This window comes from Myotis myotis, unplaced genomic scaffold, assembly GCF_014108235.1.
Source record: "Myotis myotis isolate mMyoMyo1 unplaced genomic scaffold, mMyoMyo1.p scaffold_m19_p_3, whole genome shotgun sequence".
NCBI lineage: Eukaryota > Metazoa > Chordata > Mammalia > Chiroptera > Vespertilionidae > Myotis > Myotis myotis.
Window position 1 is genome coordinate 13,689,084 of NW_023416335.1, and position 71,569 is coordinate 13,760,652.

Consider the following 71,569-nt stretch of genomic DNA (forward strand, 5'->3'; position numbering starts at 1 on the left):
GTAATTCAATTGAAAACGTTCTAATAAAATTTGTGCACAGCTGTTACTACCCACCTCATCAGAGAGGCTGTGTTTGCATGACATGCCTGAGGAAATAGAAAATGTGCCTTCGATTTTAACATTTGGTGTTCGTAATGGAGCACTGTTCCAGGGGAAGCCACTCAGTAGGATAGGAAAATACAGAGCAGCTTCAGTGTACCAGAGGCCTCGGGGATCTCAGCGTGGAGGCAAGTGCGCAATTCTTCATGAACAACGGTGGTGGCTGTGCTGTGGGGGAGGGACCACGGGCTTTGAAAACAGACTTGGTTCCAGGCTGAGTCCTGTCACTCATCAGTCATAGAACTGACTGTCTGGCAAGTCACAGTCTGTGAGGCTCACTGTCATGCTCTATACATGGGGATGTTGTGTGTCCTTGGGGTGCTGGTATCAGATAAGGCCTGGGGCAGTGCTTTGGCAACTTAAAACCCTGTATGATTTGAGGGGCATCATTTTTCCTAAGTAGTGGCTGTTGTCATCAACTGTAAACCACGCATCATCATAATGGCATCAACACTTTTATTAAGAGCTGACTGTATACATACAAGGAGCTAAGGAATGGGGAAACGAAGTGGCTTCGGACATGGCCGTTGACCTCAGGGGCCTTGCAAGCTACTTAGTGAGAAAGAACATGCTACATCACCCCTCATTATAATAAAATAAAAAGCAGTACCTGCATCCGCAAGACTGACCCAATAGTGAGTCAGAGAATGACCCCAGAGTGAGGAATACAGGTGAGAAAGGGGTGCTAGCTTCTATGGGCAGGGTAAAACTTGAGCTGAATGTTGAAGGTCAGCTAGGACGTTGCTGGGTCCCCAGCAAACATTCGATCACACGTGGTACAGGGGTGCTTAGTGGAGAACAGAAGGCATGCAACCCTGCATTTACAACTCACCTGTCTATTCACCTCTCCAGACCTCAGTTTTCTCTTAAAAATGTCGGTCACCCATCCTGGTTCCTACATATATCAGAGAAATACTGTAAGAAGGTAAAATGATATTTTAAATACCAGGACTTTAAGTCTTTTGGAACAGACAACTCAGGTAAACAAAGAGACTATTATTATGTCATTCATAGTTTTTCAGTGTTTTCATTAGACACCAAACTAATAACTTTTTTTTTTCCAAACTAAGAACTTCTGTTTATGCAACCCAGGGAGTCTATGAATGAAGGATTTGCTCGTATGAAGGAATGCCTTTCTTGGTGCTCAGAACACAGGAGTATGAGTGAAAACCAGACAAGGGGCTGGATTAGATGGCCCGTGTCTGTTTGCTGAATGGCACACGGACACCAAGGAGAGCCATCTGTAGCCATTCCCAGGGCTTGCGGCATGCTCTAACATCACTCCAGGAATACTGTCTCTCCTACATCCTTCCTTTCCTTTCATGGCCACTTTCAAGGAACCACAAAGGAGAAATGCTAGACTTCACAGGACCTGGAAGGTGATGATCACACGGCTGGAGCCCACTGCTCAGGAGAGCAGCTCCCTGAGGCCTGCGCGTGCCCTATCGAATGCCCTTCTGTGGGAGCGCTAGTGAGCTGGTGCTGTCTAGAAATGCCCTTGGTTTTCTTCCTTCCAAAGCTTTCTCCTTGGGGCTGTTGCCTTTTCAGCGTTGAAACAAAGGGGGGCTGTCCAGTGATAAGCAAGGGCCCAGCAGCTGGCGCAGGGCGGGCCTGTTTGCAGGAGGAGGGCTGCGATCAAATGAGTGACTCATAGCTGGAGGAGGCTGCCAGCCCAGCTGCTCTGTGCCCCACGTGCCTTCTGTGCTGAGAACACAGGCTCCCCCAACCCTCGTCTCTGCATGGAACTGTTCCACTGGCCAGAACACCCAGCGAGCCCCTTCATTCTATCCATATTCAATCAGGTACTTGAAACAGTAGATGACTCATCTTGGACTCAGCCAAGACCAACAGCGTCAGGCTTCTTTTGTTGAAGAGTTAACTGTAAGTTCCATGAAGGATTCCAATGAGTGGAGTCCTTGTTGCTTTCAGGCAAGCTCTCTGAAGTCAGGGAAAGCCATGACTGGAGCTTCAGGAAAGCCAAGCCACAGAGGAGCACAATCTCTTTCTTTCTTCAACATCTTTCTGGAAGATCATCTGGAAGTATTTTCCTCTGAGACCTGGCCATAGTTCCCAGGTTGAGTTTGCTGTAAGGGAGCCAGGTATAGTTTATCAAAGAAGCATTGGGTTTCAAGTGCAGGGCCTAGCAGCGTCACTCCATGAATGAATAAGGGTCTAAGGATGAATTTCTTCCTTTAACTCAGGGGTCTGCTGCCAATGCTGACTGCGGTTTGGGGGCAAGTCTCAAGGTTTCCATCTGGGAGGAAAGACAGTGGTAACTTCCAATGGAAATAAAATGTGTTGTCCTGAGAACCAAGAAACAATACCAGTGGGGGATCTTTGAAAGTTGGATGAATTAATGAATTAATGGGTGGGAGCAGGGTGGAAAGGGTGGAGGAATGGGGATAGGGTAAGGGGGAGTGATACTTCCCTGACCTGAGTATTTTTTAAAATCGTTTTGGTGTTAGTGACATGTTATATTTTACATACTCAAAATAAAACCAGTAAGGCTGAGAATTGCTTCCATCATGATGATGGAAATGGTCAGGAAATAAAGGACATAAATAAAGGGCACAAATGTTAAAGCTTTTCTGGCTTTTAAAGAATCTGAAAAAAGCTCTGAAATGGAAATCTACACAATCTAGAGTCCTATAGCTTCCTCGTCCCTGGAAATCTTTGAATAGACATATAAGTATTTGTATGATCCCAGGGAGGGGTTGACAAATGTGACACTATAGACTGAATGTTTGTGTCCCCCCAGAATCTGAATGTTGAAACATAATTCCCAATGTGATAGTATCAGGTGGTGGGGCCTTTGAGAAGTAATTAGATCATGAAGGTAGAGTCCTCGTGAGTGGAATTAGTGCCCTTATAAAAGAGACCCTTGAGAAATCTCTTGCCCTTTCTGCCATTTGAGCAAACAGCAAGAATACGGCCGTCGATGAACCAGGAGGTGGGCTTGCACCGAATTTGTTGATACCTTGATCTTGGCCTTCCCAGCCTCCAGAACTGTGAGAAATGAATTTCTGTTGTTTATAAGCCATCTAGTCTGTGGTATTTTTTTTGTTACTGAAGCATGTCTGGACTAAGATCTGTGACTAGCCTTTTGGAGGTTGTGGGAATTTATCAGAGCTGGGTTCAGGACAATGTAATGCAGGTGGTTTGTCTCTGAATCTTGTTTTCTCATTTCCTACCTTCTCTTCTCTCCTTAAACCTCCTTGCTTAGTTCTCTCAACCTATCTCCATGCCTGATTATCCCTAATGATGTATTATGTCAGGATTCTGTAGAATAATCTTTAAGTCCTAATACTATACATAAAAGTTTTGATAGTCTAACCACATCTAGTGTTCAGTACAGTGTTTTTGTAGGAGATAGCTGTAATGACATCCAGTAAAGGATCCAGAAAGATTTTAATCCAGAATTCAGAATATGTGATAAGTGTATATGTTCAAGTCCCCACTGAGGTAGTCCAATACCAAGTCAGCTATTGGTATGCGGAAAAATCCTGAGTAAACTTGACTTTTGCTTTCTCCACTCCAGAAAGTGGAATAGATGTAGTCAAGTCCTAGGAGAAAAGATGCAAATCAGAGAAGACTGACTATCCAGGATCCAGTAAGGATTCAAATTGATCATGGAAGTTCTGGCCCAATCCCAGGTTCCCCTAAATCAATGATGTTTGGGTTAATTTGGACTCCTTTTCTTTGGACCATCAGGCTAGCTCATAACCTCCTTCCCAGGGCACGAATCCTCCTAGGATATCTTCTGCCAGGAATAGTTCTACTTTGCTGTCCTTTACCCTCATTAATTAGCATTGGAAAAGAGAAGGAAAGAAAGAGTAATTTGTCAAGACATTCACCCCACGGAAATTCCCCCAAATGTGTTATTCTTGTCTTTTATTTTTAGCAATGACATCAGTTGGGTTAGATTTGGGTTTCTAATGAATCAATTCCATTCACATCACTCTTTATTAAATATGCCAAGCAGATTTTTACATTACAAAGCTACCAGTTTTTAATAAGAGTTATTTAATAAGTTTATCTTTAGGTCTTCAAGGATTTATAGCTATTCAGCAGAGTGGGGAAGGGCTGCCTCATTTATTGGCTATATATTTAAAGAACAAATTTTGGAGAAGTTATTCAAGTAACATGGGTCTTTCCTCTTCAAAACACTCCTAATTGTTTGGTGGACATGTGGACATCACAAAAGAGGGTATTTCAGCCCTAAGTTCTTGAAAACCAGGAAGTGTTACACAGAACTACAGCTCCCCAGAGCTCCATCTTTTCAGATCTGAGCCATGGGTTATGATAAATAAATAATCTCTGAAGTGCTTATCTTTGCTTCTGGCAAGGGTATAACAATTCAGATGTACAGCTTCATAACGCCTACAGGAAAGAATTTAGGAGAAGAAAAAAAAGAATCCACATCTTGGCATGGAAAAGGGAAAGGCACGCTAACAACAGAAATTACAAATGTGAAGAGGATATGGGGGCGACTTGACTCAGAGCGGGAGAGAGAAAAAAAGAACCACAAGATTTCAATACCAGTAGTTGGATCTAAAGCCAAGAAAAAAGATGAACTCACAGATACCAGGAGTATTAAATAACCAGATGTTATGAGACTGTCATCATAACATCTGGTTATTTAATACGCTTACTGCAGAACCTCAGTCCTGTGGAATACGCTGTTGTTTCTGGACTTAATCTAGTTGGTGCTGAGCTTTCTGTGAGATGAAGCCATGCATCCCAGGTGTATTTTGAAGTTACAAAAGAAGTTATATTGCGCCCCTGAATTTAGTGTGACTGGAGCTGTCTGCCAAACCTAGTATTTGTAGCCACAGGACCCACATGGCTTACCATTGATGGGAAAAGCCAACCCATGGAGATGAATGGTTTCTACCCTAGAGAACCTCCTTGATGGAACTGGCCCAGTTGGCGTTCACCGGTGATGGGTATAAGAAATTGCCCCATCTAGAAAAATGTCTGTAAACATGAAAGTCCTTGACAAATCGATTTCAGAACCAAGCGCTGGGAATGGGTTTCTTCCCCCTGACGAACTGAACTGTTTCCTAAAATGACACACAGAATTGTGCCATCAACTGTCTTCTACTTTTCCTTTCTTGGTGGAAAGCTCAGAAGGACGTTTTGTTTGATGGCTAGCACTCTTTTCAATCAGAATTTATTGCTTAGTTTCTCCCCCCTCCCCACCCCCGCATTTTTACTTTTTGGTTCATTTTGGTTCTTAAAAACTTTTTTACAATCTCTCCTCCCGTTCCCCATGAAGCGGGTGGCATATAAAAAAGTGCAATTAATTCAGAGATTTAAAATGTGCCTTTGAGACATGTGTTTCCAAATGGCACCGCACTCCCCTGGTGGAATATTTGTCTCCTCCCTCCCCATTGTTTATTTCCCCCAAGTGAGAAAGGACAAGAGAGCAGGGCAGCAAATCCAAAGTGGAGGGTTTGCGTGGGAAATTCTCAGGAACTAACAACTGACAAAATAATGCCCTCTGAAACTTAGGTCCTGTGGAGAATTACAATTCCATTGTTCAAAGACTCTTTTCTCTTGTACAAAAACATATTTGGAAGCAGGTTTCAGCCAGTTCTTTCCTGAAAGCTCAAGTAACAATTGAAATAAGAAATGTGACTGCCCTGACTGGTTTGGCTCAGTGGATAGAGCCTTGGCCTGCGGACCGAAGGGTCCCAGGTTCGATTCCGGTCAAGGGCATGTACCTTGGTTTTGGGCACATCCCCAGTAGGGGGTGTGGAGGAGGCAGCTGATCGATGTTTCTAGCTCTCTATCCCTCTCCCTTCCTCTCTGTAAAAATTCAATAAAATATATTTTAAAAAAAAGAAAAAGAAAAAGAAATGTGACCACAGGTGCCGTCTTCACCCAGATGCAAGGAAATGTGGATGTTTCCCTACAGTCCCAGGCAGGAAGGCGGAGCTTGCAAAAGCACTGACATTACCATGCAGACGGGGATCTGGCAGATTTCCCCACCCTGCTTGCTAGCCACATCCCCAGGTTTCTAGGACATCCATTAAAATCTTTGCCTTTGTTTCAAATTGTCCATAATTATCAACACGGTTTTAGAAATCAGTTGGGAAATTGGAAGATTATCCTTTCGATAAGAATACGTGGGCCTTGGGGCTGTTTTCCTTCAAATGAGTAATGGTTGACCTCGTGTCACTTTGAAGAGGAAAGTCCTGGTGCTCCCTAGTTCTGTGCATTTTAAAGGCATGGTAACACACTGACTATAGTAGATAGTAGATGCCAATAGGGTTAAGCGCATGCGTTTTTAAAACTGGAAACCAGAAGGAGCTTAGAACAGCAGAGCGCTGATCTGGGAGTGAGAGCCTGAGTTCCGTTGCTGCCTTGCCATGATCTAGTTCAGTAAGAACAGCGAGCCGTGTGCCCACTGCCACCCCAACCGTTCATCCCCTTTCCCTGTGCGGGGAGGTGATCCTGCCCAGGGCATCACCCAAGCCCCCTGGCTGTCTGCTGTCCCGTTGGTCTTGGCCTGGAGATGACAGGTGGCAACAGAGCGACTAGGTGGTTCTCCCATGCCAGCCTTTGCCTCATCATTGTCTCTTCCCTTAACCTTGCCCACACCTTTCTAAGGTTCTTACATTGGAACTATCTGGAGTGGATTCTATTTTCAGCCAGGCCTCTCACCAATACAAATGGTAACCAGCGTTAGCCACGTGGAAATGGTCTGGGGCAGTGAGATGGAATCCCCAATCTGTAGGACCACACCAGCCTCATCTAGATTCCTCTGAGGCGGCCAGGGGGAGAAGCGGGGAAGATTGGCCCCGCCAAGCCCGGGGAGGCCTGCTGCTCTATCATGAGAAGGGTAAGACCAGGCCCACTCCAGGGGGCCCATCCACTGCTTCAGGGTCTTGTATTCAGTTCTACCCACCAAAGACAGTAATGCACTTGGACATTTGGGGATAAAAGAGCTTTGCTCGTGAGTCAATCAAAAAATTTTTAATACAATTTTTTTTAAATAACAATTGGACGGGAAGGTGAAGAGCTCCCACGATGGGGCAGCGAGCCAGAGTCCAGGCTTCGTTCTGCTGGCAGCACCGTACTGTCCCCAGGACCTGCACTGAGCTACAGTGTGCATCACAGCGGAGAAACCAGGAGCCCCGGGGAGCAGAGGCGGCCCCAGGCGGCAACGACACCCTCAGCCTTTTACATTTATACACTTGATATACACATTACATCCAAGTAGGACAGTCACTGTACCATTTCCCAGGGAGACACGAAGTTTTCTGAGGCAGGCAGGGCACGGGGGTCAGGACGGACACCAGGAAGGGGCTGGAAGCGAAGGGGGCAGACACAGAAAGGGCAGCTCAAGTGCAGGCCGGGGCTGCGCTCACAGAAGCTGCAGGAGCTTGAGGGACTGTAAGAGGGCGCTGGGCTCCGCGGACGCCAGGTACTGGCAGCAGAGCCAGTCCTCCAGCTCCACCCCGCGCCGGCGGTCCACGGCCTTCTCCGCGAACTTCAGCATCATCAGGGCGCGCTTCATGTCGATCCAGTTGTGCAGCGCGCTGCTCAGCGCCTCCTCCGAGGTGCCCCGCTGCTCCACCAGCTCCCGCCGCGGCCCCCACAGCAGGCACTGCAGCACCCGCTTGGCCTCCCCGATGCGGATGCGCTTGATGGGGTCGGCCTCCAGCAGCAGGTGGGCGAGCTGCTGCAGGCCGGGCGAGTAGAGGGACAGGGTGGGCAGGGGCGGCAGGTCCTCCCGCCGGTAGTCCTGCTCCCACAGCTGGGCCCGCACCTCGAACGGGTTGGGCTGGTGCAGCAGCTCGTAGATGAGGATGCCTGTCTGGAACTCATCGAACTTGCTGTACTGGGAGGCGGACACGATCTCGGGGGCCAGCCGGGCCTGGCTCTTTTTCTGCTGCAGGTTGGCGGTGCCGCCCGGCTTCTGCTTGGCCTTCAGGAAGTTGCTGATAATGAGCCGGGGCAGGTGTTTCTCACTGGGCACCCCCTCACAGGTGGGGGCCGTTGGGGGGCTGGGGGTGACACTGGCGGGGAGGGCGGTGGAGGGGCCAGGGGCAGGACCGGCAGCAGGGGCAGTGCACGCGGCGGAGGGAGGGGCGCTGGCGGAGGCAGAGGAGGCAGGGGGGGCGGGGGAGGCCTGGGGGGCGCAGTGCACCAGCAGCAGGTTCTCCAGGCACAGGTCCCGGTGGATGACCCGGTGCTCCTTCAGGTGCTCCAGCCCGTTGCAGAGCTGCAGCAGCAGGAAGCACACACGCCGCTCGTAGGCCTCGGGCTCCGACCGGTGGCTGCCCACCGAGTCCCGCACGAAGTCGGAGGCCGTCTGGTGGGGCACCTCGCGGGTGATGACCACCACGCAGTCCTGCTCCTGGGCCGGGGGCGGAGCGGGCGGGGCGGGCGCGGGGTCCTTGGGTGCGTCCGGAGAGGCGAGCATGCTGGAGGGCACCGAGGCCACGAAGTGGCCGCAGTCCTGCTGGATGTTGAAGTGCACAGGCACAGCCGGGCTGCAGTAGGAGGCCACTTTGGGCTCCGGGGTTTTGCAGATCTGCGGGGAAAAAGGGGGGTAAGGTCAAGAGGGGGAGCCATCATCTGTTCCACAAACGGCGCTGGGACATTTGGAAATCCCCCCCGTGAAAAGGTGAGCTGAATCTTACTTCACGCCACGCACACAAATGAACTCAAACTGGTCACAGAGACTCAGGTGTAAGGGCCCAAACATACACATGTTAGAAGAAAACTTAGGCGAGAATCTTTGAGACCTTGGGTTGAGCAAAGACATCTGGTGGCATACCAAAAGCATGCATGGTTCCTAAAAGAAAGAATTGATAAGTTTGGCCCCATCAAAATTCAAAACTTTTATGCTTTAAAATATACCTTTAAGAAAAAAAGAAAGGCAAGCAACAGACTGGGAGAAAATATGTGCAAGACACATATCTGATAAATGAGTTCTACAAAAAAACTCTTACCACTCGGTTATAAGATAAACTTCCCAATGAAAAAGTAGGGCAAAGATATTAACAGGCATTTTCACCAAATAAATATGTAAATGACCATAGGCACATGGAAAGATGTTCAACATCATGAGTCATTAGGGAAATGCAAATCAAACCCACAGTGAGATACTGGCTGACGCCCGCTGGAATGGCTGTAAGAAAAATGACAGACAATAGCAAGTGTCTATGACGATGTGGAGAAATGGGAACACTGATGTATTGCTGGTGGTTTGTAAAAAACGGTGTAGTCACTTCAAAACACGGTTTGGCAATTTCTTAAAAAATTAAAAGTAAAATGATCACACAACCCACTAAGAGTGGGGTCCCAGAGCAACAACATACAGTGTGGCCCCCTGGTATTGGTAGGAAGACTTCCCTCGGCCCACGGTGGACAAATTCGCAGGAAGCCAGCTCAGAGCCGACAGGCAGTCAGCCTTGCTGCCCACCCCTAGCACCTGAATGGGCAGCTACCTGACAGGAGACCTGCCTGACCACGGGGGTGCCTCCCTCTTGGGAAGCTCAGGGGCAGATGCAGGCCCTAAGCTTCTGGGCCTTGGCCACGTTCTCTGAGACTGCCTAGTTTCTAGATCCAGGTACGCATGCACTGCCTACTAGCTGGCATGACCTGCAGGGCTGACTTCAATGAAACTGCTATGTGAGTCAGACTGGCTGAAGGAAAACAGAAAGCTCTCCAGGGCCGGGGAACCCAAAGGGCCAAAGGCATCCTCTGAGAGGAAAGTAGGAATAAACAAACAGGTGATCTCAAGCTCCTCTGGGGAATCCCCACAACCGTCTCTTCCACATCTTTTTGTACTAATGACAATGCCGGCCACCCGGGACCTTTAGCCGCACTAATCCTCATTGGGTCGCCACACAACTGGAGAGCCTTGAGCCAGACACCCTGGGCCTCCAGTGCCCTGTAATTACACTGAAAGGGACTGAAGATGGTCTGTGATCTCCTCTCCCAAAGGCTAGTGCACAGCCTCAGCCTTGCTTTATAGAAGGTAAGGATCAGTGTGTAATCCCCAGAAGAAAGGCTTCTTGCATCCACCCAGGAAACAACGTCCTGCGGACAATCCCAGAATAACCCTTCGGGCGGCTGTGCGGCCCCACTCAGGTGACTACAATGGTCTCAATGTGCCATGATGCTCACAGGTGCTGTTTCTAGAAGTTCCACAGCAAGCACTTTCCCCAGAGATTTATTTATGCTGCAGCTATAGAAACCTCTCAGCACGAAACCTGGGATAAAAGAGTTCAGCCTCTTAGGAAACTTTTATCAACTTAATTGGGCGGCGGGGGAGGTAACACATTAATCTAATAATTTATCTGCTATAGAAGTGGAATAGAAATAGAAGGGAAGTGCATTTATCCCAGACATTGGTTCCATTATACCAGCAAACATGATTTTGGAATAGCTTGTCTAAAGGGCATTGTTGCAGGCTCTTTCTTATTCAACTATCTTTAGCTTTTAAATGGCCGGCTTCTGTCCAACTGGTGTGGCTCAGTGGTTGAGCGTCGACCTATGAACCAGAAGGTCACACAGTTGGATTCCCTGTCAGGGCACAGGCTCCAGTTGTGGATTTGATCCCCAGTGTGGGGCATGCAGGAGGCAGCCGGTCAATGATTCTCTCTCATCATGGATGTTTCTCTCTCTCCCTCTTCCTTCCTGTCTGAAATAAAAAAAAAATATATAGCTATTACAAATAAGGAAATAAATGGCTGGCTTCTGGAACACTATTAACCTAAAGAAAATTTAGGGGAGTGGTCCTCATAAATAGCCTTGTCTGTAAATACCAACCACTGCGCATGGGCCGGCCTGCGGCGCTATCTATGAGGACGTGGGAAACGCAGTGCTGATGTCTGGTCACTCCCTCCAGTGAGGGTATCTCAACCACATGGCCACCTACTGAACTCCTGCGTGTGCGAGGCACTGTGTCTACTCAGCCCTCTACAGATTAAGTCTCATTAAATCTCAAACCATCAAATGAGGTAGACGGTATTACAGAAGAGGAAACCGAGGGTCCAAGAGGTTCAATTTGCTCAAGATTATACAACCGGCAAGAACTTGAGAGGTCAAAGCACGGGCTTGAGAGTGCAAGAGACCTTGGTTTAAATACAAACTCTGCAAACACTGACAAGTCACCAGCGCGCCTGGTTCTTGCACCAGTTCTGTTCTAAGAACACACACACACACACACACACACACACACTGAATTAACGAATACTGAACCACTGCTCCCAAAGGAAATGCAAAGGGAAGTTCTAGCAAGCCTCGGGTTACAACATTTTCATTAGCTGGCGAATATATAACCTTGTTTTATGTGGGTTTCTGTTTAAAGATACCTCATTAACAGATACTGTTGATTCATTAACAGTGCAATCATGGCCAACGGCACTTTGCCTCCTGCCTGAACGAAGCTGGTCCAATACTCTCCCAAGGGCACACCACAGCACTTAGGAGCGCTAGACAGGACCTCCGCGATCAGCCCGGCCATTTAAACAGCAACATCACCACCAACAAGCCCAAAAATGTGAAGAATGAGGCAGTAACTAGACCACGGAAGGGACACTGTTGACAGTGGGAGCTGAAACTAGGTGGAGCGCCCCCTTGTGCCACCTCTGCTGGGAATTTGCAGACTGGGTGATTCCAATCCTCCCCACTCCGTGCATGTCCAGAAATGACCACAAAAATGCCATAGGATTTGAGTTACAAATAAGTTTTAGCAGTGAAATCACAACATGGAATCCATATAGTGAGGACTGATGGTATTTATCTCAGAAGTCTGCCTTCTCCTCTGTGTATAGGGCAGTAACAGCTCCTTCCTCGCAGGCCACTGGGAGCATTCAATGACACAACACGGGTGTGGCTTTCAGCACTGTGCCCAGCCCAGGTGAGCAGTCGCTGGGAAAGGTTGCTATGGTGATTGCCCTGGCAGGTTTGGCTGCAACCATGCTCAGTGCATACTCCCCCAGAGCTGGTATGTAGGTTATTATACCAACCGGAGGGCGCAGCTGCCCGGGGCATGGGAAACGTTTCCAAGGATCCCCTTCTCCAGGGTCTCAAAGGCCTGGGCCCCGCGAACACTCCCAGTGGAGCGGCTGACAGTTTGCACAGAGATGTAGATGAAGGAGCAGCATCAATGGCAACTGGGCTGGATGTGGTTCAAAAATCAGTGAGCGGGTCACCTGGCTGCACAGACAGCTGGGAAGAGGGACAGGGGACAGGAAGGGGGGCAGGCGGCTTTCTTCCCATCCCCATCTGCCCCACCCCCTCATTTCATTTTCAGGGGTCCGCCCTTGGGTTTTTTGGCCCAAGACATTCACACAAACCTTTGATTCAGCTCACATTTCAAACGTTTTGTTGAGCCAAGTCTCACTTTAAACTTTGCAGCCTGGGCCTCATTCACTGTTGAGAATCTGGGCTAAGTCACGTCTGTTCAATAAGAAATAAAGGCCCAGCTGGCTCAACACAGGTCCCTAATTACACAACTGAAGCTCTAGGTGGCTGAGGAATGAACTGGGCTTTGAAGCCTCACACGCAGTTTATGATTTTTGCCTGCCCTATATGCATGAGCAGGGCTACGGAGCAGCCTTCCTCTCTGCCTTCCTCTCCTTGCTGCTGCAAGAACCACGGCCCAGCATTAGTGGGAGCAGGTGCGAGCCGGCCTTTGTTCACGAGGCTCCCAACCGAGGCTCCTGCTCACCAGGCGCAGATGAAATGAGCTCGGCGACAGACAGGCTCCGGAAGGGGGACCCGCTCCCCTGCTCGCGAAGGCCAGACGACTGTACTCCCGTCTAGACCACGCAGCTAATGAGGTGGAACAGCTGCACGTGGGAAATGATGCTCCACGCCCTGCCCGCCGCCCCCAGCACCAGGCCGGGTACATGTGCAAACGGATATTGTTGTTCCCCATCTCTGAACATTTCAGGCTCTTTTCCAAAGCTCCTTCTCCACGGTACAGAGGTAATCCTTGCACTGCCAAGTGTCTGGCAAAATCAGATGGGGGACACGCAGGCCCCTCTTTCTTCGAAGACCAAGGCCGATCTTCCCGTTCCCTCACCGTTTACTTTCCTACCAAAATGAGAAGCAATCCCTTTAACATCCTCTGGGGAAGCTGGATTTTCTGCACTGGCCATCAGAGAACGTAGCCGATTCTACATTATGACAGGAGGTTCTAGAATGCAAGCTGCACGTCACAGTCACTTACGTGTATAAAACCCCGAACCCTGGCAGATCTTGTGCCGGGGGCCGCTTGGTTCTTAGCAGTAGGGTCACATCGCTTTAACCCCAGGGGCAAGAGGGACGAGGCCTCTTCCACTCTTTCCTTCTCGCGATGGAGAGGTCAGCTGTCACCTGACAGTGAAAGAGCGCCCAGGTCCAGCCCAGGAGATGAGGAGAATGACGGATGCACTTGAACCAGAAAGGCGGACGCAGAGGGAGGATTCACAGCTCCCTTCCTCAGGTTCACTGGGGCTAGTGAAAATGAACTTCCTAAAGGTGCCTCCACCCCCTTGGCATTCAGGCATCTCAAATCTACGTTCCCTTCATTGGGTGGATACAGATCCCTGGCTCTGGGCTGAAGGTGGTCAGGGGCTAATCACATTCAGTTCACTGGAGGGTCCACTCACTTCTTCCTTTACTGGATGCAGCACCATCCCAATAGGAGGGGAAATGCCAGCATTGTTTTTTCTTCTTCTTTTAATCGTGGTTGGGGGCGAGGCAGGGAAGGGACCTTACCAAGGGAGTAGCGGCTGGGGTTAGATATAAAGAGGCAATGAAGTTCAGGAAGTCCACGAACTCTCATTCCTGACCTTTGTGCTTTCTTCCGTTTAGTGCCCACCATCTGGCCACAGCCCCTAGTCTTCCAGGGCCTTGATTTCTGTACAATAACTGGATCTTCCTAGTAGCCACCCCTCCCTCATTTTTTCATAGGAAGGCAGCAGATAATTATATACAGTTCCTTGGACATAGAAATCAGCAGTTCCCAATCTATAATTTAGGGTGGTGTTACTAATTTCTTAAAAGAAAAATCTCAACGTAAAATTCATTGCTATTTTCCTTGGCTAATAATTGTAATCTTTTAAAAAAAATTTCACTCATAAGTAGGAAGCTGCCCCATCAAGGCTATTTCACATTCGTTCACTATTTACATTTTTTCTAATATCTTGGGACAGATGATGGCAAAAGAGAGCTCAGGGTTCCCCTCCTCATTCCCAACCAAAAGCCTACATTTACAGACGGGCCATAGACCCACCAGTCAGTCAAGGCCACTAAAAGGAGATGAAGAAAGAAGTCACACTAGACTCAAGTCAGTGGCCAAGATCCAAATGGCCAGATGTGTGCAGACACTCAACCAGCTGGCTCGGAACTGCGCCCTGAGAGAGCAGTGGGGTGTGGCAGCAACAGCCCTGATCCAGTGGCAAAGATTAAAGAGCTGTGTTCCCTTGGACTAATCACTTAGCTTCTCCGAACTTCATTTGTCTTAACTGACATGACGGTAACATAGACAAGACAAAGCATTCATCTCAGCCACCAGCTGACTATGGGCAAATTACTTAATCATTTTAAGCTTCAGAGTCATCATCTGTGAAACCTTCCCACCCTGTGAGGATTCAAGGTCATGTAGTTAATGCAGCCAGAAAAGAGTCTAGTTGTGTAGTGAATGCTCAGTCAATGCTCTTACCCTTATTGTTCTAGGTCGAAGTCTCCTGGCTCTATCTGAAGGACAATACCCTAACTGTCCATCTTCTATGCTAGATTATAAGATCCATAGGAATCTTATGTCCACCTCTGGTATACTCAGACCTTGACAAAATACTTGGCCCATTGTAGGCACTCAGTAAAAACCCACTGAATAAATGAAGGAACTCTCTGTTGCATTAAAAGGCAACTGCTATCTTAATCCGACGAGATCACCTAAGTTCATACCTGGAAGCATAGAATGAATCATCTATTCATAGTGCAAATCTCTGCACCGTGCCCTTCGCCAGGCAGAGAGTGAGATAACTAAACATTAAGTGTTGAAAGGGACCTTCGGACTCAACCCTCCTCCCGAAGCCTGTAGAGGCAGGAGGACTTGCTCCAGCCACAATCCCGCCAAAGCCAGGACCAGCTGGCTGTGCTGCAGATTAGGAGGGTGGTACCTACTTTCACAGCGTAGGTGCTGCCGGGGTCCTCGGAGCAGGTGGCACAGTAGTAGATGGCATCCCCCGAGTCACAGCAGGGCTTGTTGCAGGTCAGCTTGAAGAGCGACCAGTTGTTCTCATTGAAGTGCAGCTCCTTCTTCTGGCGGCCCATGAACAGGTCCTCACACTTGGCCCCAAGGCGGATGAGGGACTGGGCGTAGAGCCCCACCAGCTTGGCGTGGGTGCCCTCCTTGCTGCTGATGCTACTCAGCAGACTGTGGAGCTGGAGCTGGTTGCTGCTGGTGGAGGCCTGGCTGGCCACGCTCAGCTGGGAGGATGAGGCCGAGGGCACCCCCTTGCACTGGAGGCTGGGGCTCCCGCTGCCGCTTCTGCCACCTGCCAGCCCCGGTGCTGGGACCCAGTGGCCATTGCCTTTGAAAGTTTTCTCCAGAGGCTCCGAAGAGAAGGCGTGATGGTGGCGGTTCCCGTGGCCGAAGTGGGACTCCTCATGCGCGCGGACGTTGATCTCTGAGTGGCTGAGGTTCAGCTTGGGACTTGCTGCTCTCGGCTTGGGGGAGCCCTGGGTCCAGAGGAAGCCATCGGGTGAAGAGGCCGCCCGGCTCACTAACTTCTTCTGGGGGAGGGGCGGGGGCTGCAGGGGGCTGCTGCGGGACACGTCCTCGGTGGAGCCCGAAGGGAATGGAACAGGAGCAAAGAGCTTCTTCCCACTGTTGGTGGGCGAGTGAGGCGGCTCAGATGATGGGCCTGAAATCGAGAAACAAATAGGCTGGAGGTCAATGCCATTCATCCCAGAACCCCTGGGCTTGCATCTACCTACTACCTACCTGTCTGTCTGTCTAGCTGGCAAGCTAGCTATCTCAAAGCAATTCATTTTATTTTTTTTATTTTTTTATTTATTTATTTTTTTTTAAAATATATTTTATTGATTTTTTACAGAGAGGAAGGAGAGAGATAGAGAGTTAGAAACATCGATGAGAGAGAAACGTCGATCAGCTGCCTCCTGCACATCTCCTACTGGGGATGTGCCCGCAACCAAGGTACATGCCCTTGACCGGAATCGAACCTGGGACCTTTCAGTCCGCAAGCCGACGCTCTATCCACTGAGCCAAACCGGTTTCGGCATCATTTTATTTTTATTTACCTCTCGAAGTGACGATATCTGCACAATGAAAACAATTTAAATGCAAAAACAGTGTACAGCCCTGGCTGGTGTGGCTAATTGGACAGAGCATCGGCCTGCACACTGAAGGGTGATGGGTTCGATTCCTGGTCAAGGGTAGGTACTTGGGTTGTAGGTTCAATCCCTGGCCCCAGTCAGGGCGAATTCAAGCAGCAACCGATCGACGTGTCTCTCTCACATTGCTGCTTCTCCCCCCCCCCTCTCCACTCCCGCCCACTCTCTAACAATCAATGGAAAAATACCCTTGAGTCAGGATAACAAAAAAACAAACGGTGTATACAGCCAACGAAGTCTTCCTTCTCCCCGGCCTTCAGCACCCAGGCCCTCAGAGGAAACCATTGCGGCAATTTCTCACTCATCCTTCTTGGGATATGCCAAACAAACCAACAAACACCGTGCAAACATATACACGAAAAAGCAAATCTGCCCGCTGTCTGTAATATTGCTCTTCTTCACTTGATGCAACATCTTAAAGATACTTCACAGCAGGTGTACAGATCTATCTAGCTCCATTTCACAGAGATCGATCATATATCATCATTTGCAAGTATCATAATCCATTTATCCAGTCCCCTCTTGAATGTCACTGAGGTTGCTTCCGATACTTTGCAGACAATACTGCAACAGCAGCCACAAACCTGAACGAGTGCAGTTTGGCTGGATTTTGTTAAAAAGTCAGGTTTATAGAGGCTACAATTTACCTACCGTAAAATTCCTCCCTTTTAGCGTGTTGTTCTAGGAGTTTTGACAAACACTGTGGTGGCTTTGGGGCAGGCCCGGCCCACAGACATTTTAGAAGGCACAGGAAGGTGACTTTAGTAAAAACAACAGCAAACAGATCTCAAGGGAAAGCAAGTGTGTCCTGAGCCCACAGTCCCAGAGTGGTGCCCGGGGTTGGGGGAAGGTCCCAGATGACCACAGGTCTCCACAGAACATGGCAACGTTCAGCATCGTTCCTGGAGATGAGATGAGGGGCTGGCCCAGACAGGGCGGAAACTGCACTTTACTCTCTGTGCCGATGTACAACGTGGAGGTTTTACAGTGAAACAGGAAGCCAGGTGGTAAAACATGGAAAAAAAATCTATGGACATCAGAAATGGGAAAAGGGCGAATTGAAATAATCCTCATCTGTGTCATTCTAAGAACGGACTGCAAGATGTACCCATTACTTTAATAACAGCTTTTAGGAGGGTTAAAAACAACATTAACTGTGTTCATAGATGGGAAAATGCACCCTGTAACCCTGAAGGTTAAAATGCGAAAGAAATAGGGGTCTTCGATGGAAGGGAACGGGTGCTTATGCCGTGCACCCCTCATTTATTCACTGGGCCACGTCACCGTGTGCGCCTGGACCACTCCCGCCTTCGCAGCATGGCTAGAGGAGGAGGCACAGCAAACACACGGGCCTAAAGCCCATGTGAAAGGCCCCAAAGGAGGTGAACTATCAGTGTTTTATCACCTCCCTCGGGTGCACACGACCTTCCTAATAGCCTTCTTTAAAAAAAAATGTTTTTATTGATTTTTACAGAGAGAGGAAAGGAGAGGGATAGAGAGATAGAAGCATCCATGAGAAACATCATCATTGATCGGCTGCCTCCGCATGCACCTACTGGGGATCAAGCCCGCAACCCAGTCATGTGCCCTGACTGGGAATCGAACCAGTGACCTCTTGGTTCTTGGGTTCGATGCTCAACCGCTGAGGCACACTGGCTGGGCTCTATTAGCCTCTATGCCCACACTGAGTCCTTCTCTGCTTTCTCCAACCCAAATGGGGACAGGGTGGCCCCCAAGGACAAGCACTGGCACCAAGCCCTTCAGATTAACACTGGGTCTGTGACTTAGGATGCCCCACAGGGAGGAGGGACCCTCTCAGGAGCAAGGCGAATGACCGTGTCCTCAGAGCTCACCTTGCCCTGGACAACGTGGGTGCTGACACCCATGCCCCAGCCTCACTGCCACCCAGACACCCCCCCACAGGGCGTGACAGCAGGGGCCTCCTGCCCAGTACAGCCCTGAGTGCAAAGCTCACAGGAGCACAAAGCTGGTGCACACAGCGTGTTGAACACAGGAGCTGGGAACCAACAGGCCCATGCAAGAGAAGCCTGTGCAGCTGATCGAGGCCGGCAGGGCCCACGCCCACCATCTGGCACCGGGCCCAGGAGGAGTACAGGATCGTAGACAGTGTCCCTACCCACCTCACCCGCTGGCTGTGACAGGCGGGGCCCAGGCTGAATGAGTGACTTCTGTCCCTTCCAACAGGCCCAGGTTAATTATAAATCAAGCAACAGCAGCGCAGTGGGACCAGCCCACTTCACACACCTGTGTACACTCTCCCCTCGACAGTCCGGATGGGGCACACAGGAGCCTATCAGAGAGGAGGGAGAGCCTATCGCGCTGGTCTCCGCAGCTCGAACCCTGGCGTCATAGGTCCCCACCCTATGCTCCCCGTGAAGAAACTTTTCTCCTCCAAGGGCTGGGTCAGCGGTGGGGGACAGACGAAGGCTGGGTGATGAGTCACTTCCTCCCTCCTTCCTCAAGCAGCACAGGCTGAGAGCGGGAGGATCGCTTACTAACTCCTAGGCTACAAAAGGGAGGAGCAAGACTCCTTAGTGTGGGGCTCTCACAGGGCCCTGAGCCTCAGCCACCAAGTACCCAGGTGATGAGCAAGAAGGGGTTGAGCGGAGCCATGTCCATTCCTAGCCTTTCTGCATTCTGGACAGCAGAAGCCTGCTGAATCCTCAATTAATTGATTATGAAAATTCAGAAGAGCCTGGCTGGTGTGGCTCAGTGGTTGAGTGTCCACCTATGAACCAATCAGGAAGTCATGGTTTGATTCCCGGTCAGGACACATGCCTGGGTTGTGGGCTTGATCCCCAGTAGGAGCGTGCAGGAGGCAGCCGATCAATGATTCTCTCATCATTGACGTTTCTATTTCTCTCTCTCCCTTTCTTTCTGAAATCAATAAAAACATATTTAAAAAACACACACAGAGAAGATGGGGGATGAGGAGAGAAAGCAGAGTGTGATGAGAATCCCCAGTACATGCTTCAATGAGCGCCTCCAGCAACAAGGGCAGCCTGCCTCTGGTCAGGACTCCTGGTCCAGTCCAGCGACTGGGGAGGTTCTGCCCAATCAGTCCCTAGTCCCCTCTGTCAATACTGTGCTTACTCTATGGCCTAATCCTATTGGCTTTTCTTGGCTGCCGTCCTTGTAAGGATCTCCTTGATGCCTCCACACCCCTCTTCCTGCCTCCACGCTGCTCTGAGGGATGAGCCATAACCAGCTGTCGACCTCCCCACCGCCGAGTTTCCTCACTTAAAAATGGACTGGATGGAACCGCCGCGAAGGCCCCTTCCAGCGCCAATAGTCTATAATTTCAGCCACTCCCTCCATCTCGACCTCTCCTAACATGCACTTTGTCTCAAAGCTGCCCCTGAAATAAAATACCTCGACGCAGATGGCTATGCTGCTCAACTTTTCCCTCCCTATCTCTTCCCACAGCTGCCGATGGTGAACTCTCCAGTCTGTAAGGACAGCAGGAATCTTTGAAAACCGTATCTGCGCACTCTTCTTCCACAGACTGCCACCGAGAATCAAGAGGCTCTGCTTCAGCACGAAAACTAACTCGTGTGCCAGGCAGCGGGAAGGCAAGGATGCTCTCTGGCTTTCCTGGGGACTGTGGGGCTGAGCTAGGCAGCAGCTTCGATCAGACTCATATCCCATGACCACTGAGGCAAGGATCAGACTCATATCCCATGACCACTTAGGCAAGGATCAGACTCATATCCCATGACCACTTAGGCAAGGATCAGACTTGTATCCCATAACCACTGAGGCAAGGATCAGACTCATATCCCATAACCACTGAGGCAAGGATCAGACTCATATCCCGTGACCACTTAGGCAAGGAGTGCTGGGTAATAGGAGGAGGTGTGGCTTCAAGGACCAGCGTGTGGGCTGGTTCGTTTTTCTGTATTTCTTAGATGCTAGTGTTCATCACCCAACAATCCCTGAATAAAGTGCAAAATAATCAAGAGGATGGCGCTGCAGAAGGACACTCCCCAACGAGCCACTTCCCAGCCGATGGCAACAACTGTACCTACAAAGACCTCTCAGGTGTGTGGGCTCACGGCCCACCTGCAGTGTGCACTTTGCCCGTACAGCGGGCATTACATAGGCATCTTGTGCTTTTCGTAGGCGGGGAAAAAAGTACTGCCTACTTCTGTAGCAGGCACACCACCTTCCGACCTGAGGCACCCTTCGGAATGCACGGGTCCTTGAGGCTGCTCTCCAGATGTGGAACCGGAGCAGGTGAGAAGACCACAATTCCCTCTGATAGCCCCTGGGCACCCCAGGGCCACGGGGCACCTCAGCGATTGATGATCTTAGGGCGATCCTGAAATAGATGCCGGCAGGTGGCCCTTCTCAATGAAACTGGCTTCTCCACCACGAGTCATGCGGTAGCTGTCTCCTATGGGATCGGGCCATCCCTAAACACCCACCCAGACTCTGTCATTTTCTTGACTCTTATGTGGGGAGCCTCCTCCTAAACCCAGCAGCTAGAGCCTTACTATTTGCAGCAGCTGCCACACTCTGTGTTTAGAAGAGCCAAGAAGAAGAGGGAACACACATGCCCCCACACCTAAAATAGTTTCAGAATTCACAGGCAAACCACTGGTTCAGAAAATTGTGCCTAAAATCATCCTGAAAACCTTGGGCCAACAGCCCATATTCCTAGGACTCAGCTCCAACGGCACATGAGACGGATTCGAATAGAGGCACACCTTGAAAGACTGGGGGTTTGGTTCCAGACCACCGCAATAAAGCTAGACTTGCAATAGAGTGAGTCATTATCTTTTTGCTGGTGGGGGGAGAGGGAGGTGTGGCCTTCCCTTTGTAAAAATTAAAGTAAAAAAAAAAAAAGAGTGGATCATCTGCAAAGCCCAATAAAGTGAAGCACAGTAGAATGAGGTATGTCTCCATGTCCTGGTTTTATGCTGGCATTAGATCACTCCACTTCCAAATTCTGGCTTACAATCAGGGTAAAAAAGGGGTGAAAATGGAAAATACTTTTCTGAGAAGTCTGCCTACATCATAGTTACATCAGGGTAGGTTTTTTTTTAATGACTTTGCATGCTAATTGGGCCAGAGAGCTCCAAATCCCAGCTCCTAAGTTTTCCTCCCATTTTCCAATTCTGCATGTAAAGCCAGGGGCCGACTACAGAGAACACCCCCGCATCTTTAGGGAAGAGAGAGTATTTCTTGTGGGAAACTACCCATCGCCCATGGTGCACTGGGTGGGATCTTAAAGGAATTTAGGGGGAGGTACACCAGTTCGTGCCATTATAGTTAGAGAGAAGAGACATCAGGATTTCAATGGTCAGGAAAAGCAGCTTAACCCCTTTGCAGAAATGCAGGCCAAAAGTTCAAACCCAGTAGGGCTGTGAGGTTTTCCTTATTGCAGGGTCCTTCTCTTGCTAGCTTTTAATAGGCACTTTCATTGTTCTCTGTAGACAAAATGAGAGCTGAGCTTAAGGAGGAAGTGGTCAGTCCAGTTTCAAGCCGTATGAATGAACACGGTTGGGCTTCCTTCTTGCAGCAGCTGGGCCAGAGCAAGTGTGGAGGCAAAGGACAGAGTCCCAGCGAAGAGTCCCCAAGCTCCAAACCCGAGCTCTTGTGGCTGACAATCCTCCAACTTCCAGGAAGGTAAAGCAAACGGAACTTTCTTTTGCTCAAAAACTTGCACTATCGCTTTTTTTTTTTTTTTAAATGAGGATCATACATTGTATAGCTGGAAATGGCTGCATAGATTTATCCATTCATCAGTCAGCGTTTGCTGAGCGTCTATTCAATGGAAGGCACAGGGAACAAAGCAGATGGAGAAGATCTCGCCGTGCCCTGCAGCTCCTTCAAGCCCCTCAGGTTCAAGGTGAGAAAACCACAGCCATCTGTGTAGGCACCTTGCCAGTTTCACACAGGAAGCAGCAGTCTTGCAGGATTCTGCCAAACCCCTTCCCCCCACCCCCAGAAGATGCGAGGGGATGGGGCCAGGGAATGTTCTAGCCTCACATGTAATTTTTTCCTCCAGAGGAAAATTGTGCAACCTCTTGTTTGGTCCCACAGTCTGAATAGTCTCGACTCTGAACATAAAAAAAAAAAGGCAACAAAGCATTCCTTTAAAAAGGAATCCTTGCTTTTTCAAGAAGGTAGACGTGGTCTGAAAATGGAAGCATGATATTAGCATTTTACAACTGGGTGGAAAATGTGGCATTTGTGAGGAGCCTCTCCGGACCACTTAGTCATCCCAAGAAACAATAATCAAGACATGAATGCAATTTACATGCAAAAGAGACACACTGTCTCGGTTTGGAAAAAGGGCTCGGGGAAAACATGCCATGCCTACAGCCCATGCGCCTCGGGAGCCACGATCTTCCCATCCCTGCTAGAACACAACCACTAAGCGTTTTCTTCCAAATTAACAGTAAAATTAAAAGCTAGCTCAGAGCCCTTTTCCACGCTGCTGCTGAAAGTGCAAATCGACATTTTTAAAGGATAATGTGGTAACATCTACTTAAAACGCATATATATTTTGACACATCAATTCCTACTTGTAAGAATTTATCTTACACATACGTCCATGAAATTATTTCACTGTAGATCACAGGATCTCACTGTAGACTTGTAATGAAAATAAACTAAACATGCACTGATAAGGGAAGGGTTTATTTAACTGATTCATACAAGGAAACACTAGGCAGCATTAAAAAAAGCGAGGTAGATCTAGAGGCTGTGATTTAAAAGACACCAGGATATATTAAGAACAAAAATGCATAGAAATAAAAAAATGCATAGAAATAAAAAAATGCATAGAAATAAAGTTTATAATATTTAAAACATGGGTAAAAATTTCTGAGATGATAAAGAAAAGTATGTTCAAGGTGGGGGTGGGAGCTGCGATGGGGGTGTCTGGACACTGTGACTTTTCATTTCATACCTTTCCCCATTGTTTTACTTTTTACCATAGACCTGTATTGACTTTATTGAAGTAATTATATATATTTAAAATGCAGTTTGAATGGAAATAGTTTAAACCAGCGGTTCTCAACCTGTGGGTCGCGACCCCTTTGGGGGTTGAACGACCCTTTCACAGGGGTCGCCTAAGACCTTCGGAAAACATATATATATAATTACATATTGTTTTTGTGATTAATCACTATGCTTTAATTATGTTCAATTTGTAACAATGAAATTGGGGGTCACCACAACATGAGGAACTGTATTAAAGGGTTGCGGCATTAGGAAGGTTGAGAACCACTGGTTTAAACAAAGATGAAGCTCCGGCCACAATCTTAAACACGAATATTATTTCCTTTGGGATATCTTCTTCATCCTTCGGTGACTGATCTCCCAGCACAGAACCCATCAATTCAGGATCCAGTGCTTTAACAAGTCTGGTTAATGGTCTGAAAACACAGTATTAGTAGCTAGAGAGTTTTAGAAGCCCTTTTCAAGACCACCTTTATTTATTTATTTTTAAAAAAATGAATATATATTTTTTAAAAATTTAAATTCTTTATTGTTTGAAGTACTACATATGTCTCCTTTTCCCCCCATTGTCAAGATTGCCTTTAAAAAAATATTATTTCTGTCTGGCCAGCTGTTAAGTGCCAACCCAGGAACCAAGAGGTCACCGGTTGGATTCCCAGTCAGGGCACATGCCTAGGTTGCGGGCTCGATCCCCAGTAGGGGGCATGCAGGAGCCAGCTGATCAATGATTCTCTCTCATCCTTGCTGTTTCTACCTCTCCTTCTCCCTTCGACCTCTGAAATCAATAAAAATATATTTTAAAAAATACTATTTCTTCCCAGATAGTAGCCTGAGTGGGGAGCAAAGGCTCAGTGAAGGTCAGGCTGCCACTTACTCTGACTGATGTCTGACCTTTGTGGACTTGCTGCCTCTCCCCCTGACAGGTCCTCCCACTCTCCCCGCCACTGTCCTGGCTTGATTTCCCCTGTAGCACCTACTGCCATGTGACACACTGTCTACTTCACTCCTTTATCTTCCTCACTGTCCACCTCTCCCCACTGGAATGTGAGCTCCATGAAAGAAGGGCTGGACATTTTTTTTTTGCGGGTGGGGGGTGGGGGTGGGGGGGTTGTCACTGCTATATCTTCAACATCTGGAACTACACCCAGTACACAGTTTACATTCAAGAAATATCTATCAAATTAATGATTAAATTAATATATATATATTTTAAAAACCTACCTGGCATTATTATTGAGAACAACAAGCTGACTACTGTCAAGATATTTAATTAACTTTCTGTATCTTTGGTCTGCTAGCTATCAAAATACGAATACTGACACTGCCCTGGTACAAACCTTCATGCGATTTATAACTAACTGTGTTCACTGTATAATTAGACCTCTTATCTAGTGTTCGTGCCTACAGTTTCAGTTCAATGAAGCGCTCTCTAATCTCCGGGACTATGGGAACCTGACATCCATAGATGCTTGTTAAACTGCCTAACTGAATTTTGTTATCCTAAACCAGAAAGGAAATCATCTTAGCAGCACATAAGGTTTGCATATTTAAAAGTAACCATTTGGGCGACATAGGTAACAAGATGGCGGCATAGGTAAACACCGGAAATTGCTGCCTCCCACAACAAATTCAAAAATACAACTAAAAGACAAAACGGACATCATCCAGAACCACAGGAAGGCTGGCTGAGTGGAAATTCTACAACTAGAAGGAAAGAGAAAAGCACACTGACTCAGAGGAGGTGCAGAAGTAAAGTGCAAGGTATGGAGGCGCACACAGCAAGGGCTGGCAATTGAGGACGTGGCTGTCTTTTTGAATCGGGAGGGAGTCACAAGCCCCTGACTGCTCTGACCTCCAGTTCCAGGTGAGTCTCTGGGGACCTAGGCTCATATGGGGAGAAACTGGACTGTCTGGCAGAGGGCAGAACTCGGAACTCGAGGGCGGCTTTCTCTCAGAGGTGCTTGCAGCAATAACCAGGACACTGAGACGCGGGGCCACTTAGGGCAGGGCTGAGGATCAGCCATAGCTGCTTGCTCCGCCCTGTTGATTCCCTGAGACCCCACCCCACCCCACGGCAGCAGCTTTTGCATATGAATACCCTGGCCCTTTGCAATCTGAAAATTACCTAACAAACTGCAGCTGGGCAGACAGACCCAGAACTTCCAAGAGAAGGCCCAAGGCCCCACAGCAGCTTGCATTGCTTTACAGCTGGGCCTCATTTGGGCACCTCCAAACCCCAAACAAGGAAGGGGAATCTGCAGATCTCCTCATAGCTCCTGCTGGGTAGCCTCAGGCAGAGGCTAAATTAGCACCTCCTTAGATCCAAGAGCCAGTGTACCCAGTGGTCAGAGTGGGACCATCCAATTACAACTCCTCAGATCCATAAGGGACACACTCAGGGGGCAGACTCAGTGAGCATCAAAGCCCCACTGAAGCAAGTCTTGCCTCACAAGGGTGTCTTCAGCACAGAAGTTCTCCCACCGTAGACACAGCTGACTCTCACAGCCAATTGGCCTGGAGGTCAATTCCTCCCAGTGATACCTACAACAATCAAGGCTTAACTACAAGACTGTGCACAAAGCCCACAAAGGGGTGCACTAAGAGTGTCCACCTCAGGTAATTGGGGAGGCTGAGCCACTGGGCCCTATAGGACACCTAGCTCACAAAGCCACTCTACCAACACAGGGAAACATAAAAAATGTGGAGACAAAGAAACAGGTCACAAATGACAGAAATGTAGCAAAGCAAACTACTGGATATAGAGTTCAAAACACTTCTAAGGTTTTTCAAGAACTTTCTAGAAACCGCCGATAAATTTAGTAAGACCTTCGAAAAGACTGGTGAGACCACCGATAAATGTAGTGAGATCCTCAAGAAATCTAGTGAGACCCTCGAGGATATGAAAAAGGACCAACTAGAAATTAAGCATACACTGACTGAAATAAAGGATATTATGCAGAGTTCCAACAACAGACTAGAGGATCGTAAGAATCAAGTCAAAGATTTGAAATACGAAGAAGCAAAAACACCCAACCGGAAAAGCAAAATGAAAAAAGAATCCAAAAATACGAAGATAGTGTAAGGAGCGTCTGGGACAGCTTCAAGTGTACCAGCATCCAAATTATAGGGGTGCCAGAAGAAGAGAGAGAGCAAGATATTGAAAACCTATTTGAAGAAATAATGACAGAAAACTTCCCCTACCTGGTGAAAGAAATAGACTTACAAATCCAGGAAGCACAGAGAACCCCAAACAAAAGGAATCCAAAGTGGACCACACCAAGACACATCATAATTAAAATGCCAAGAGCAAAAGACAAAGAAAGAATCCTAAAAGCAGCAAGAGAAAGACAGTCAGTTACCTACAAGGGAGTACCCATACGACTGTCAGCTGATTTCTCAACAGAAACTTTGCAGGCCAGAATGGAGTGGCAAGAAATATTCAAAGTGATGAATGCCAAGAACCTACAACCAAGATTACTTTATCCAGCAAAGCTATCATTCAGAACTGAAGGTCAGATAAAGAGCTTCACAGATTAGGAAAAGCTAAAGGAGTTCATCACCACCAAACCAGTACTAAATGAAATGCTGAAAGGTATCCTTTAAGAAGAGGAAGAAGAAGAAAAAAGGTAAAGATACAAATTATGAACAACAAATACACATCTATCAACAAGTGAATCTAAAAATCAAGTGAATAAATAATCTGATGAACAGAATAAACTGGTGATTATAATAGAATCAGGGGCATAGAAAGGGAGTGGACTGACTATTCTTGTGGGGGAAAGGGGTGTGGGGAATGCAGGAAGCGACTGGACAAAAATCGTGCACCTATGGATGAGGACAGTTGGGGGAGGGGTGAGGCTGGAGGGAGGGGTGGGAACCGGGTGGAGGGGAGCTATGGGGGGAAAAAAGAGGAACAACTGTAATAATCTGAACAATAAAGATTTAATTTAAAATAAATAAATAAATAAATAAAAAAAATAAAAGTAACCATTTGACTCTAGCTGGTTTGGCTCAATGGGTAGAGCATCAGCCTGCGGACTGAAGGGTCCTAGGTTTGATTCTGGTCAAAGGAACATGCCCAGGTTGTGGGCTCAATCCCCGGGTGGGGGGGGGGCATCCAGGAGGCAGCCAATCAATGATTCTCTCTCATCATGTTTCTCTCTCATCATTTTTCTCTCTCTCTCTCTCTCTCTCTCTCTCTCTCTCTCTCTCTCTCTCTCTCTCCCTTCCTTCCTCCCTCCCTCCCTCTCCCTTCCTCTCTGAAATCGATAAAAATATATTAAAAAAATAAATAAAAGGAACCATTTGAAGCACAGGCGTTTTCTGAAGACCATTTCACTTAGCCGATCCCTTCTCCTCACCCACCCAGCACTCACTGCCAATGAGCTTCCCGGGCAGCATTCACAGATCTGTCCTGACACGCGCCCTCTGCCCCTCCCACACCAGCTTAAACAACTGCTTAAAGGGATTCTTCCTTCTACTGAGTTGACTCACTGTTCAACGGAACTGCCCACATGGACAAATGGGATAACAGATGTGCTTTGAGGAGCATGAAATGCAATACAAGTGGAAAGACATAAAGTTAATATTGATAAAAAAATATCTGTAAACATATTTAGACAGACTTGTTTAAAAAATGGGACCAAGTTATTGATTATAATTATTTGCATTTCGTATAAAGTTTAAAACTTGTTTTTTTTGTCACAAAGCCTGAATAGGAGAAATCTAACTTTTAACCTTGAATCCTGACGCGCTCCCAAGGAGTTTACACAAGCTGCTACTATGATAAGGCCTGAATGGCTTCGTGCTGACCTCACTCTGGCCAGCCTGGACTGTGGGTGTGAAGCCAATGCATCGCTTTCATTAGTGAATTCCTACTGTCAGAATAAGTATAGAGTCTAACTGTATATTATGTCAAAATATCATATTAGAGGTAGACGCTACGCTCTGGTTTCAAGGATCTTCCGCTTGAACTAATTCTGCCTCTCCTATTCTCAGCCACTCTCTCAGCTTCAGCACTGGGTGACAAATAGTAATAGGAAGCACGAAGGGTGATATTTTGGATATGCAGTAAAAGTGAGTAAAGACTCATGGGACTGAAAGGTAACTATTCAGTAACAGTCCTAAAGCAAGCGGCCTTGGTTAGTGATGAGAAGCTGAATGAAGGGTTTCTCGCATTTCATGACCAGTGGTTCTATATATTCTCTGGATCGATGTGTAAGGGATGTTAGGAGAGACAGAAAGAAAGAGAGAGAGAGAGAGAGAGAGAATGAATGAGAATGAATGACACAGTGCCCCTTTGGTCTCTTGCTAGTTTCAAAGCATGGTTCTGGCGACAGAGCCATACACAGGAGCAGTAGTAAGAAATAGTTTGCTCTAAGGATACTTTCTTGTGGATCTGGGAATCCAAATTCTGAAATGCATTTACATTGAATAACTGGGTCATGATAGTGGAATAATCATAAAAATGTAATCATTTTAATTCAAAAACGTCCAGGTTAGGTGTCATCTTTATATTCATCGACCCCCAGAGGCTCCCTTCTTCCTGCCTCCACAAATAGGTTTCTAGAGCCTTGGACAATCAGCCTCTGCTTCCCACCAACCTTACGTCCCTTTCCCCCACCTGTTCCACGGAAGTGTGGCAGGCTGGTCTCACCCTCTCCCCTGAGCCTTTGTGCCTCTTTAGTGTCTCCTTAGCCTGCAAAGCCCGTTCCTCCTCAATTCTTGCCACACTTCAGACATGAGCTCAAGTCCCATCTTCTCGAAAAGTCTTCTCCGAACCCTCCATCAGCTCTCATTGACTTCTCCTTCCAGAAGCCTTTATAAGCACTCATGTTCTGGGCAGCCCAATTTCCTAGCTTATTCAATCCATGTGCCATGTGTTGCTGTTTTTTTTGTTTGTTTGTTAATCATTACCCAAGGATATTTTTCCATTGATTTTTAGAGAGAGTGGAAGGGAAGGGGAGAGATAGAGAGAGAGAAACACCGATGTGAGAGAGACACATCGACTGGTTGCCTCCTGCATGCGCCCCAACAGTGGATTGAGCCTGCAACTGAGATGCGTACCCTTGACCAGAATCAAACTCACAACCCTTCAGTCCGAAGGCCAATGCTCTATCTACTGAGCTAAACCGGCTAGGGCAGTGTCACGTGTTTTAACCTTATCTTCCTACACAGACCTTAGGAGCTCTGAGAGCAAACACATGATTTGTTGGTTCTGAGAAGCAAAGAGCTGAAGCCATTAAGTCCAGCTCTCATCACCACCAGCTGGCAGGTGGCCGATGAGGGCCCCACCATAGAATTGGTCACATCCTAAGAAAGCGGGGCAGGGCTGGCCAGCACAGGGACTCATGGTTCAAGGGCCCGACCCAGCCCTCTGTGGAATAATCTGCCTTGTGGAATGTTTGCACAATGGGATGGGAAAAGGAAAAAGATAGAAGCCCAGGAAAATCTGCAGAAAAAGAAAATCCTCTTTGGTCACATCCCACTCAAATCAAGGCTGAGATATTTCCTGTTTTTAAGTTAGAGCTATCAGAAGTTTCCCATCAGAACACACCACAGACTGACTTATAACATATGTGTTTGCCTTAGTGGTACTCGTCTTTTAGATAGAAAAATGTTGGTGACAGTAACTTTTCAATGGGACTCTCTACTCTGACAACGCCTACTGAGAAGTAATACTTCCACAGGAGTGCGAGGGGAAGTCATGTAGGCACATGTCGAAATCTAACATGCTACAACCAAGTCCAGGAGAAACGCAGGAGAGGACACACACAAAAAGTGTTGAAAAGGGTGAGAGGTTTTAATACTGCCCATCACAGCGACAGAAAAACAAGAGTTCCTTTTCAGGAACATACCCAATCAGGACATACCCACATATTATGCCTTAGAGCTTTATCCAGAAAGTGGAATGGATGGTGGCCTGCATACTTTTAATTCAATAGACATTTATGTAAATACCTGCTGTGTCCAAGTGTGTGCATGGGAACACATGTGAGTGCATGCACGCACACAAGAGGGCACCAGGCAGGGGGAGGGAGAGAGAAAGAGGGAGAGGAACACAGAGGGTTGCCAAGGAGGAGGAAACTGTGGCTGGCATATACCCAACCCCGAGAACTAATCCCAAGGACAGAAATGGAGAGCAGACCTACACATAGGTGGCTCATTACCCAAGGAATGAGGAATCTTTCAACATGCTTTCAACTCTGCCTCCTCCCACCTTGTTGCCAGGCGATACACTGTGTAGAATTGGAGAGTGCAGTATGGGATGAGGCACCTTGCCATACATTCACTAGGGAATTAAAGTCAACTACTCCTTGGTAGAGTCTACTTCATGGAGAAAGCAGGGCCCAGAAAGTAGGTCTAGCTCAGTGCCGGGGCTGACCAGCAGACCCTGAGCGACGGATGAATAGATTACTCTGACACATGTTTCTGTGAAAGAGAGGCTAAGGGGCTGTTTTGCTTTAGGAGCAAAAAGCCTCGTTCACCTGCCTCCTTAGGCTTTTATTGTCACAACAGCTTGAACCAAAATTAACCTCTAGATACAATTAGCAGGGTAAGCATCCTTGAGAAAGCACCTGCATCTGTAGTGTCTTTCAAACGAGGACATTTTGAAGTCTAGATGTAAAAGTAAAACACGGGGGGTGGGGGGGTGGGGGGGGTTGGGGGGCGGGGTCAGACTTGTTTGGAAAAGTCAAGGCAGGGGCTGCTGCCTTCGGCAAGGTCCCCCAGAGGCCTCCGACCTTGCAGACTTTCTAACCAAGTGCCCTGCTTCCCCACAGCTCAGCCCTTCCACATTCTGGCAGTTAACCTGGGCCTGGCCTTACAGACTCCGGAGAATCTAAGCCTCCCTGTCAAGGTCAAGTCTGTTACCTCCATCGCTGCCGGTCCTGGAGTCCGAGGCCAGGCTGTCCGTGGAGCCCGTGGTGAAGCTGACGTGGACGCTCCTGAAGGATGGGCTGAGGCTCTCTGCGGAGCCCTGGCTCACTTTTTCCAAGTCAGAGCTGCTCTTGTTCATTTTTAAAAGGTGCCTGAAGATTTTGGAAGAAACAATGAAAGTGATTAATTTAGTTTCAAGTAAAAAACCAGGTCGATTGACCATGAACGCATTATGCTCTCTCTTGAAACCTGACCTATGCCAGCAAGTTTTGAAAAAATGATTTTGGGAAGAGAGAACAGGGGCTCTTTTGAAACCGTATGCACATACATGGCAGGAGATTTCTTGGGTGTGGTTAGGAGAGGTGAGTCTATTAAATTTAGACAAATGCCAAAACCATGATTTGGGAGCAACTACCTTCATATTCTGGCCTTGTTTTCTAACACATGTATGTCATCTATTATATCCTGTGCAACAACTCTACAAAGAAAAATAGAATATTATCATACAAGCCAAGGTATAGAGATATGCAGAGACTGGGTAGCTTTTGCAAGATCACAAAACAAGTGAATTGCAAATCAAGACTAAAAACACAGGATTTCTTTTTTGCCTGGTACTCTCTTGACATAGCTTCAAAGAGTCTAGGTTGCTCATTGGAATTAAGAGAAACTTCATTTAATTTTTAACCAGACTTCTAGTGCAATGCCTAGACCCGTGGTCGGCAAACTGGGGCTTGTGAGCCACATGTGGCTCTTTGGCCCCTTGAGTGTGGCTCTTCCTAAGCCTTAGGAGTACCCTAATTAAGTTAATAACAATGTGCCTACCTATATAGTTTAAGTTTAAAAAATTTGGCTCTCAAAAGAAATTTCAATAGTTGTACTGTTGATATTTGGCTCTGTTGACTAATGAGTTTGCCGACCACTGGCCTAGACAGAACCATGTTAACATAACCCTTATTCCAGAATTAAGGAATAAATCTGCCCTTAAGCTTCCTATGAAATCTTTTTGCTGCATTTCTAAGACAACATTACCAACATATCAGGGACAGGAATACCAAGTTCAAGAACAAAGGACTTCGCCTTGGAGAAAACAGTTCCATTACTAGGTAGGGTGTTTAGTTTATTGATTCCTCCTTCCCTCTTTCCAAGGGCTACATGAATATTCACTCTGACCTGACATTTTCACCACAGAGTGAGACAGAGTACAATCAATCCAGGTCCTTCCCTGCGGGTGGTAACCCAGATTTGTCTGAACTGATATTTCCTGATGACATTCTTGCTCCCCCGACAGCAGATCTATATCTCAATATCTGCTGTAGGAAATATACAATGCAGGATTGATTTGGCATCAGAACTGCCTTGTTTAATGCATGTGACCTTACAGTCAAGAATGTATTGATTGTCCTTTGGCTCAGCATGGCCAGGCCCTGTGCTGCTCTTCACAGTCACTGGAATCCTTTGTTCATTAACAGAAAAGTTTAGAGAAAGTCTGTTTGCTATCATGAAAAGTGCTTTCTAGAAACATCTCTCTCTCCATCTTCAACCCTGAGAACCACCATGAAACATATTTTTAAAGATGTTAAATAGAAGTGTGACATTGATGGCAATATTATGATTAATAGTATTTTTATATTTCAACTAGTAGCCCTGCGCATGAATACGTGCGCCACTAGCTCACTGCTGCCCTCCTATAGCTCTCTGCCCACTGCCCCGCCCTCCTGTAACTGCCCCCTGCCCCCCCTTTCCTCCCTCACCGCTTGCTGCCCTACGCCCTCCTGTAGCTCTCCGCCACCTGCTTGAAGCTTGCTGCCCCACCCTCCTACTGATCCGTGATCCGGTCATTATGCCGTCAGTCGTTACGTAACGACCATTTGCATATTACATCTTTATTATATAGGATGGCACTGTAGGAATCTTGGAAATATCAAATCCTTAGGAAGGGCTATGGTAAAATACAGTCATAGGGGTTTCATACAATATTTTTATCCTCATCAGATCCATCATAATGGCTTCTCAGATGAAGCCAAAATAAGAAGGTGTGAATAGCAACAACTCCCTGGCATAGGAGAGAAGCCAACTCTATGGCAGCCCAACTACTCCGCCTCCTCCAGAGTGGTCTCTGCTGTCTCTTGGGTCTTCAGGCCCAGAAAATTGCAGAGAGAGAAATTCCAGCACCATAGCTGCTGAGCTGACATAGCCCCCATTCCACAAACTTAAGGAAAACACTCAATGACATCTATATAAATAGATAAAACTAAAAAACACACATACATACACAATTATTTAAAGTAATAGCAATCATTGAAAGAAAAGAGGGAACTCAATGAGGGAACTCCACAGGGTGGAATCCGTGTCTGCATTTATAATAAGCTCCCAGGGGAGGCACTACACAATATGCTTCAACACCAAGTGCATGCTTGCTGGGAGTGTTGGTCAATATTCTTTATCAGGTTAAGGAAGTGTTTCTATCCAGGTTTTTGAAGGTTTCATATTCTTAAGTCATTTATAGTTATTGAACTTGATCAAATGATTGTTCTACATCTACACAAAAATCATTGTTTCCCTCCTTTATTCTGTTCATGTGATGAGTCACATTAATAACTCGCACACTTTGCATACACTTAATTTACTACACATGGCTGGGTTCGTTTGACTAATATTTAACTGAAGATTTTTACGTTTACATTCAAATGTGAGTTTAGCCCACACTTTTTCTTTCTTAACCGACTCTTCTTGTCTAGTTTTGGTATAAAGGTTAAATCAGAGTTATAAAATGAATTGGGTAACTTTTTCTCTTTTCAATGATATTATGTAGTTTATATAAAATAGGAATTATGTATTTCTTGAAAGAATGCTGTAACTCCAATGTCCATCATAAAGAAATGGTTATGTTATGGTATAATCTTATAATGGAATCTTTTATAGCATTAAAAAATAAATGTACTCAATTTTAATGTACCAATATGAAAACTATTCTTAAAATGAGTATTACAAGAAGCTTTCAAAAGACTCAAGTAAAGTATACAAGTGGTATTAAGTAGATATACCATTTATATACATTTTTAAAACGTTATATATTTTTTCTATGTCACATATATGCAATAAAGTGGAAATAATACTCATAAACTTCAAGTTAGTGGTTACTCTGGGTAGCAAGGAGAAAATGAAATGGAAATTAGGTAAGGAGGGATTTTTCTCTGTACCTGTAATATTTTATCTTAAAAATCTAATATAATGGCAAAATGTTAATACTTGAAAAATCTTAGGGAGATACATGAAGTTCTGTTAAATGATTTTTTGAACTTTATTGTATGCTTGAAATATTGGATAAACTGAAAATGAACACTTCTAGAAGCAACAAAAATCACTGGGGCCCGAATGAGCCCAGGGATGGCCACTCTGTTGACCTGCTGGTGAGCCTCCGAAGGAACACGGGGATGACCCAGTGGGATTTCCATGAGGCTCCCCAGCGGGACAGGCAAGCTCAGTGAGGGCTGGCCCATCACAGAACAGCCTCGTGGGTGAAAAAGGTTATTTCTCAGACCTGATAACTCTTCTGAGGCTCTGGGGGTTAGTTCTTCTGCATTGAATCTCTATGAGGGAAAAGTCAGTTTTGAAGACTCACCAAGTGAATGCAGACAAAATCAGAGTATTCCTATGATTGCAGGATGAATTCTCTGCAGACTGTGTGTGTGTGTGTGTGTGTGTGTGTGTGTGTGTGTGTGTGTGTGTGTAGGGAAGTGGGGAGCCTCCTGGAGCAGACTTTGGTAAATCTTAGTATCTAAGCCACAATTTCATGTTGTCATGGCTTCTGGGGACATTACTGCGGTTTCTCTATTAGAAGAGGCACAAGAAGGCCAGGATCCCACCAGGTAACGAAAACCCAATAGGCCTTTGGAATGCTCAGGGGTAAATGGGGAGGGAAAGGGGTGGCCCTTTTTCTTAATAGCAAAATCTTGGGAGTGATGACTCTTGTGTGTGAGATGCATCAGAAATCTTCCTCCCTGGAAACCTGTGTCATCTGCACTCTTAAGAGAATTTAATCAGAGAATGAACAAAACCAATCAGATTTAAAAATGAAAGGAGAAGCTTGCCACCTCACTCGAGACTGACATCAGGTTGTTTTGTGTCTTCAATCTGTGAGTGCAATAGATTTCTTAAAAAAAAAAAAAAAATCCCCAGAAAGGGTTTAATATTCCAAAGCAGACTCTTCTGGGTCCCAATAGATTCTTCTGTCAGACCTAAGGCCAAAAGGCAATCTGAATACACGCAAAATTCACAACAAGGCTATACTTCGGTTTCTGAAGGGCACTTTCCCCTTGTTAATGATAGCTTGTTTTTCAAAAAACTGGCGCAAACCATCTATAAGATGAAATCTGATGTCATGCCATTTAAGGAAGTGGTTTCAATGGGCTGCAACCACACGCTGCAGTCTTTCCTCTCTGGGTGGTGAGTAACGCTCTTATCGGGGCAGAGGGAATACAGCCCCGCACAGATGTCTTTGCTCGCGCAGTGATAAATGACTCGTTCTTGCTCAGACTTCCTTTCCTGCCTCCCCCTGTCGATTAGCCTCCGTCACGGGCGAGGAGGGTGACATGCCCGGCCGGTGGCACAGCGTCCTTAGAGACTCCGAGCCCTGCAGCTGCTGCCCAGTGTTTTCAGAATGGCTTTTCCCCCCATTGTCCTCAGAGAAAGGAGCCTGGCCAGTGTTCTCCACACGGTATTGGGAGAAAGCTAGAAAAAAAAGATCCAGGCGGAAGAGCCATCTGCCAGACTTCCTCATTTGTAGGAACCAGGCTCTTCTAAAAATACCCCCGAGCTTTCGGCATGTCCGAAATTCTTAATGGAGGCCGGGCCGGGGTGCGGCAGGGGCTGTGCGGCAGGCTTCCCCCGGCTGCTAGAACCCTCATTCAGGAGTGCGATTTCAAGTGTGACCGGGGCAGTTTTCATTGTCACTGCCCTCGCCTGGGGTTAGTCCGCAGACCTTGGGGTTGAGCGCTTTTTGCCTCTGGAGCAAAATATATGAAAATCCGAGCAATGCCAGCGAGCAGTTTTAGACGAGCTCTTTAGACCCAGGACGCAGGCACACCACCAAGTCTTTGGGCTGGTCAAGTTCACTGCTAAGTTTAGTGAGGACTCGCAGGAGAACTCTGAGGTGGCTCTGAAGGCATAAACAGGTTAGAAAATTCTATATACACTGAAAACATTACCCAGAAGAGAACAGGATGGGTTCAGAGGCAAATCAATCAGGTTACGCCTAAATCAAAGAACGAGAGCTTCTTACCATCCTAGACTCCAGCCCGAGGCGCCGTCCTCACCAGCGTGGCCTCCCGGAGCCCGTGACAGGTCGGGCCAGTGACTGCAGGGTCCCGTGGAGCAGCCCTGAGGACGAAGGGCCCGCTGCAGAGGCAGCCCGAGTGCCTTGTCAGCCTGCTCTGAATCACACTCAGTTCCTCTCTGACTTTTCTACAAAATGCACTTCCTGCAAAATCACAGGAAGGTGGGGAAGGCTCTGCCGCTGTGACCTGCTGCATCCAGCCTCCAATGGTCGGACTGGGCTCCATCGGAAGGAGGGATTCAAATACCCTCAACAATGCAGTGAGTTTCCCCCCCGTTTAATCTCGACTATTTAGCCACATCCTAAAGTCAAAATCCTTAACCGACTCACGCTGAAGCACCAGGTCTGCTTGGTGAACAAGACTTACGCCTGTGTCACCTGCAGCGTGTCCCCCGTCCTGTCTATCCTGAACACCATTCCAGGTTTTTCAACAAATAAACACTGACTACTGTGTGCCCAGCACCGCGTTAAGTGTTGGGGATACACCAGTGGGTGGAGCAGACACCATTCCTTCTAATTTGTCAAGCTCCTTGAAAAATGTGTACAGAGGGTTCAACCACATCTTCAGAAAATATTTGCAGCTTTGGGTAGAACATCCTGACTCCAAATCTGTCCAAAACACTGCTCTCTCGATGCTGGCCGACTCTGAAGAGTCCCACCCAGAGCTCCTGTGGGGATTCTCAACCTCAGCCACCACACTGGATCAACCCAGGTCCTCCCTGGCGACAAAAACACACTTCCTTTGACAATCTCGCTTTCAAATATCCCCTGCCCCCATTGTTTATCCATTAGAACACACGCCTGGATTTCTTGTTTGGAAAACAAATTATCACCCTTTTGGTTAATATACTACTACCACTTGCCCTCGAAAATCCTTCGCTCCAATTGGGCCAGGCTCTCATTGTCCCTAAAGCTCCCCGTGTTCCGATCCTTTCCCCACGCTGACTCAGGAAACCATTCTCTCTCCCCTTCAAAGCATTTCCATCCTCAAGACTCAGGCTCAGTATCACTTACCTACAAATCCCTCTTGTCTGTCCCCTCTGGAACTCACATTGCACTGCACCTGACTCACATCACTAAGCATTCAGTTAGAATCCTGGCGAGATTATTCTAATTGTCTCATGTGAAATAGGTTTGTTGTTACTACCCCCAAATTATAAACTGTTTCAGGAGCTGTGTCCTAGCCAGGACATGCTGGAACACAGAGTCATTATCAAACGCTTCTTGCTTAAGTTTATCTGCCTCTGTTTCAATAACTCGGCATCTCAGAGGATCAATGTTTCCTTTAAGAAAAAAAATTATACTTGCCCAGCAAAACTTGCAAAAGGCAGGAACACTGAGCAAACAATAACGCCCAGGAAGGCTGGATGCAATAGCAGGATCCTTCTTCTATCTACAAAATACAGCAGTCCCAGAATATCCCGAACTGGCACAGAGCTTGTCGTTTTTTATTGTTGTTGTTGTTTTCTGGGACATGAGATGAGAAAAGCGGATAACTACACTGGACAGGTTTTCGTTGCTTCTACCTTTGGTGTTCTTAGGTGACAACGCTAAGGGAATTATTTAGCAAGTGTCTAAGTACCACCTGAAAGGACTAAGAAGTCCAGCCTGCTTTGGGGGCATCTTTCCCCACTGCTCTATCAGCTTTATGAAGATAGGAAGTCAGTCTCACTGTAGGTCAAATGATGTCTCTGGGGCAGGCCTATTAATTTGCATTGCAGTTAATGCACTGGTGACTGCAGGGCTCTACAAGCTGAAAAGCCCTTGGGTCCAACCTGAAGATGAATATGCTTTGCATTCAGTGGAAACCACTTAAAAACAGAACTAAAGCCATACTTATTTTTAAAAATAGAAAAGACACACACATTTCGATTAGTAGTAGTTGATTTTGGTCAAGGATAAAAATGCTAAAATTGGTCAAATGGAAATGTGTAGGCATTTGCCTGGCTACATACAGATCTACTTTGGCATTGAGAGATACCAATATTTTTAAAAGATGGCCTTTCTGGTCTCAGAAAATCAGAGTTGTTTATTTGTGGCCCCAGTCTGCATGGTTACGAATTTTCCTAAAGCAGCTCTGGGCTGCCTGAGGCAGGAGAGGGGACAGCAAATGTTTGAAGTTATCCAGGATGGAGAGGTTTCAGCTAAGGCTGAGCACAGGGAGAAGCAGCTGCTGGGAGCAGGTAAGAGGGCAGAAAACCCAGCAGCTCGACCCTATCACCCAATTCATACACTGTCATCTCTAATACAATCGCTTAACAATCATGAGTCCTCAACTTCTGGCCTGGAAAGTCAAGGAGGAAGCTCTTACATCTGTTCACACAGGGGCAGATGGGATGAGAACATGAAAAGAAAGAGATGAATAACAAATGGAGGTACAGACAGAGCAGCTGCGATCCGGAGGGGCACCCCCTACCAGCTGCCCAGCCCACAGGCCGGTTCTGTGTGGGAGGACCCTCAGCAGCCTTTGGGAAGAACAGCCAGATCATCTATCTTGGTGGAACCCATCCACCAAGATGATCCGGGCCTGATCAAAATCCTTGTGTTTCTAGACTATTGGTTTTGGCAACTGCACTTTCAGAATTATCTCTCTCTCTTCTTCTTGACTCAGCAAATGCTTCAAGTGTACTTTGTTGACCCAGACCTTGACCCCAGCTATTTGGCTTAAGAAATACTTATATTAGACTTCATTACTACCCTCCTGGCTTGGGAGATTCAAGCTACTTGTAACAAAGCTACTTCTCCACTCCCACTCTGGTCCAGCCTCTTGCCCAATAAGGGTGGTGCTCCCTTCACACTCAGGACAGTTCTTCAGCACTCTCTCACCTACTCCTACAGCTCCATCTCCCTCTCTCCAGCCTTGGCTGAAGCCTCCCCACCCACATCCCCACACCACCAACCAGACCTCACTTAAGAAGGTTCTTGGACACCAGCTGTGAGTCTTACCATTCAACTCAATTCCGCATTATCTCTGTGGAGATAGCATTAGATCCCACAGGTTAAGGGCTTCACCCCACAAGACTGCCCTCCATCGCAGATACCAAACTCAAGTCCAAGTTGTCACTGGTGCTTCTGACTGACCGGCTATAGAACTAAGGTTCCAAAAACCCCCTCCTTGAGTTTGATTAATATACTAGAGCAGCTCTCAGAACTCAGAGAAAAAAATTACTTAAAAGGACATAACTTAGGAACAGCAGACGGAAGAGATGAATCGGACAAGGTATGGGAACAGGGTGCGGAGCTGCCATGTCCTCTCGGAGGGTGCCACTCTCCCCACACTGTCATGTGTTCACCAACCTGGAAATTCTCCAAACCATGTCCTTTTGGGTCTTCTTGGAGGCTTTATCACATAGACAAAGTGATTAAATCATCGACCATTGGCAACAGAGTCACCCTCCAGGAAGGTTGTGGGATGGGCTGAAAGTTCCAAGCCCCTCATCACAATGGCTGCTTTGCAGGAAACCAGTTCTATTTGTAGGTGGGTTCCAAAAATCACCTCATTAACATAATAAAAGACGCCTTTATGGCTCCTGGGGAATTCAGCACTTAGGAAATTACAAAGGTTTTAGGAGTTCTGTGATAGAACTGGGGAGGAAGACCAAATATGTACTTCTTATTATAAATCACAATGTCACACTGGGTCACTCCAAACATCTTTCACCTCTACTTTGACCAGGCAGTCCAGTGCTTCTCTAGGAAAGTACGCAACCACGCAGACTGTGGCCACAATGAATTCAGGTTTCCCGTCTTCAGGTAGCTCCTGGGGCTCCCCGGCAATCCTTGCACTTGCCTTCCCATTTTCCAAGGTAGCTTCTCCAAACATTCATCACTTTTCTTGATATTCTTACTTCTTGCCTCGCTTAAGTAAATCCTCTATCTCTCCATGATCCACAGTATCTCTTCATGTTTGTATTTACTTTACGTGCAGAGGTGAGATAACCATATGCCTCAATTAATTATACACTTTCAAGTTAACCTGTATTATTTTAATTTTTCTCTTCATCTCCATCTCTAATTCTTTCCAATTTCCCACTCTCAGGTACTCATACTATATTTTCTTGGATATATACACTTGGATTTCTCCTTTAAAAATATGTATATGCTCAAAGTCACTAATCATCCAAGAGATGCAAATCAAAATGACAATGAGGTCCATAAAAGAAATAAGACTTTAAATAATGGGTAATAGGTGTAATGATAGTTGTCATTACTAAAATACTGTGTCCAAAAAATTCATGAACTAGTCATAATCACTCATTAAAATTCATGACACATTCATAATTACCCATTAAGAGGAAACAACATTTTGGCATGATAGTCAAAGCTGTAATCAAAGAGGATGACCACCTTCTGCCAAACACTTTGCTTAGAGCCACCTGGCTGGACAGACCACAGGTCCTCTCCCAGATATGGAGCTCTGAAATTAGTACAGGGAGCAGTTACAGACCACCGATGATTTTGCATTATAGATGGTAAGTTTTAGACTCTAGAGCTGGACTGGCAAATAGCCAGCATACACATCTGCACTCCACTCTTGCCTAACCTGAAGACTGCTGATGGCTTACAGCAAGCTTTCTTGCAGGGTGGACACATGGCCACACCCACTGACTAGAATTGGTTCTGGAGGATGCAACCTAACTACCCTCATGGTTCAAAAACGTGCAGTCACAGAATCTTCCTTCTCATCTGCACCTATTAAGAACTAGAGGCTTGGTGCACAGATTTGTGCACCAGTGGGGTCCCTTGGCCTGGCCTGTGGGGATCAGGCCAAAACTGGCTCTCTGATATCCCCAGAGGAGTCCTGGATTGCGAGAGGGCACAGGCAGGCCCAGGGACCCCACCGGTGCACTATTGGGGCTGGGGAGGGACTGCGGGAGGACTCCAGAGGGTGTCAGACCCATCTCACCTAGTCCTGATTAGCCAGACCCCAGCAGCAAGCTAACCTACCGGTCAGAGCATCTGCCCCCTGGTGGTCAGTGCACATCATAGCGACTGGTGAAACAGTCACACAAATGGTCGGACACTTAGCATATTAGGCTTTTATTATATAGGATTATTTAAGCGACAACCCACTATATGAGTAATATATCTTCAAAGTTACATTACTTACTAATATGTCAATTTAGCTAAACTATTCTTGCATTTATCCAATTCATCGTCTTTTTATTCATTTGACTGTTGAAAGGAGCTTCTGAAGAGCAGGAGCCATTCTGCAGGGCTTTCTACAGCTCAGGGCCACACAGCGTTTAATACCGCTAATGATCTGCTAGGTTTCTGACTTCAGCTTTTATAGCACATGCATTAGTGGGCATGAAATGGCTAAAAAAAACCCAAACTGCTGGGAAGTCAGGGAGGTCACTTGATAGTGATAGATACTAAAATTAACTGGAGAGTACAACATCTGAGTAAAAAGGGAAGGATTTTTTTTTTAAGTTGTCTTTGATCCAGAAGTTCCCCTTCTCCCCCAACGAAGAACGGTTGTTTATGTAAGTCAGCCTGTTAGAGAAGCACAGAGCATGAGCTGCCCAGGGCACGAGACAGAAGCCATCTGAAGCAGCGAACTGTTCAGAGTTGTATGGAAACAGCAGGAACACCCTTAATGCCCAACATGTTCAGGGATCTGCCCAAAAGTCAATAAAAGAATAATGAGCAATTTCAGCACAGAGGATGAAGACGGATCTTAAACTCTGAGAGTCACCAGCTGTAGAAAGGGCTGCTGAACATTCTTTGCAGTTGGTTTGTCAACCCTGATAGAAGGAAATGAAAATCCTCTCATGAGCAACAAATTATTTGCAACACAAATAGAGCAAATTTCTCACCGATTGGTGAGTTCCACACCCAGAAAGTGGGCTGGCCAGTCCAGGAACAAAGTCCCTCTGATCACTTGAGGACAAAAGGGGCTTGATCATATGGCCCAGGTGTGTGTTCTCCAACCTGCCTCAGAAAACACGGAAAATCTGTTTTCAGAGAAGCAAAACCACACCCTAGAATTCCTTGCAACTCACTGGTGGGGGGAAAAGAAAAGTCCTTAGGTGATTACTCCCTGAAAGGAACATTCTGTGGCAAGAAAGGGCTGGCTCCACACACCTGCTCAGCTTAAAAAAACATTAAGAAAGAGAGAAAGAGGGAGAGTGAGCCAAGTAAGAGCCTAGTAGCAAAAGTGAAATGGACAATCACTGGAGAGTAATTAATCCTTGAAAGGATGCATTGTGCCCACATGGCTTTTACCCACCTTGAAGCATTAATAATGATTAACCTCAGCTTCTTTAACTGAAGGTGACAATGTTCTATTGGGCAAGGCTAGCAACAGAATTATAATGGGGTGTCCAGTGAAAACTCTGTAGTTCACGCTGACCTCTTTTTTCTAATTCAACAACCCTTCCTTGAATACCTCCTATATCCCAGGCACAGTGCTAAGGTATCCTGTTGGAGAGTTAAAAAAAAAAAAAAAGTATGAAACATGGTCCTGTACACCAAGGAGTTTACAAATGCTTGAGGAGATACAAACATGGATCCAATTTCATACAATGCAAGACACGCTGTGTTAACCACGAAACCAGGCATGAACACAGCAGCTCTGGGGCAATCAGGAGACCTGGGTTTCAGAAAGAAACTTTGATACAAGTATTGAAAGTTACTGTTCCTTTCATCGACATTTCTTGATGTGCAAAGCATAAGGTTAGGTACTTTTGGAGAAACTGAAATAAACAGGGAGTGGTCTCTGTCTACCACTACCTACTTAACAAATACTTCTTGAGCATCTATTTTGTGCCAGGCACCAACCAGGATATTATGGAATTACAGATGGCTAAGCATGCTCTTTATCTTTAAGGAGCATCAGGCATTTTTTTTTCTTTAATAAATGGTTATCTATATGCCTGTGCTAATCTTGATCTTGATCTTGGATCAGGTCAAAAGACAGTTAAAGGAAGGACTACTCCCAGGCAGCAAGCTGAGCTTACCTCTGCATTACTGAACAGAACAGAGAATGTGGTGAGAATTCAGAAGCTATTCTAACAATCTCATCAAAGGGAATCAAAGCAGGGGTGAGCCTTTGGTGGTCATATGACACATCTGCTCATTTAATCACATCAACTCAGCCCTCAGGGACCTTAAGGGGAAGGCACTGGCTTTTTAGGACCTTGTACAAAGTGTAACAGAAAGTGGGCAATTAGTAGATATTGATGAATTAAAGAATCTCTAATCCCTAGCCTTAGCCATGGATGCATGCTCAAAAAATGGGGAGAACGTCATACATATTTTAATATACTACTTTTTAACTCAGTGATTTTTTTTTTTTTTTGAATTACAGAATAGAAGGACAGGAATCAATTTTAACTCTCAGTGCTATGACACCATTAGATGGCCAATGTTTTTAGGGTCTATCCACAAGCTCATGGGAAGAGGCCAACTATTAGTTTGCCCCTGGTATGGAACAGAACATAAAGTGGCACTGTTGATACCCGTGCTTTGTTCCGTTTGCTAAACTCCATGTGTGGTGGTGGGCGTGGGGGGTGGGGTGAGGAAGGGAGATTGCCCCCCTGAAGTGGGCTCAGTATTCACTGTGCCCTGGACCAACTCAATCTCCTCCGACTCATTTCAGTTTTGTCAAAAAGGCTGCCAAACATACTCAGAGAAGGTTCTCTAAGGCAGCGGTTCTCAACCTGTGGGTCGCGACCCCTTTGGGGGTCGAACGACCCATTCACAGGGGTCGCCTAAGACCATCAGCAAACACATACATATTGTTTTTGTGATTAGTCACTACGCTTTAATTATGTTCAATTTGTAACAATGAAATTGGGGGTCACCACAACATGAGAACTGTACAAAAGGGTCGGGGCATTAGGAAGGTTGAGAACCACTGCTCTAAGGGCATACCGTGCTTTCTAATACAAAGTGTGCTTTTCAAAATGCCACATGGGAATCCCATTACGCACCAAGGCTCTGGGATTTCCTCGGAAACTGCTGCCATTGCCTGGCAATCCGCTACTGTAGGCAGTGCCACGAGAGTCGAGGAGCATGCAGAGCTCTGATCAGATTGGACACGGGGTCTGGAGGCAACTACCCACCTCACTCCCTCACTCTGCACCCACCCTCACGCTGAGAGAGCTGCTCCTCAGAGACCACACAAGGAAGCCGGTCCCATTTCTCTGGTTAGCACAGTGGCCACTCCCGTGGCCAGAGAACAGCTGCATCTATGACTCTGTCACCATCTGCCTGCTGAGGAGCATCGTGGGAGAGAGGGAGGGAGGGAGGGAGGGAACTTAAGAGTGACCAAAAGCCCCAGGACAGACTCAGTCTCTGCTCCCAGAATCCCCCCCAGCGGCGGAGAATGTGGTTAAGCGGTGGGTGAAACGTACAATCCACAGGAGTGACAACTGCAAAACAAGGTCGTCACCCCTCATTTTCTTGGGGAGACTTTTCTTTCTTTTGATCAGTCTCACAGGGGCCAGACTGGTTGGCAGCTACAACCCCATAAACTTGTCTTATTTCTCATTCACCTGTCATCCTCTAATTCCACCTCTGAGCTCAGGCCACCTTCCTAATGGGGGGTTTCTTTGTGAGGTGTTTGCGCTCATCAGATGATTCCCCCGCAACTGACCTTGTCACTCAAAAGCCGCACGTCATTTCAAAACAGGTTTGCAGCTCAGAAGAAACAAAGGGCAGAAGTAAATTTGATTCTTGTGCATTTTAATTATCTCCCCAGGCACTTCGGCTCTCATTAAATTGCCTTCAGTCTTTGAATGTGACATTTAAACGAAGCAGCCCACACTTCTTTCCTGCAGGTTCTGGTTTTCTAACCAGCAGTACTTGTCACTCCTGACCTTCTAACCCCGCTCCACATTGGAGTAGGGGTGGTCCTGAGGGGTTCGAGGGGTCTGTCAATCGAAGTAGGTAAGCGCTGGTGTCTGCAGGAGGTTGCCTTGGCGGCAGCAGGTGCAGAAGGATCCAGACTCTGCCTTGCCTGCCCCGGAGGAGGGCTGGGCACACGCTGAAGCACCTTTAAAGTTAAAGCGCTGTCGAGGCATTGAATGAGCGTTGAGAGCCTTTGTCGTACGTGGCATTATCGCAAAGGGTTTCTCAGCAACCCTAGTGGGAGTTTACAGAGGACAGGACCTCAGACAGACAGGTAAGTGACTGCCAAACAGTTAAAACAAGACCACAGGAAAGCCAAGTCATTCTCAACATCCACTTCTTTTCCTTCCAAGTCAGAGTCTTGTAAAACAGGACCACGGGCAAACCAAAAACCATTCTCTGTACTTTCCTAATGGCCCTAGAGAGCAGATGGGTCCAAGGAAGTGTAAGTGACACTGCCCAGCACAAGGCAACCCCTTGCTCAGAACTATGTAACTATCTATTATTTGCCTGTGAAACCTTTGTTTCTTTGGTTGAATAGATAACTGTTATCTCACAGTAACCCGTGGTCCTATTTGACTAATAGGATCATTAGTTTTAAAACCTTTTGCTATTTTTAAATTTCCCCAAATCAAATTCCAAATGAAGTCTTTTTTTGACCTCAAACTAACTTGGGATTTTGTAAAAGGCTCCTAGAATATCTCAAAAGATTTTTCTCTCTCCTTATAAAATGGGAGATGTTACACTAATCAGGCTCATCTGATATGTTAAAATACATAGGAAGTATTGTCAAATCAGAAGTAATACTAAGCTTTCTTTATGTTGTATTAGTGTAAGTATATGTTCTAAGCATTCTAGAAGTTATCTGAAATTCCTAAAGTCTAGTATGTCCTGGTATAATGTTATAAAATGCTGCATGTTAAAGGAATGACCAAATTTCCTCGTCAATTCTATTATAATAAAAACTCTCTCCAGATCTTCAATTTATAGTTACTGTTTTACTCTGAAGGTTTATCAACATGTTCCTGCAAAGTGCTTTATCTTCAAGGAGATTCATGGAGGGGACCTTTGACAAATGCACCATCCTGATGACTCTGCGATCAGGTAGCATAGTTGGATGGGAATTTCCAGAACTAATTAAGATAACATTTAAAAAGCTGGATTAAAAAGGACAAGAATTAATGACATGGGACTGAATGAACTGAGGAGGATGACTATAATTTTTATCCAAATTCTGGACTAAAAGGAGAAGCACCTGACATTGATGGAGACCATTTCTTCCCAAGATGCCAGACCAAGACTTTCTACTTCAGCTAAACATGAAACCTTACTTCTTTTTTTTAAAAAAAATATATATTTTTATTGATTTCAGAGAGGAAGGGAGAGGGAGAGAAAGAAAGAAACATCAATGATGAGAGAGAACCATTGATCAGCTGTCTCCTGCACACCCCACACTGGGGATTGAGCCCGAAACCCAGGCATGTGCCCTGACCGGAATCGAAACCTGACCTCCTGGTTCATAGGTCGACGCTCAACCACTTTATTTTCTTCTTTTTTTTCTTTACTCTGTCATTGGCCAAAGTAAAAGATAATGCCATCACCTGTATGCCGCACCCTTGGGAAGGTGGATAACCTCTGGAATTCAGAAAACTATTTATTGCAGGCTAGGAGGAAACCTAACTAATTCCTGGTTTGAATGAGCAAACGCAACAATTCCTGCAAATGAATCCATTAATAATGCCACCTTCGTGGAAGTGGATTGTGCCTAATAGGATTTACCCTAAAAAACTGTGAGCCCGAAGTTGTAAACAAAACAAAACAAAAAAATTAAAACCAAAAAGGATCAATGAAAATTTCTAGAACTAGTACAGAGCGGTAGCTGAGAGTGGCGCTGATGCCTTAAATTTTGATCACATCTCTCAGACGAAAAATTTGATCAAAAGGAAGGAATTGTTAAAAAGAAACAATAAACAATAGGCCCAAAATGGAGTCACTTTTGCTAAGCCCCACCAAGACTTAATACTTAATCTAATTGCAACTGTAGCCTCTCCCAAGAATAGAATTTTAACCCTATCAGTCTGGGATTTCTGGTCAACCCTAGTGAGGTCATCTGCCGGATAAGACCCCCTGCCTGCCCTTAAAGCAGTGGTTCTCAACCTTCCTAATGCCGCGACCCTTTAATACAGTTCCTCATGTTGTGGTGACCCCCAGCCATAAAATTATTTTTGTTGCTACTTCATAACTGTAATTTTGCTACTGTTATGAATCATAATGTAAATAACTGATATGCAGGATGTATTTTCATTGTTACAAATTGAACATAATTAAAGCATAGTGATTAATCACAAAAACAATATGTAATTATATATGTGTTTTCCGATGGTCTTAGGCGACCCCTGTGAAAGGGTCGTTCGACCCCCAAAGGGGTCGTGACCCACAGGTTGAGAACCGCTGCCTTAAGAGAAGGTGACCTTGCCTGAAATAATCCACTGTTTTAACTTCCTTGTCTCACCCAGTTTCTGCCTATAAAAACCTTCCATTTTATACAGTTCCTTGGAGCACCTTTCTATTTACTAGATGGGATGCTGCCCGATGCATGAATTGTTGAATCAAGCTATTAATTTTACTTGGTTAAATTTTTGTTCTTTAACACATTGCTATGGCGACTGGGGTTTCTTCCAGGCCTATGATTCTTAAATGAGAAAATTTTAGTTCCTTCAGGCTCGTTTCTATGGGGTGTGGGTGTCCCTGCTACAGTCAACAGCTTCTGCCTACATACTAACTAACCTTTGCATTGGATCCTGTTCATCTCATGTGAGCCTTTCAACAAATGGGGCGATAAAACTATTGTTTTTGTCATCCTGTTTTAGAGAAGAGTAACCTGGAGGCTCAGTCATGGCCAGTGGCTTGTTCAAGATCATTCAGCCCGCAGGTGAGGCAGAGGCACTATGAACTTGGTTGCTGACGCCAAAGACCGTGCTTCTCACTCACCTGCACAGGCCTGAGGCAGAGAGATACAATGCCCACGCTTCACTCTCATGCCCTGCTCACTTCTCATGCCTGCTGACGTGCCCTCTGTGTTTAGGAACACAGACTGGAGCCAGACTGCCAAGTCCAGCTGTGTAATCTTGGCAGATGACTCTGGCTCTATCCCGTTCTGTCATCTGTAAATTGGGATGGTGATTCCTACCTCCTAGGGCTAGTCTGAGGGTCAAATGAGTTAATATGTCAAACTCCCAGACCATAGTAAACACCATATACATGGGAGCGCCTCTTACCTGCTGAACCTCTTATTCATTTAGGGAGTTAAAACTGTAACCAAGGAGAGTCAACCATCCCCCGAGGACCTGGAGGACGTCTACCTCGCATGGCAGGTGGCCAGTGCGATGCCAGAACAAAGCAGTGGTCGTGGAAAAGCGCCTCACAGCCTCGGATACCTTGACGTTCAAAGGCAAGTGTCACAGCTGCGTCTCTCTGTGGTCAAGTCCCTACTCCTGATGTCAACCCAGAGGCGCATGAGCTGACAGAACCACTGGAAACAGCCTGACTATATAAAGTCTGTTCAGAAAGACTATAATTTTTAAAACAACAACAACAACAAAAAACAACTAACAGCACCAGGTTTCTCCTTTTCCTGATAGGAATCATTAATAGAAGGAAAAAGTTTCCCCCTAAAATTTAAATTCTGTGAGCAACTCAACACCTTTAAAAAGGCATTTAATATTTTGGGGCCTCTGAAAGGTACTTTAAAGTGGCAGGAGACCGCAGTGAAACAGTGGAGAAAGTTGTGAGTTTCAGCAAGCTAAAATGAAACTGCTTTTTTTTTTCCTTTAAAAACCCACATCTGAGGGCTGCGAACCATGCGCAGAGCGTCCTGCTATTCTGCTTCTGGGCCCGAGGGAGGCCTCACCGCCACCGTGTAACAGTTCCTGCCGCACACACTGGCACTCCCCTTTGCTTCCCCAAACTCTGGAGCGGAGCCTCCTTCTTTCACGTGTTTAAGTAAATGGAGAATTTCAGAGTTTCCCTGAAGAAGCCTACGGAAGATACTTCAGAGCGATAGGGAGAAAAGGAGTCCCACAGTATAAAATTATGGGCACCAGGGGAGAGCGACAGCTTGGCAGCACTTCTTGGAAAATTGGGTTCCAAACAGCCAATCCCAAGCAGGGCACTGCTTGTGGGCTTGGTTGTTGCCCACAAGCCTGAGCAACAGCGCTCAGAAATGGACCTAAGGCACGAGGCTGGGCAGCCGCTGGTCCTGAGAGCGGGACTCAGAGCCTGGGCTGAGGCCTCGAGCAGGTGGAAAAGGTTCGCAAGAGCCTTCTGTCCCGCCCGGCGGGTCACAGACACTGGTACTCACCTGGACTTCGGAGGTGGCGGAGGAGGTGAGAAGGTCTCAATCCCATGTCTGTCCTTGGGGAACTCAAAGGCAAAAGAGGCCGATTTGCTCATCCCGGTCCCCGCTTTGTCGTTCTGCCCCGAGGCGCCGTCGGTGGGGCAGAGATGGTGCCAGGTAGAGGAGCTGGAGGGGTCCTTGGTGCCCTTCGCCATCGTCTCTCCTCCCCAGCTTTGACTCAGCAGGTTCTGCTCCACCTCCTCCTCTTCCTCTATCCGGCACTGACGGCTCCAGGCCCCAGTCTGGTACCGGGGCCGCCTCTGGTCTGCGGCCGAGGCAGTGGTGGCAGGTGGGGGACACTTGGCAGAGTCGTGGTTGGCGACACCGTTGGCCCGGCAGGAAGAAGCGGGGTTGGCAGGGCACCGGGACGAAGGCTGGGGCCCGGTGCTGCCACCTGAGCTCCCTTCACTGAGGTCAGACAGTGGGGAAGGGGAGGGTGACACCGGGGACCCTCCAGGGCTCCCCTTGGACAGCTTGGGAGGAATGGCAGGCCTCCCCTTGGGGACGTTCTGGCTCGAAGCATGGTGGTGGCCTTCCCTGGAGCCCTTCCCCTGCCCAGCTGACGTCTCCTGGTCGCCTGCTCCAGAGTCCTGGCCCACCAACGGGCGTAGCCACTGCACGCCCACCGCAGAGTCCGGGCTGCTCAGGTAGATGGTCCGGTGGTCCTCCTTCGGGGAGGCCGCCATGATGGTGATGGTGGCCGCCACCTTGGGGCCCACGTCGGGGCCTTCCCTGTCCCGGCTACCACCAGATGCTGTTTTCTGAGTCCAGGTGCTAACCATCCTGCCCTGGCCGGGGCCAGCTGCTGGCTGCTCCGCCTTGCCCTGTGGCCTAGAGGGCACCGGGACAGCCTTCTTCCTCTTGGTGCTCTCGGCATAGATGGGTTCGGGCTGCACAGCCTCCCTGGGGTGGGTGGGGGGCTGGGGCTCCCCAGTCGGCCCAAGGCACCTGTTAGAGGCCACCCCGTGGCAGCTGGAGTCCTGCTGCTTTCCCGGCACAGGCTCCTTCACGAGGGAGCAGTAATCGCTCTCGAGATGGGGGACGCAGGGGCTGCTGGCGCCGCTGCTGGCACTGCCGCAGGACAGGCCGTCCGAGGAGCTGGCCGCCTCCGAGGGAGGGGACAGCTTCCGGGGGCCCGGGTGGGGCGGGTGGTCTGAGGGGCCCTGGCCACAGCACTCCCTCGGGAAGCCGAGCACCTGCTTCAAGTCCCCAGCCGGCCCCCCACACGTTCCCTGCTCCCAGCACGTGGGGGAGCGGTCCCCGCCGCCGGGTCTGTGTCGGGGCCCCTCGCCCTGGGAGGTGTCTTTGGCAGCGGGGCTCCTGGGACAACAGTCCAGGATGGAGCAATATTCTCCCCCTTCGCTGTCCCCGGAGGGCGAGCACCTCTGATCGCTGTCGTCCTCAGAGGGCAGGGACTCCCGTGGGGGCTGTGGAGAGGGGTGGGTCCCAGGGTCCTTGGCACAGCCGGGTGCCGTCCTGCTGCCCACGCCAGCGAGCTTCCGGTGGCGGCTCTCCTGGGCAGAGGTCAGCTCTTGGTGGGGAAACATGGGTTTTTCTTCTCGCCCAGCCTTCTCTTCGGGGAAATTCAGCGGGTGGAAGGCGGTGCTCCGCTCCCCCCGGGCCCCGGGGCTGTGCAGGCCGACCATGGCATACACCGGCGGGCAGCGAGGGTGGCCATCTGCGGGGGCAGCCGGGACCGCAGGCTTCTGGACGCCTCGGAAGCTGCCCAGGCAAACCATCGGCGCGTCTTCCTGCTTCGGGAAGGGCAGCTTGCTGGGGGCCCATCTCCAGATGTCCTACACAGCCCCAAGGTGAAAACCGACATTAGACCTCACCAGAGAGAAAGGGAGAGAGAAACCGTGAGAGGGATGTGCCATGACCTTGCAGGGCAGAGGCTGGGCAGCGCGCCTACCTCCCAATCTGCCCGCAGCCCCCCATCGTTGCTGGGGCCCCATGCAGCCACTGGTCTTCCCAGACACTGAGCTGCCCCGCCCACTTTGGTCTGTCATTCTTTGGGCTTAGGTCTGTGAAGCAGGGGAAAAATATCACTCTAAAAAAGAACATTCTGCCTTTCCACTAGAAACTGCCGGGTGAGGTTAGTTCTCCTATGGGCTTTGAAAATAGAGTTTTGGATTTTGTTTAGTTTTTTGTGCTTGTTAATCTTTTGATAACCATGCCATGTGACATTCCTAAAGAAGCCAAAGTTATAAGGCTTTTCAAAACACCTTGGGTGAGTGGCGGGGGCAGGGGCAGGAAGGTGCTTTCTGGGATGACTCGTGTCCAAGAGCTGCCAGTTATAGGCAGCGACCTCAGCCGGGGCCTGCCCAGGTGGCTGGAGTACTTGAACTGGGAAGGCGAACTGGTCATTCTCACCACTGAAGTCACTGTCCCCTCCTTCTCTATTTCTAAAGTTCCCCGGACCCCCACTTTTAGCATCAGCTTCAGAGTAGGCCCTGCTCTTTTCCAAGATGATTCTGAACAGAAAGCGTCCCTGGCTTATGTCTGTGAAGGGTGACCTGGTGAGTGGACATGACCAGCTTGCCAAAAATGGAGCGGCCCTGCGGGGACAGGGAGCTCGGTGCCACCAGAGGAGATGCCTTTACACAACTGAGCCTCCCTCCCTGGGCCTACCTCTGACCTCTGACTTCCCAGAAGCTCCCACACCCTTCCCGGTCCCCTCACTAGGATGTTTTGGGAAAACTAAAACAGGCAAAGAGGTCACAGAGTTCGCAAGCAGTTCTTAAGACACGTCCCAGACGTCCAGCTCCATAGACATGTCTGGAGCAGGCTGTCCTGTCCATGCCCTCTAAATAATTATGCCTTTGCAAGCACTCGCTGTGGAATGAGCAGAACGGTCTACTCTCTAGGGATGGAACTGTTTTACTTAGTGATCCTAAGTCAAAGCTGGTAAAAATCCAAGCTTCACAACTGGAAATATGAGCATTGGCTGGGGATGGGATATTAAGGAACTAGAGGCCCAGTGCACGAAATTTGTGCATGGTGTGGGTGGGGGGAACCCTCAGCCCAGTCTGCACCCTCTCCAATCCAGGACCCCTGCCTACTTGATTGCCCCTAACTGCCTCTGCCTGCCAGCCTGATCCCCCTAACTGCTCTCCCCTGCCGGCCTGATCCCCCTAACTGCCCTAACTGCTCTCCCCTGCTGGCCTGATCGCCCCTAACCGCCTCTGCCTTGGCCCCCACCACCGTGGCTTTGTCCGGAAGGACATCCAGAAGGATGTCTGGTCTAATTAGCATATTACCCTTTTATTAGTATAGATTACTACTAATATTTTTAAGTGTGATAATGGTATTGTGGTTATAGTTTTTAAAAGATTTCATTTTTTTAAAAAGATGTACCAAAGTGAGGCGATGACTGGGTTTGCTTTAAAATCATGGGAAGGGAGGGTGAGGGGTAGAGATGCCGCAAGATGGGTCATAAGTTGATGACTGTTGATACATGCTACACATTCCATGGTGGATGCATGGAATTCATCAGGCAATATTCTCCTTGTGTACACATTTAAAATGATCAATTAAGCCCTAGCTGGTTTTGCTCAGTGGATAGAGCGTCAGCCTGTGGACTCAAGGTCCCAGGTTCGATTCCGGCCAAAGGCACATGCCTGGGTTGCAGGCTGGATCCCCAGTAGGGGCGTGCAGGAGGCAGCCAATCAATGATTCTCTCTCATCATTGATGTTTCTATCTCTCTCTCCCTCTCCCTTCCTCTCTGAAGTCAATAAATATATTTTTAAAAAAAGAAAGAAAGAAAGAAACAGATGGGAAGGAGGGCAGCAGTCAGGAAGGAGTGGCCTTGGGACAAGCTGACGGGGAGTCATCCTGCGGGAGTCTTGCTCTAATAGCCCTTCCTGGCTGCCAGCCAGTCAGCAAGCGTTACCACAGGAGCAGGCCCTGTAAAAATGCCACAGGGGTGAGTCAGGCTCACCTGCGAGGCGTTGGGGCTCATGTTCGCCTCCGTACACACGTCAGAGGCATCGGAGCTCAGCATGGTGGGCTTCACGGCGATGGTGGGCTTGGAGTAGGGCGAGCTGTTCACACCCTCATCTTCCAGGCGGCAGTGCTCAGGCCTGGGGGGCAGGCGAGGAGGAGGCAGGCCGCCTGCTCTGGGCTGGGGACAGGTGGGCGACAGCTGATGGTCGCCCCGCAGGCAGAAGCAGTTCTTGCAAGACCCGGGCTTCCAGATGTGCTCCACAAAGTCACTGCACGCAGACATCTTCAGGCTCTCGGGGTTCAGGCGGAGGGTCTGGTGTATCTTGGGCGGGCAGTGCGCGGCTGGCTCATCCTGCACCCGGCTCTCTCGCGTGGTCTTGTGGGCGGCAGACGTGGGTCACAGAGCGACTTCCTGGAAAGGAAGAACATGGGTCTGATCAAAGACCTCCCGCCAGAGGACAGGCGCGTTTCCACTGAGGGTCTGACTCTTTGGGGAGAAGAGGGGGAGGAAGGAGAAAAGGGGGAGAAAAAAGCTGACCATTAGTATTCCATTTATTCCCAGGCCCTCGCGCGTTTCTCATAAGGCTCTTAGTCACTCTCTCGTGATGTGGCCTTATCAGAAGCTGTAAAAACTAAGCGCGACTCTGTACGTGAGTAGAGAGCATAGTGACGTTTCCGCCCCTGACAGTCCTGAGCACCTGGAGGTTGGGGGCAGTCAAGCAGAAGAAATCCCATAGAGGAGAAGCCCGTTAGCTCATCCAGGCATCCCTGCCGCTAGGGGTCCAGAGCAAATAAGAACTAAGAAGCAGCACAGCAAATAAAACCGGTGGCTTCCGGGGGATAAGCCACAATGTTTAACCAACTATGTGAGTGGGGAGGCAAGTCTGGGCCCTGAGATCAGGCTCTCCTCCTTACTTGAGACCAGGCAGAGATGGACGGGGTGAGAAGCGGGAGAGCTGTGGTGTCTGCCTGCCACCCCAGGGGACCCTTGTCAGGAGGTCTGGCATCCTGGGAATTTACAGTACCTCCCTCCCCCTGCTTCATAGACATCATTCAACCCGGCGCTTGGTGAGGTCAGCCAGGCTGAAGCTGCAGGCCAAGGGGAGAACAGACAGAAATGCATAAGCACCTGTGGGCTGGGGGTGGCAGGACAGAGTCCAAGAGAGGGAGGGAGGATCACACAGTAATTTCCCCAGTGATAACCCTGGAGGTAAGGCAGCCAGAGGGCTGGGTTAGTTGCCTCTGAGAGTAAAACTGAAAGCAGAGAGTGCATCCCAGAATCGAATACATTCACCATTGAGGAGGAGCTCAAAGGGCTGCAGATAGTAACCCACTAACCTGCCAGGTAGCTTTATGCCTTTCATATAGACGGGAAAACAATGGCAACCACATAAACTAAGACCTGTTCCTAGACACAAAGTTTGGTGGTTCTGGAAAGAGAAGAACTTCGCTGGCAGAGCCTCCAAGCTATCTCCTTGGTCAGATGGGTGACGTTCAACCGGCGTTACCACAGGAGTTTTTAAAACATGAAGTACCTGCCTGTTTAGTCAGGGGCCCTGTCCTCTTTTCCCTTAGATTGTCAAATAAAAAAAATGACAGCAGCCAATACAACAATAGCCATCCGGTGTGAATGAGTCAAAATTATAGCTACTTTTTTTTTTTTCAGATCAGCAAATAACATATTTCTTGGTGTGCCGCAGAATTTTAGTAATTAGTAATTTCAATGGTTGAAATGGCTGGGTTAGACTGAAGGCTCCCTTTCCCTCATTTAAAGACAATGACCTCCTCATAAGGAAGGTTCACGAGAATCTTGAGTCTAAAGTGAACAGATTCCCATTCAATAGGAAGGGGTTTTGCCCTAAGGTTTGCTCTTCACTTTCTTCCCGTGAGAATCTGCTTTGAGGCTGATGCTCTCTCAACTATCAACAGGACTAACCAGGTGGAATGAGCCAGGTGTCCCAAAGATCATTCCAGAATCTTTGTGGGAAGCGCTATCTTTCTGATCTCCCACACTCACCGGCAGGAGTGTTTATTCAACAAGGGCTGACGCTCAGTCTGCCTCCTTCCCCTCCAAAGTTCACCTGGAAGCCCACTGCACCTTTCAGCTAAGGGAACACTCTGGAATAAAAGACAAATGCTGGTCTTTGAGCACCGGCTGTCCCGCATCCCTCCCTCTCAGATGACTGCAGGCTGGGCTCCTCTCACGGCAGGTTCATCCCTTGCCAGCTTGCCCAGAAGAGGTCACTAAGCTTCAACAAGCAGAGGAGGACGGCAAGGATTTTTCTTTCTCCTACAATCTCTGCTGCTAATTTCTAGAAGGTGGGGTGGTGGTGGAGGAAGCATTTTGGTGTTTAGCAAGTTCCCATACTCCTTCCCGGAGATGGGGAATAGGTCGTTTCCTGGGAGCTGTTGAAGGCCACCCTTCTGGCCACAGCAAAGGCAGGCCCCCCCCGCCCCCCGCCCGCCCGCCCTCCTTGGCAGAGGCTCCGGAGTCCCTGGGAGGGCTGGAGGAAGAGAGCTTGGAAACCAGTTCCCAGCCCCCCCCCACCCCCCCATGAGGCTGGGCTCCCTGAGGGGTTGGACATCCAACTACTTCCCAGGAGCAACCACAGAGCCACAGAGAGGCAGTTTCCGCAACGGGCACCTGAGAGCACAAACTTGTCTTGGTTGCCTGGTGCGGAGGTCCCCGGATCACCAACACCAGGGGAGCTTCCTTCAGGCCCCCCAGTTCAGGGCACTCTGTCCACACCCACCTGAGGCTCTGCAATTCTCTGACAAAGGCACAACTTTCACCAACAGGACTGCATCCTCTCAAAACTGGTTTCTCAGTCATGGCAAACAATGTACCACCCTGCCCAGCTGGAAAGGATTCTTTCCCGGTTCTGTCTGTCTAGAGAGGGCCTGCAAGGATCTCAGTTTGTTTTAAGTAAAAGATGGTGAAGAACTCAAGTGATACTCACAAATGGGGAGCCGCGCCTCACCTCGCCCACCAGCTCGCTCTCGCAGCCTGGGAATGGCAATGGCACCTTCCCAGCCCACATTCCTTACCTCTGAGGGGAGGCAGCCCCCAGAATTATGCAAATTCCCCCATTCCTGTGGGAGGCAGCAGTGTGAGGCTAGAAAGAGATTTCAGCATGCTTTCTGATCCAAGTCATGATAAAATATCTTTGCCTCTGCACACTTGTGCACTAGACTTGAGGGTACTATTTGAAGACTGGAGCGGTCAGATACACGCCCACCTCCTTTCCAAAAGATTACGAAGAATGCTGGCCAGATCCAGGTCCATAAACTTAAATATTCTGGCTCAAAATACTGCCCTTCAGACTTGCATCAAAAGTTGTTTATGCCTTCCCCTGAAATGACAGATTACCAGAAAACACTCATCTAAAAAATGTGCATATATTACAATTAAAGTAATGCAGCAATGGAAAAGAAAAATATGTATGAAAGGGTCTGGATTTCAAGAATCCACTGGCAAGGGTTGCCGGGGCAGAGAGGAGAGAGTGACAACCTTCACACACACACACACACACACACACACACACACACACACACACACGGTAAGTTATGATAGCCACCTAACTTTTTATTTCATTTTTTCCTTCTCCAATGCTCTGCAATCTAATCTGAGCCGTAGGAATGCATCCCGGTTAGACCCACTGCAGCCTAAACCAGTAAGAAGGACCCCGAGTTGCACAAGACCCCCAGATAAGAAAATAACTGCGGAATTCTCCAGGGCTTCCTGTCCAGATTCAGTTTCAGGAAGGGAAGGGGCTGCTACCATCATCAGTTCAGGCTGCGATCAATAAGGCCTCCGGAACCTGACTCTGGACCTGACTTACTGCAAAACTCCTCGCCGCTAGATCTCCGGCTCGGCTCTCCTGTGGGCTCTGCGCGGCTATGTGCTTGCTGGCTCGGCTCTACCTGAGAGAAATACACTTCCCCGGTTGCCGGCCCTGCCTCCATTCCCATTCGCAGGACCTGAAAGTGGAGAGATCCGTGTGTGCTGTGGTGTGGTGTGGTGTGGTGTGTGGTGTGTGGTGTGGTGTGGGGTGTGTGGTGTGTGGTGTGTCCTGGCTGGGGAAGGGGCAGCAGAGGCAAGGGTGAAGAACGTGCCCAGGGCATGCCTTTCAGAGGCTGAGCCATAGCTCAGGGAAGAGGCATCATTCAGTCCCTCTGCACACTCCATGTAACCCGGAGCCGCTCAGGGGCAGCTATGACCGTGGGGCCCCAAGCCATCACCACCGGGCTCCTGGTCCGGGCGGCCCGGGTGGCCCCTCGCTCCCCACTCCCTGGACCACACTGCCGGGGTGGAGAGGCGGTCTCCACACCAGCAATCCCAAAGCTCTTCGGTCGGGCCCCAAACCGAGCAGCGGGACCAGCAGAAGAGTCCGTTCCCCTCCCGGAACTCCAAGGAAAGTTTCCCCCGTTTTCCTGAAGGCAAAGATCAAATGAATCGACAACACCCCTCCGGCTCCCGTGCGCTCCCGGGCTCGGCGCCTCCACCGCGGGCACCAACCGAGCGCACGCGGTCCGCCGCTCCATCCTCCCCCAGCGGCCGCCTGTCACCCCAGCGGCCGCCGGCGGGGGGTCGCCCGCCCGCGATCCCGGCGCTCCCCGAAAGCTCCCTCTGCGGCCACGTCTGCCAGACAAAAAGAGGCCGAGTTCGGAGACGGCGTCCGCAGGCTCACCTCGGGGCCGCGCTCCCCCGGCCTCGCCGCCGGTCGCCGCGCCGCCAGCCGCCCGGCCGAGCGCCGCGGAGCATTGTTCGGAGAGAGCGCGCGCGGTGCGTGCCCGGCCGCGGGCGGGTGTCGTCTGCCGAGCCCGGCGGCGGGGTGGCAGCTGCGAGCCGGCTCCGCCCCCCCTCCCCGCCTCCGGTGACGCCCCGCGCCGGGCAGCAGCCGCGCCTCCGGGCTCCCACCGCCGGGAGTCCTCCGGCCCGCACGCCGCCAGCTCCCTCCCGGCGGTCTCCGGCTCGGCCGCGCGATTCCTGCCAACTCTCCACGCCCGGCCCCTCCTCCCCGCCCCTCCTCCCGCGCCCGCCCGCCGGGCTCCGCCCCAGCCCGAGACTGGGCGCCTGCTGCCCCCGCGCCAAGCCCCCGTGTGTACCCCTTCCTACCGACAGCTCTGCTCGGTTCCGCAGGGCCGAGTGTCGGCGTTTGCAGCCTTCCACGAGGTCTGCATAGGTGCCCCTCCGTCCAGTCTGCTCTGGGGGGTGGGGCGGACGGGGAGGGTACAGCACCAGCTCTGGAGTGGGGGAAACCAGAAAACGAGAGGTCGCGAGTAGCAGGAAGAGGTCAGGACCCCAGACGGGATCCCCAAGCTGCGTGAGACCCATGATCGTCAATTACCGTTTCCTTGGGAGGAGGGTGGCGCCAGACGGAGCCAGGCTGGGAATCCCGACGGCCGGCTCCTGGTCCTGCTCAGACCCTGGACTGATTCGCGGCCTCAGGCAACTTGCTTAGTCTCTACATTTGGCTTTTCTCGACGTGGAATGCAAGGGCTGGACTGAAGATAGCTGATCCTCCAGGACGCTGGGACTGTCGGGCCTTTCGCTGGCCACTATTGCACCTGTGTTTACACCGTCACCCTCAAGTGACTCATTTGCTGAGATAGAATGGGTTCGAGATAGTCGTCAGGCTAAAAGCCTTTTCACCTTCCGCCAGGCTTAGGCAGCCTTAGGCCCAGTCAGCCTCTTCCCTCCCTTCCCTGCCTTCGACAGGATCACACCTTGACCTGGGTGTGCCTCAGGCCGCCAGCGGCGGCTCAAACCTTTCTCCTGCCGGGGTTGGAGGAATGTGGTGAGATGGAACAGGAAGAAGACCCGGAAAAACACCTGCGACCTCCTCTCTGCTCCAGGCCTCCCGGGAAGACGGTGCATTGTAATTCCAATCAGGGTCCCCACCGGGCTGAGAAAGGAAGGCTGGTTCCTGCTCCTCCCTGTGATCTGGCTTGACTTAGCTGCACTTAGAGGGAGAACGAGGGAGAAGACAGGTGTTTTAGGTTTGGCTTCTGTGAAAAAAGGAAACACGTGGAAGGGACAGGGAGGATACTTCCTCATGCTCCAATGTCTCGGGTTTCTCCTGAGTATGAATAGAATTTGGGGGAAAGCGTAGGGATGGAGTGGAACTAATATTCCTTAAGTACCTACCCGGTGCCAAGCAACCCCATATGAGGGACATCATCCCCATTTTATAGACGTAAACAGATGCAAAGCCCACAGTTGGAAAGGATGGGGTTGGAACCCAGAGCTACCTGGCTCCACGGATGGGCAGTTCCACTCTGCCACAGTGCCCTCTCAGAGTCCTGGGGGTCCAGCCCAATTATCCTTTCTTTCCAAAGCGAGGGAAAACCATCTGACCAAACAGGAAAGAAAAAGTGGCTAGGCTCCATCAGCGTCCAGCAAAGCTGAAGGGTTCAGCCCATTCATCGACCAACACCCAGGAGGCAGGTGGGTACAAAGTGGTCTGTGCTGGAGACATACATGACATCAGCAGGTGCATGCAATTCAGTTACAACGTGAGAGGGCAAATCTGAATGTTTGAGATGTTCTGGGTGCCCATGATTCTCCCTCTGCGAGGCCCCAGTGGGGATGCCCACCTGACAGGAATGATTACATGGGAAGCACTCGCCTTCCTTCCCACTTTATTTTCTTCCCTTCACCTAATTTATTCTTAATATAAGAACAGGCTAAAGAATGCAGCCATAAGAAGCAAGGGCTCGCTAGTGTGACAAGATTGGTGGTTCCGTGGCAAGGAACAGCACTTGAAGGGTTAATTCGGTCTTTCTGCAAAATAAACTGTTCTCAAGTGTTTTGCTGGGCTCACACAAAATAAATGCGTTAAACTGTAGTTGCTGACATATAATGTGCATCCTTTTTATGCCAGCAACGTGGCCTTAGGATGGCTTCATCTTGCCTAATGAAAAGAATTTAAAAAAAAACACACTTCAAAAGGCTCCCTTAGATCCACATGAAATGCCCATTTTCTTAGGCAGCGCTCCACCAGTGACCGTTAAGTATGTTATCTCCTCAGTGAAGCTATGGGAAGCTCATGCATTTTAATAAACAAGCCTCGCTTGAACTTCCCAACTGCATCCTGCAATGCAGTGCAATTTGTGTATCCACAGCATCCTGCTTCTACCTGCTTATCAGTTCATTTTTCAGGACACTTTTCACTGCAGGGCTTGGGTTCCCTGATACAGATCAGATCTTGAAGAAGAGTGATTCCCTTCAGGGTTTTAGTCCCTGAGCACCATACTGTACACGAGATCAGTTAAATTTCAGGAAATAAGGACACAGGCTGGGACAGGTAGGGCTTGGGGGTGGGGAAGGTAACAAGGGCAGAATGAGGAAGTGCATAGCGTTATGTTAGGCACACTCGGCTTAACAACCACATTTCAGTCATAGACGGACCACCTATATGAGTGTGGTCCCATCCTATATAATAAAAGGCTAATATGCAAATTGTCCCCTCAACCTGGAGTTCGACCAGGGGGCGGGGCCAGCCGGCTAACCGCCTGCAGCCCCCCCCCCCCCCCCCTGCCATCCAGGTTGGCCCTGATCAGGGCAGGCTGGCCAGACCCCACTCATGCACGAATTTGTGCACTGGGCCTCTAGTAATATTATAATGGAGCTAAAAAATTCCTATAGCCTAGTGACACTGTAGCCATCATAATGTTGTAGGGCAACGCATTACCATGTGTTTGTGGTGCTGCTGACATAAACTTACTACATTGCCAGTCGCATAAAAGTATAGCACAATTATGTACACGCTACTGGATAATGATGATAAATGACTTTATTACTGATTTATGTATTTGCTATACTATTTATTGTTATTTTAGAGTGTAGTCTTTCTACTCTAAAAAATGTTTGCTGTAAAACAGTATGTCATATTATGCCTCATAGACCTGGTATTTCCCAATGGGCTCTTGATTGCATCATTTTCTCTTGCATTTGATTTAATCTCGTGTTGTTTTGTACAGTAACCTGCTGTACAGGCTTGCAGCTTAGGACCAGTGAGCTCCACCACGTAGACTGAGTGTGTAGGCTGCAGCGTCTAGGTTTGTGTAAGCGCACTCTGGGGTGTTCGCACAATGATGAAATCACCCAATAACACATTTCTCAGACTCTATCAACATTGTTAAGTGGCTCATGACTATACTGAGAAAATGCTAGTTGGGGTATTTGAGATGTTCGACAGCGTGAAGATTGGACCAAAGTGATCCCATGACATGTCCCCAGTCGGAGCACAGACCTCAAAAACCAGAGAAAGGCCTCTCACCTCAAAGTGAGAAAGGTGGTCAATTTTAGTCAGCAAACATGTATGGAGTGTCTTCTACATATGAAGCACTGGATGAGGTCCTACAGGGAGAAAAAGAAACATGAGTTAGACACCAAATATAAGGCCCGTGAGAGGGAGTTAAAAGACAGAAACACAAACCTGGCTTCATGAAGTAAGAGAACTTGAAACACGAGGATTTTGATTTGGACAATGGGGACTTTCCAGACTGAGAGAATGGTATCTACCAAGGAATGGACGTGGGAGGGGCGGAGACTTTCTCAGAGATCGGCTAACCAGTCTGGCTGGAGCGTGGTTGTTGGAGACAAGGCTGGGAGTGTATTGTGACACTGGACAGAGAAGGCTTGGTTTCCGAGTGAGCCAACAGCAGAGCACTGACATTTCTGAGCAGCTCCATCTAGATCTTCTATCTCAGATGGATTAGGAAGTGGGAGGGGAGATTGGCTTCCTGTTTCTATCTCTGGTCCAGATGGGAAGTGAAGGGCCTTGATAAGGAGGTGGCAGGGGGAATGGAAGGATAGATGTTGGATGGGTGATTTTGAAAGACTCAAAGGGGGAGTTATGGGCATTGGTTACGTACTGATTCATTATGAGCAATAAGATATTCATTAATCATAGTTACATTAGGGAGCACTTACTCTGTCTCAGGCCCTGTGTGCTGAATGCTTTCTCTCATTTAAACCTCCCAGAAACTCTGAGGTAGGTGCTATTACTGAAGGAGAGAAAGGAATAGAAGGTGACCAATAGAACTGTACCCTCAGAGACTGGCAGTATTAATGATGGTATCATCAGCGCAGACAGGGAGGTCAGAGGATTTAATGTGTGGTCTCCCGAGTCTGAAGTGTACGGTAGCCATCCGGTGAAGGAAGTGATCCTGCCAGAGGTGGTGTCCAGAGCCATAGGAAAAAACGAAAGAGGTCGGAGGAGTATGGTGAAGAAGGAGCAAAGATGATTTGAAGAGGTGAAAAATTTGGGACACAGGAATCTAGAGGAAGCCCTGAAGAAAAGGAGTGTGGACCCTCTCTTCTGGACTTTGTAAATCCAGAGCAGTAGGAAGAGAAGTGTCTTGGTGAGATCCAGGGAGGAGGTGTTGTCAAGGGAAGTCCAGGCTTCAGTTAATAGTGTGAGGTGGGAGTGTTCGAGACCAGCTTGAGCTCTTAGTGACTTGTTTATATCAGCGGGGGGGGGGGGGGTGGGGTGGGGGGAGGGGGGTGTGCCAAAGGACTCCATGAAAGAACTAAATTAGAGGGAGGGCAAATGGGATGGAAAGGTGGGCTTGATAGGGATGCAAGTGGGACAAGGAGCATTTAACAAGAGGAGGAGGGTGACTCCAGGTGAGAGAGTTGGCATACCTGGAAGCCATTGGCATGTCCTGGACCTGCATTGGTGGCATTTGGGGTCCCAAAACCACCCTGGAGGGATTGGGAGGGGAGAAAGGGGAGGAAAATGTCTTTAAAAATATTGCTGTGGGGAGCCATTCTGGGTTCCTTCTAGATCAGCGGTTCTCAACCTGTGGGTCGCGACCCCTTTGGCGGTCGAACGACCCTTTCACAGGGGTCGCCTAAGACCATCCTGTATATCAGATATTTACATTACGATTCATAACAGTAGCAACATTACAGTTATGAAGTAGCAACGAAAATAATTTTATGGTTGGGTCACAACATGTATTTAAAGGGCCAGAAGGTTGAGAACCACTGTTCTAGATGATCTTAGCAAGCCAGTTAAAGGTTGGTCTAGCAAGCATACACAGCCCCCACCCCCCTCCACCCCTTTCCTCCAAGTGATAATCAGCTTTCAGTTGCCAACTCAGATTTATCTTTTTCTTCTCTGAGGTGTGGAAATTCAAGCAATCTTATCGGTTAATCCCTGTCCTGTGTCCCAACCGTTTTTTAAAACCATTTTCAACATCCCATTCTCCCTGACTTTAGTCCTATGTAGTTCTCCACAGGATGAAATATTCTAAATAATTTACAGTAGCACATTCCAAGCACCAAATAGATTTCCCCCCTAAACTGGACGCTTTTATTTAAATAACTGCAGGATATCTGGATGTCAAACCACATGGGACTCAGGGCCACAGGTTCAAGATGGTTATGATCTGTCTTTGGGATCAAGTGTCAGAGCTCCGATGTGAGGTATTGCAGAAGGAACACAGTTTTCTCCCCCTTTACAATATAATTACAGTTAGATGTGTATTCAGTGAGAGTTACATTATTGCAAACCTCATTTCCCCCCAAAATTGTTATGGGTTGAATTGTGTTCCTCCACCTCCCAAAAAAAGATATATTGAAGTCCTAACCCTCAATACCTCATCTACTAGCCAAGGGGCACCAAGGATTGCCAGAATACACCAGATGCAAGGAGACACGAAGAAGGATTCTTCCCTTGAGCTGTCAAAAAGAGCCTGGCCCTCGCCACACCTTGATTTTGGATGTCTAGGCCTCCAGAAGTGCGAGACGATACATTTCTGTTGTTTTAAGCCACCCAGTTTTTGTTACGGCGGCTGAAACAGAATTAGGAAACGGATGTAGTTCCTAAAGTAAAAATGTTCCAATGAGGAATATATTGCTTCTGGGCAGAAAATAAAGATTTTTCAAAAATCAGCTCAAGCTCTGGCCGGGTAGCTCAGCTGGTTAGAGTGTCCTCCTGATATGCCAAGGTTGCTGGTTTGATCTCAAGTAAGAACACATACAAGAAGCAACCAATGAATGCATAAATAAATGAAACAAGTAATCTCTCTCTCTCTCTCCCCCCTCACTTCCTCTCTCCCTCTCTGTTTCTAAAATCAATAAATAACAAAATGTTAAAAATCAACTCAAGAGAGCATGACATACAGGAGACATGCTAGTTAATGTCTGCAGATGTAATGCCTGACAGTTCACTGTAAGAAGGGCAGTGCCCTTTCATTCGACGTGCCCTAGGAAGAGAATGCTCATTCTTTTCATCGATACCTCCCTTTTCTCTAGTTTTTAAGGTCTGCAGTTAGGGCGAAGTCTTCACTGAGCTGGAATGTGCACAGCTGAGAAATTCTTTACCTCCTCATGCAGGTGGTGTGAACTAAGGTGTATCCTAAAGCCTGTTGGATCCCTCAGAGGGATCTTCCTGGGTCCACATACATTTCCAGAGATGATAGTAATGGACATTAGCGATCACCTAAGCTTTCAGTGACAAATGGAGACGCCGAGGCCCTGAATGACCAATGTGTCTTGTCCAAGGTCTCATAGGACATTTCATAACGCAGTTCTTCTGAACTTGCAAGTTGTTTGGTTTTAACGTGAACTCAGCTGTGTGTTAAGGATGTGGAAATTAGAACTATTTGAGGAATTAACTCATAACTCCCACTGCTTGGCTTTCTGACTGAGCAGGGGTCGGAGTTGGGAAGAAGCAGAATATTTTACCTTAGGAAGGGTCACAGGGAGAAAACAAACACATTGAAAGGTTTGTTTAGTTACCCTAAAGAAAATCCCCCGATGGTACAGCCACTTTGGAAAACAGTTTGATAGTTTCTTCGAGAGTTTATCATAAAGTTGTCATAAGGCCCAGCGATTTTACCCCTAGATAGCTACCTAAGAGAAATGAAAATATGTCCAGTCAATAATGTGCACACATATGTTCCTACAGCATTATTTATAATAAAGAGTGGAAATAACCTAAATGTCCATCAACTGGTGAGTGAATAAACAATGTGTAAGACAGCCACATAATGGAATATTTTGTCAGTATTTTAAAAAGAATGAAAAACTGATAAACTGATACATGTGAAAACATTCATGGATCTCAAAGACATTAAGCTAAGTGAAAGAAGCCAGACACAAAAGAGTACTTGATATGTTGGTTCCATTTACATGAAACTAGAGGCCTGGTGCATGAAAATTCATGCACTGGAGGGGGGTTCCCTCAGCCCGGCCTGCCCCCTCTCACAGTCCAGGAGTCCTCAGGGGCAGGAGGCAACCCGGCCATCAGGGGAAGGCGACGCCCCATCACACCTCTGCCGCTGCCACTGCTGGCAGCGCAAGCCTCGGCCGGCCCTGGTTACCTGCGCCTCGGGCTGACTCTGAGCGACTGGGAGGCTGAGGGGACTGGGGGTAGGCCCGGCTTTGCTGCGCATCTGCTGCCTCGGCAGGGCTGAGGGGACTGGGTGGGCACCGCCCAGTGGCTGTGGGCACCGCCATCTTTGAGGGCATGGAAGGCAATTAGCATATTCCCTCCTTATTGACTGTCAGCACCGCCATCTTTGAGGGCATGGAAGGCAATTAGCATATTCCCTCCTTATTGACTGTCAGCACTGCCATCTTTGAGGGAGGGACAGTCAATTAGCATATTCCCTCCTTATTGGCTGTGGGCGCCACCATCTTTGCAACAGCATGAGGGTCAATTAGTATATTCTCTCTTTATTAGATAGGATATCCAGAAAAGGCAACTCTGTTAGAGACAAAAAATAGATTAGTGATTGCCTAGGTATGAGGTGGGAAAGAGGTATGGGAACAAGGATTAACTATAAATAAGCATGAGGAATCTTGAGATGATGGAAATGTTTTAAAATTGGATTGTGATGATTGAACAATTTGACAAATTTACTAATACTATTGAATTGCATGCTTAAAATAGCTGAACTTTGTGGTATATAAATTATACCTCAATAAAGTTGTCTATTAAAAAATAGAATATTGCTCTGGACAGGCAGCTCAGTTGGGTGGAGAACCATCCCATACGCCAAATGGTTGCAGGTTTGATCCCCCAGTCAGGGGTCATGTCAGAGGCAACCTATTGATGTTTCTCTCTCACATCAATGTTCCTCTCTCTCTTTTTCTCCCCCCTCTCTCCCCTCTTTTACCCCTTCCCTTTCCCTTCCTCCTCTCTCTTTAAAATCAATAAACATAAAAAAATAGAATATAATTCAGCCTTCAAAAGGAAAAAAATTCTAGCACATGCTACCACATGGATGAGCCTTGAGGACATTATGCTGTAAATACTATATAATTCCATTTATATGAGGCATCTAAACTAGTCGAATTTATACAGACAGAAAATGGAATGGTGGTTGCCAGGGCCTGGGGAGGAGGGAATGGCACATCACTGTTTAATGGGTAGAGATTCAGTTTGGAAAGATAAAGTTTTGCGATGGATGGTGATGATGGTTGAATGACAATGTGAATGTGCTTAATGCCATGGAGCCATACCCTTAACAAAAGTAAAAATGGTAAACTTTGTGTCACGCATATTTCATTACAATTGAAGGAGAGAGAGAGAAAAACCACCTATGTTTCTGTAAGTGAAGTGCCTCCTTGTGAAAGATGAACCAGGTCTGAGAAATCTCATGTTATCTTTAGGTCAGTGTGCCTTAGTCATTCCCAAGGCCGTTTGTTATTAAACTCCTGTAGGGAATAGGTCAATCCATAATTCTACAAAATCACAGAAACTCCAGGCCTATTGCTGCCTGATAAATCGTGGATGAAAAGCATCACAGGCTTCGTGTGTTCCACAGTCCCATCATCCCATCACTTTCCCCTCACCTCCTCCAGGGCAGCGGTGGTTCTGGTTTGACTAGGTCAGTAGGCTTCTATGCCCTGACCTTTGTGTTGTCTTTGTTGACTCCTCCTGGAGCCTTCTGTGTAATGTTACCTCTGAGACCTAGTTATCATTTGCCAAAACCCAGCCATGTGAGTGTCATTACTCGGGCCATAGCTTAGGGGTTTGACTCACAAAGGTAAGCCAGTGTTCTAAATAAGGTTTTCCTGAGGATTGTCCAATGGGGAGACCGGGCAGGCGAGGCGGGTGGGGGGCGGGTGGATGTCCTAGTTATCAAAAGAGAACATGTCATTTGCCATCTGTTGTAAAGTTTTATAAACCTGTTGAAAACAAAGTGTTTCCTTTGCTTACTCAGCCTTGAAGTGAGGTGGCCTTTTTTTTCTCTTTACTACCTATATTCTTACAGTTCTCAAAGGAAATATACCATGAAAGGATCTTAAGACAGTCTTTTGGACACTTAAAGCATTTTACTAATAACCAGCATCAGCCCTTCCCAGCAGTAAAATTCCCTGTTGATACAGCACAAGTAACTCTGGGGAAAAGTCTTATTTCTTCCAATGGTACCCCACATGGTGACCTCCCGCCCACCCACCAAATATCTCACATAACAATAACAAAAACCAAAACCTTTAATCTGCTTCCTCCTTTCAGGTTTCTGAGAACATGAACTCAGTCAAGAGACAGATGTTGCCTGATTTCTGCATGGGGTGGGGTAGATGACGCGGGGGAGCAAATACACCTCCCCTCTAGGACTTGCAGATACAGGCACTCTTCCTTCAATTCCAGGCCCACAGTACATAATTGACATAGATTATAGATAACCTATCTCTATCTATGCCAACCCCAGAGCCTCCTACAAACACTGACTTTTATTAGCAAATTACTTCTCCCCGAGTCATCATGTCATAGAATTAATATTCTCATTTTGAATCTCAATAAAGTGATGTGGGGAGGATTTGCACAATCAAGCCAGTCAATAATCAAGTAGAAAAGATTGAAGGGGGGGGGGGCAGAGGAATTAATTTGTCTCCCAGATCCTCTGTATAAACCCCAGATAGCACACGATGTCACCATTGTCGCCCTCATCGGAGTCAGGATGATCTGCTTGAGGATTTGTGTTCCCAACTGGTCCTGACGTACAGTGATGGTGCTGAGTGGCTTCCAGAGGGACGCTTGGTAGTAGAATGTCCAGTGCCCACAGAATGTAAGCAGTCAACAAGCTTTGCAGTGACGGGGGCACCGTGTCTAGAGAGGGGGAGGGGAGCAAAAGCTTGAATTAATTTATTGGAAAGCCCAGGCCTTGTTAAGGAGTCTTTAGGATAATAGCTCTTTGAACTGGCTGTTCAGTTTTTCCCCCTTTTAGAAGTAGCAGTGGTGGATGGCTGGGAGAGCTGAGGAGAGGGCAGGGTAGGAAGGGGGTCAAAAGCCACGTGATGGGGCTGATTAACAAGCAGGCTTTTATGCAGCGGCCAGGGGACACCTGCAGCTCTTCCAGACACGCTTGCCCAGTAGGGGTTGTTTGAATGAGAAAACAGCTTCCAAAAAGATGTAACACAAGAACATAAAAGGAAAAGAAAAGTGTGCAATTGTGAGATGAGGGAATTGTAGAGTTTTATCTCTGATTCTTCTTTAAATAAACCTTTTATTATCTAATATTCTCACCCGTAGGTCAGGGCTCCCGGGATGAGGAGAGCTGGTGTTTTGCTCAAAAAGGAATTTGCTTTCAAACAGACATGTATTCACCAATCTCTTTTCTTTCAAAAAATAAAATAAATAAAATAAAACAAATACCAAATCTCTTCCAACTCAGCTGACTAAGTCCAAGTGGGGATGACAGCCGCATTCACTGACATAATCCCACAGAGCTAGTGTCCAGAATGGAGATAAATGTGACTTTTCATATCAGGGCATAGTGTTGCTTTGTGTGTGATTCAATTAAAAAGCAGGCATCACAGTGCTGTTGTATGGCCGAGGGGATAATACAGATACCCACGTCTCTGGGGCTGCAGTGCAGTTAAACCTGTGCTTGACAGATTGGCATTCGTATCTTCAGAGAGCCGGAAGGGGACAGCTTTTGGCTATCCTTGTGGGTGTGGAGGGGAGAGCAAAAGAAAAAAATCCCCATACCTTCCATGGTCAACTAGCTTAGCCCAGATCTATTTCCAGATGGTTATGTCTCACTTACTGATAGCTCCCATAGCTAATAGAGCTTTGAAAAACATCGATTGTGTGATCATACATGTGAGATAGCTATCTTTTTAAAAAATACATATTTTTACTGTTTTCAGAGAAGAAGAGAGAAGGAAAGAGAGAAACATCAATGATGAGAGAGGATCATTGACCAGCTGTTTCCTGAATGACCCCTACTGTGGACAAAGCCTGACACTGGAGTATGTGCCTCAAGGGAATCCAACTGTGACCTCCTGGTTCATAGGGCACCCTCAACCACGGAGCCACACCAGCGGGCGATCTCTCTATCGCTCCCGGTTGAGATGCCAAGTTGCCAGGTAAGTTCAGCCTCGTAAACTTGGTTTCAGCAGGACGTGGAAGGAATTAAGTGGGGTGTCATCACTGCCACTCTTTGGAAAGCCTTTGCTGACTCTGGAAGTTGAGGTGACTGTCCATTCTTGGTGCTTTCACTGGCTTCAATGTCCTTGTCTATAAAACAATCAGTGAGACCTTCCTCAAAAGGTTGTTTTGAAAATTAAGGAAGCTAAGCTATATAAAATGCCCAGTTTAGAACCAGGTATCCTAGTCCCTTTGGGCTGCTATAATCAAAGTTCTGTAGACTGGTGGCTTATACACAGCAAACATTTATTTTTCACAGTCAGGAGGCTGGAAAGCCCAAGATCAAGACACCAGCAGATTCAGTATCTGGTGAGAGCCGGCTTCCTGGTTCATAGAAGGTGTCTTTTTTTCTGTGTCCTCATGCGGTGGAAGAGGCGTGGGAACTCTCTTTATAAAGGTACAATCCCATTCATGGGCATTCCACCTTTTTAACTTAATCATCCCCAAAGACCCCCACCTCCTAATATCACCACTTTGGGAGTTAGGTTACAGTATACAAATCTGTGTGTGCGTGTGGCGGGGGGGGGGGGGGGGGGGGGGGCGGAATCTAAACAACCAATCTATAGCATTTGGCATATTCTACGCTCTTGATAAATGATGGGTATCATCAGAACATTCATCTAAAAGTTAAATCCATTCATTCACTCATTCAGCACATTTTTTATGGTGAAAACAGACTCTGAACAATGTTCTGATGAGACAGTGATGAGCCAAACAGAGATATGTTCTGATTTTCTGAATCAGACAGTATGAAGGGATATTGTGTGTTTGTGACAGAGCCAAACAGGACCACGCATTTCTGATGGCAAATTGTAACAGGTATTCTGAAGACAGAATGCTCTATAAGGTCATAGAGTAGGGGAACCCCATCGTGTAGGGAGTCAAAGAGGTCTTCCCCATGAACCGACAAGGTCGCAGAGATTGCAGGGATCAAGGCTGACCACCTGGAGGCTGGGACCTGAGACAGAAGCAGGATGTGGGAAAGGGTATCTGTTCTGTTGTGGTTTCATTTTCATCCTTTTGGAGGATCAGGATATTTATTGCTGAGAACTTGGAAGAGCTAAATTCCAGTGCCTTTTCTGGCACATGAGTAGCTATCCTTTGACATCACAAGGATGGGTATGGAGGGAATGTAGACAATGTAAGGGGGGAAGTTTGGGGTCTGCAGGAAGACACCTTAGGGAGGATTATGGAGGCAAATGGGGAGGTGCCAATAGGATCCTGGGGTAAACACAAGGAGCACTGGGCTGAGAGTCCGCAGAGCTCAGTCCTGTCCCTGGCTAGCAGTC

At 47.9% G+C, this 71,569-nt stretch overlaps 1 protein-coding gene across 6 annotated transcripts; it reads right to left on the bottom strand.

Moving 5' to 3' along the window:
• Nucleotides 1-7,065: 7,065 nt before the first annotated feature.
• On the bottom strand, nt 7,066-59,124 carry PRAG1 (PEAK1 related, kinase-activating pseudokinase 1). 6 transcript variants are annotated; one of them, XM_036298482.1, is made up of 7 exons: nt 58,569-58,839; nt 53,873-54,289; nt 49,896-51,727; nt 31,339-31,496; nt 15,241-15,983; nt 8,821-8,908; nt 7,939-8,644 (listed from the first exon to the last, which is right to left on the bottom strand). In XM_036298482.1, the coding sequence occupies exons 2-7, from the start codon at nt 54,158-54,160 to the stop codon at nt 8,091-8,093; spliced, it is 3,663 nt and encodes a 1,220-aa protein (XP_036154375.1). In that variant the 5' UTR covers nt 54,161-54,289; nt 58,569-58,839; the 3' UTR covers nt 7,939-8,090. The 6 variants fall into 6 exon arrangements, with proteins under 6 accessions (XP_036154370.1, XP_036154369.1, XP_036154372.1 ...); XM_036298477.1 differs by lacking the exons at nt 8,821-8,908; nt 58,569-58,839 and adding an exon at nt 58,997-59,124 and having other exon boundaries at nt 7,066-8,644; XM_036298476.1 differs by lacking the exon at nt 8,821-8,908 and having other exon boundaries at nt 7,066-8,644; nt 58,569-58,836.
• Between the last annotated feature and the right edge of the window lie 12,445 nt (nt 59,125-71,569).

What these genes read in the sequence shown, in the direction of transcription:
- PRAG1 (XM_036298477.1), bottom strand. Translation starts at nt 54,160, where the DNA reads ATGTCTGCGTGCAGTGACTTTGTGGAGCACATCTGGAAGCCCGGGTCT. An exon ending in TGAGCCCCAACGCCTCGCAG is followed by an intron (nt 51,728 to 53,872) that starts GTGAGCCTGACT and finishes GGGGCTGTGTAG; the next exon opens with GACATCTGGAGATGGGCCCC. An exon ending in GCAGCACCTACGCTGTGAAA is followed by an intron (nt 8,645 to 15,240) that starts GTAGGTACCACC and finishes TTTTCCCCGCAG; the next exon opens with ATCTGCAAAACCCCGGAGCC.